This window comes from Podarcis pityusensis (genome assembly GCF_964106645.2).
Source record: "Podarcis pityusensis genome assembly, chromosome: 5".
Taxonomy (NCBI): domain Eukaryota; kingdom Metazoa; phylum Chordata; class Lepidosauria; order Squamata; family Lacertidae; genus Podarcis; species Podarcis pityusensis.
In genome coordinates this window covers 10193486-10265175 of record NC_138032.1, presented here as the reverse complement: position 1 = coordinate 10265175, position 71690 = coordinate 10193486, and the positions used below count along the sequence as shown (strand labels likewise).

At 42.5% G+C, this 71690-nt stretch overlaps 2 protein-coding genes and 1 long non-coding RNA gene across 5 annotated transcripts; 1 reads left to right on the top strand and 2 right to left on the bottom strand.

Moving 5' to 3' along the window:
• Positions 1 to 14225: 14225 nt before the first annotated feature.
• On the bottom strand, positions 14226 to 17425 carry LOC308478542. The gene is made up of 2 exons (XR_013987127.1): positions 16794 to 17425; positions 14226 to 15773 (listed from the first exon to the last, which is right to left on the bottom strand). It is a non-coding gene; the product is annotated as an uncharacterized lncRNA (long non-coding RNA).
• Positions 17426 to 17652: 227 nt separating this feature from the next.
• Positions 17653 to 35504, top strand: TTC14 (tetratricopeptide repeat domain 14; the record flags this gene model as incomplete). 3 transcript variants are annotated; one of them, XM_081007931.1, is made up of 12 exons in its annotated part: positions 17653 to 17798; positions 21662 to 21786; positions 22883 to 23082; positions 24105 to 24189; positions 24312 to 24441; positions 25377 to 25529; positions 29044 to 29115; positions 29720 to 29839; positions 29942 to 30064; positions 30818 to 30935; positions 32481 to 32590; positions 34209 to 35504. In XM_081007931.1, 12 exons carry the CDS (start codon positions 17653 to 17655, stop codon positions 35110 to 35112), a joined length of 2286 nt encoding a protein of 761 aa, XP_080864057.1. In that variant the 3' UTR covers positions 35113 to 35504. The 3 variants fall into 3 exon arrangements, with proteins under 3 accessions (XP_080864057.1, XP_080864058.1, XP_080864059.1); XM_081007932.1 differs by lacking the exon at positions 34209 to 35504 and having other exon boundaries at positions 32481 to 33213; XM_081007933.1 differs by lacking the exon at positions 34209 to 35504 and having other exon boundaries at positions 30818 to 33213.
• A 155-nt stretch (positions 35505 to 35659) lies between these two features.
• On the bottom strand, positions 35660 to 66520 carry CCDC39 (coiled-coil domain 39 molecular ruler complex subunit). Its single transcript, XM_081007871.1, has 20 exons — positions 66325 to 66520; positions 63310 to 63429; positions 61216 to 61362; positions 58208 to 58366; positions 57643 to 57735; positions 57422 to 57550; positions 56643 to 56834; positions 55074 to 55177; positions 52519 to 52651; positions 49318 to 49512; positions 48090 to 48254; positions 47439 to 47576; positions 47030 to 47238; positions 44283 to 44406; positions 41815 to 41974; positions 40156 to 40262; positions 38961 to 39101; positions 38595 to 38774; positions 38345 to 38418; positions 35660 to 36180 (listed from the first exon to the last, which is right to left on the bottom strand). Exons 1-20 carry the CDS (start codon positions 66451 to 66453, stop codon positions 36042 to 36044), a joined length of 2838 nt encoding a protein of 945 aa, XP_080863997.1. The 5' UTR covers positions 66454 to 66520; the 3' UTR covers positions 35660 to 36041.
• Positions 66521 to 71690: the final 5170 nt, after the last annotated feature.

The following is a 71690-nucleotide window of genomic DNA, read 5'->3' as shown; positions in this document are numbered from 1 at the left end:
GAAATGAAGTGCTACAGTTTCCGGGGTTATTTGAGGGAAGCAATGTGCTTTAAGGGACACGGGTGGCACTGTGGGTTAAACCACAGAGCCTAGGACTTGCCGATCAGAAGGTCAGCGGTTTGAATCCCCGCGACGCGGTGAGCTCCCATTGCTTGGTCCCTGCTCCTGCCAACCTAGCAGTTCAAAAGCATGTCAAAGTGCAAGTAGATAAATAGGTACCGCTCCAGCGGAAGGTAAACGGTGTTTCCGTGTGCTGCTCTGGTTCGCCAGAAGCGGCTTAGTCATGCTGGCCACATGACCTGGAAGCTGTATGCCAGTTCCCTCGGCCAATAAAGCGAGATGAGCGCCACAACCCCAGAGTCGGTCATGACTGTACCTAATGGTCAGGGGTCCCTTTACCTTTACCTTTTAATGTGCTTTAAATGTGAATTCAGTGTGCTTTAAATGTACATTGGGTGTGGATATGGTCTGAAGGAACAGTTGGTTGCTGCTTCATGTATGGCAGAGAGAAAGGCATTCTATAGTACAGGGGCAACAGAAAAAACTGCCCATTTTGGGAGTCAACGCCCAATGATAATCTGTAGGGCATGAGGCATGTCAAAATTCTCCAGGTATTCTAAATGGTTTTACAGGTCTGTGTAGGAGTAGTCAGTCTTTCAGGTTACTATGTCCTGATCGACTTTTGCCATTAGAGATCCCTAATGGGGTCTCCATCCCCATTGTTCAGCTCCGAGGGCCTTCTGGCGGCTCCCTGCCTGCAAGAAGTGAGGTTACAGGGAACCAGGCAGAGGGCCTTCTCGGTGGTGGTGCCCGATAATAATAATATTATTATTATGGTGGTGGCCCAAAGGGCCACAATAAATATGATAATGTGAACCCCTATAAATCCTTGATTGTGCTTCTAATAGAGAAGTTAGGGTAACCTGTAGCTTTATGAAACTGATGGTTTTGCAACTTGCCGCCCCGCATTGGGGCAGAGGTATAGCTAATATGTGAATCACAAAGATACAGCTCATAAGCTAGAACGTAAGTTGATACATGGCCAAATGGCTATGCGTAACACAGGTTCCCAGCATGCAGACTAACACAATGTAACAGAAATTAGTATTTTAACAGAGCGGTGGGAATCAGAGCTGAATCAGCAGAAATTGCTAACGCTTATTGTGCATGTGTATTAAACATGAAGTGAGGTAATGATGTACATGATTGGTGAAAATTGAAATCCTTTGTTTGAAATGTTATAAATACCACCGCCTGGACCCTTGGGCGGGGTTGCGGTTTTGCGAAGCAATTCGACTGTAAACTATTGCCTTACAATAAACAACAATGGACTCCTAACTCCTCTTGTCTCTGAGTTATATTGGTGTAAACTCAGAAGATAAGCCATTTTGGGCTTGTTGTTGTTGTTGTTTAGTTGTTTAGTCGTGTCCGACTCTTTGTGACCCCATGGACCAGAGCACGCCAGGCACTCCTGTCTTCCACTGCCTCCCACAGTTTGGTCAAACTCATGTTTGTAGCTTCAAGAACACTGTCCAACCATCTTGTCCTCTTTCGTCCCCTTCTCCTTGTGCCCTCCATCTTTCCCAACATCAGGGTCTTTTCCAGGGAGTCTTCTCTTCTCATGAGGTAGCCAAAGTATTGGAGTCTCAGCGTCAGGATCTGTCCTTCCAATGAGTACTCAGGGCTGATTTCCTTAAGAATGGATCGGTTTGATCTTCTTGCAGTCCATGGGACTCTCAAGAGTCTCCTCCAGCACCATAATTCAAAAGCATAAATTCTTTGGCGATCAGCCTTCTTTATGGTCCAGCTCTCACTTCCATACATCACTACTGGGAAAACCATAGCTTTAACTATACGGACCTTTGTTTTGGGCTTACATCATTATTATTGGCTGGGCCTTTTCACTTATGACACCCAGGGTTTACAGGCAGTTCAGCATGCTGCCAGAATATTTTTTAAATGCTGCAAAGAGAAGAAGAAGAAGAAGAAGAAGAAGAAGAAGAAGAAGAAGAAGAAGAAGCAGCAGCAGCAGCCAGTGTGGTGTAGTGGTTAAGAGCGGTAGTCTCGTAATCTGGGGAACCGGGTTCGCGTCTCTGCTCCTCCACATGCAGCTGCTGGGTGACCTTGGGCCAGTCACACTTCTCTGAAGTCTCTCAGCCCCACTCACCTCACAGAGTGTTTGTTGTGGGGGAGGAAGGGAAAGGAGAATGTTAGCCGCTTTGAGACTCCTGAAGGGGAGTGAAAGGCGGGATATCACATCCAAACTCTTCTTCTTCTTCTTAATAATAATAATAATAATAATTTATTTCATCAGATATAAATGCGCTTTTATACAGGAAGCCACACCACATCCCCATCCTTCCTCTTAACTTTCTTTCTGGTGGACATTGCTGCCCTGTGTTTCTTTCCCATGATAAGGCAATCTGACAGCTCGGAACTCTGTGATCTTTCTGGAGCAAGGTGTGTGTGCTGCTCCCAAGCCAAGACCCAAGGCAAGGGTGGCTAGTGGTTAGTGGCGGGTTGCAGTGGCCCTGCTCCCAGGCTCACAATCTAAACAAGACACAAGAGGAGGAGAGCAAGGCCACTCTAGCTCACCATTGCAGAAAAATATATGGAAATGCTGTGTTGTTGTTGTTTGATGTTTAGTTGTTTAGTCGTGTCCGACTCTTCGTGACCCCATGGACCAGAGCACGCCAGGCACTCCTGTCTTCCACTGCCTCCCGCAGTTTGGTCAATCTCATGCTGGTAGCTTCGAGAACACTGTCCAACCACCTCGTCCTTTGTCGTCTCCTTCTCCTTGTGCCCTCCATCTTTCCCAACATCAGGGTCTTTTCCAGGGAGTCTTCTCTTCTCATGAGGTGGCCAAAGTATTGGAGCCTCAGCTTCACGATCTGTCCTTCCAGTGAGCACTCCGGGCTGATTTCCTTCAGAATGGGTAGGTTTGATCTTCTTGCAGTCCATATGGAAATGCTGTGGACACCTCAAAGATAAACCTGCAAATGTACCAGCTGTCCTATTTAAAGACTCGGGGGCTGAGGAGGGGCACAACCTGATAAGGCAAGTTTGGTCACCCGTTCTGCATTACTAAAATAATTGCTTGAACTTCCAACATAAGGTGACTAAAACGAGGACAAAAATTGACTTAGATGAAGCAGCGCTACTCCGGTTTGGTGGAACGAATCTGGAACACCTCCAGTTGCTATAAATAGCCTATATGTCTGACGCATTTCAACATTTTATGGCTAAAGGATCACCACAGCATTAGGCAAAAAAATCCCTGTTGTTGGAAATTACAAATAATTAGGCTTATTTTTCCTAGAAACCACTAGCAGGATAGGAGATTTGTGAGCCACACAAGCAGATCTTGCTTTGGCACTTCCTATTGGCTAGATCTGCAGAGACCAAAAGGAAGTATAGGAGCCTTTTTGCTGCCACCTGCTGGAAGGAATACATAGTATTTGCTACTTTCACCTGTTGGCTGAAATGTTTGCAATGCACCCAATTTGGTGCCGCCGCCTACTGGAACAGTCTGTGTTGCAATACTCTCAAATTTTGCCTCTTTGTGGAAAATGCAAGCAATCCCACCTCACTGGCTTGCATCCTTGAATTAAAGGTAAAGGTAAAGGGATCCCTGACCATTAGGTCCAGTCGTGACCGACTCTGGGGTTGCGGCGCTCATCTTGCTTTATTGGCCGAGGGAGCCGGCATACAGCTTCCGGGTCATGTGGCCAGCATGACTAAGCCGCTTCTGGCGAACCAGAGCAGCGCACGGAAATGCCGTTTAACTTCCCGCCGGAGCGGTACCTATTTATCTACTTGCACTTTGATGTGCTTTCAAACTGTGAGGTTGGCAGGAGCAGGGACCGAGCAACGGGAGCTCACCCCGTCACGGGGATTTGAACCGCTGACCTTCTGATTGGCAAGTCTTAGGTTCTATGGTTTAACCCACAGTGCCAGCCGCGTCCTTGAATTAGCTGTGAGTAATTCACAGCTGTGAGTAAGGCAAAAGAGCATACACTTCCACAAGCACATTTAGACCTAGGTAGGAGGCAGGTAGCTTTGAACTAGGGGGTCAGTTTGTGGCTTTTTCAATGATACTAGTCTCTTGGTGATGTTGCTATCATTTGATAAATAGTATTTATCGTATTTTGGGAAGGGAAGGGAGAAGACTGGAATCCCAGCTTTTCCAGAGTGGGGACTTGATCCAGTACTGAATATAAAAAAGGTAAAGGACCCCTGGCAGTTAAGTCCAGTTGCAGAAGTGTCTGGGGTTGCAGCACTCATCTCGCTTTACAGGCCAAGGGAGCCAGCGTTTGTCCGCAGACAGTTTTTCTAAGTTATGTGGCTAGCATGACTAAGCCGCTTTTGGCGCAACGGAACACCGAAACCAGAGCAGTGCACGGAAACGCCATTTACCTTCCTGCGGGAGTGGTACCTATTCATCGACTTGCACTTTTTTGGCGTGCTTTTGAACTGCTAGGTTGGCAGGAGCAGGGACCGAGGAACGGGAGCTCACCCCGTTGCGGGGATTCAAACCGCTAACCTTCTGATCGGCGAGCACAAGAGGCTCAGTGGTTTAGACCACAACGCCACCCACGTCCCTAGTACAGTCATACCGCGGGTTACAGATGCTTCAGGTTGCGCATTTTCGGGTTGCGCACTGCGCCGAACCCGGAAATACGGGAATGGGTTACTTCCAGGTTTCAGCACTTGTGCATGCGCAGAAATACTAAATCATGCTTTGCGCATGTGCAGAAGCGTTGAATCGCAACCCGCGCGTGCACGGACTCTGCGGGTTGCAAACGTGCCTCCCACATGGATAATTTAAAAAATTGTGGCTTTCCCCACACAGCATCTGCATTTCATTGGCATAAAAATGCCAACCTTTATCCCCTTTCCCACCATATAATCTGGATTTCCTCTTTCTGGGAGAAATCTGATAAAGAAACACACATACACCATGTGATCTCTCATCGACCTGTTTGCTGATGAAGCCTCTGTCTGGAAGCAAACTTAAACACATTTGGGAATCTTACCAAACTTCTAAAACGTTTATGAGTGCTCTTAATACAGAATAAGACAACTGAACGTTGGTTCCATTATGCATGAAAATAACTTCAAAAGTAGGCTTGCCATAGGTCAGGAAAATTCTTGGCATGTCGTGGTGTTCGGGTGAAAAAATGGCCGAATTGGCAAAACATCAGGGAAACCTAGCTGTCAACGTTTCCCTTTTTTAAAGGGAAATTCCCTTATTCCGAATAGGATTCCTCGCAAGAAAAGGGAAAAGTTGACGGCTATGCAGGGAAAACCTGGATGTGTAGCAACATGGTGGAAAAAGCAGCAGAAATATGGCAATCCTATTCAAAAGACACAATTTGAATATTCATGGAATTTGCTTGTTCTATTGGTTTGCTGTCAGATATTACCTATCGAAAGGAAGCTGTTTCAAAAGTTCTAGTGGGCAACTCCGGAAAAGATTGAAGCAATCTGCTGATTTGAAAAGCTCAGGTTAAAAATCCAGCCAAAAATCAAATTCAGAAAGATCTAGATTTGATTAATATGGTGCACTAGGAGAAGTCGGCACAAGGACTTCCACTGGAGCAAAGGGGCTTTCCCAGCCTTTCCTCCCCCAACACACCCCCACGCCTCCCCTCAAATCCAATCTGGACAGCCAGGAGAACCTGCAAAACTTAACTGGGGAGGACGAGAGCATGGATCATTCTGTCTGGCAAGGATTGTGGTGACAGAACAATCCAAATAATGCAGCATTGAATTCCTCCCATAATTTTATTTATGCCATTTTTGCATTCAGCCCCCACTCCCTCTCTTGGGGTACCATGTGCTCTAGCTAGAGATTCTAGGTTATTAGAAATTCAGTGGGCCCTGGAGTCACAGCCCCTTAATCAATTGTTTTGTGTGCGTTATGCACACAAATATGACATATATGACAATAAATCTTCCTCCTGTGAAGGGATGGGCAAAACTATCAGTGTTGGTTTCTCTCAGTTTCTCATTTTTCCAAATTTAAGTTCTCCACATTTCCACATCAGTTAGCAATTTTTAAAAAAATAATCCTCATAAAAATTGTCGACAGCATCTTAGTGTGATTTTCTCCTTAGGTGTACATTTTTGTAGGCAATGCTTTTTGCGTGTTATGTTCACAAATATGTGGTTTTCTTTCACACTTTGCCAGAATATATGCATTTTTGTACACATTACGTGGCAGGAGACCTGCGCTGCAAAATTTGCAGAAGGGCACATTTCCAAGGATGGATGATGAAGAAGAAGAGCTTGGATTTGATATCCCGCCTTTCACTCCCCTTCAGGAGTCTCAAAGCGGCTAACATTCTCCTTTCCCTTCCTGCCCCACAACAAACACTCTGTGAGGTGAGTGGGGCTGAGAGACTTCAAAGAAGTGTGACTGAGCCAAGGTCACCCAGCAGCTGCAGGTGGAGGAGCGGAGACGCGAACCCGGTTCCCAAGATTACGTGACTACCGCTCTTAACCACTACACCACGCTGGCTCTCCAGTGTGTTTGTGTTTGTGTTTTATTTCAGAAAGTGTAGATTAGGAAGATTTGCCTTTAAATGTAAACTGAACTGAATTTTGTTTCGGCAAATAGATTCATGTTATACCAGAGATTATTCTGCACTCCTGAACTCTGGATCTTCCGAGATGCTCTGTTTTGTACCCCTACCTAGGACCCTCGTACCTACGGGGCCGCCTCTCCTGGTATTCCCCACGGAGAGCCTCAAGGTCCATAAATAGCAACAACCTAGTGGTCCCGGGCCCTAAGGAAGTTAGATTAACTTCAACCAGAGCCAGGGCCTTCTCAACACTGGCTCCGGCCTGGTGGAACGCTCTGCCTCATGAGACCAGGGCCCTGCAGGATCTGATTTCTTTCCGCAGGGCCTTTGGCCTGGCCTTTGGCTTGGAGCCAATTTGATTCCCACCCCTCCCCCTCTTTCTTTTTCCTTTTTCCTCCTGTGATGAGGCTGCATTTTAATATTTTAATGTTTCAATATTTTAATGTTGTATTTTAATCTTGTTTTTAAGTTGTATTCATTCAACTTGTTTATTGCTTGTTAGCCGCCCTAAGCCCAGCCTTGGCTGGGGAGGGTGGGGTATAAATAAAAAATATTATTATTATTATTACCTACAGCCCTGAAAGCTAAAGCTTTATGAACCTATATTTTCTCCTACCAACGTGGCACTGAATCGTGAAAATGGCTCAGAATGAAGCCCAGCACTGAAAAACCCAACCCTAATCCTCCCTTGAGTGTAGTATTCTACAGAATTGCACACAAATTTATTTATTTATTTATATTTTTTATTTTTAAAGAACTTGCCATTTGCTTTTCTGATGTTTCAGGAGAACGTTTCTTTTCTCCCAGGGCTTGGCATGAAGTAATTAAGAAATAATCATCATACTGTGAAAAGTCTATCTACACATACACAAATTGATTGCTGCTGGGGGGAGGGTTACCCGCTAATGTCAACAAGAAACTGAGTTAAAAACTGAAACAGGCATCAGTATAAATGTATGGGCAAAGGGTAACCCAGATACAGTAGATCCACATGTGTGCTTAAAAAAGAAAGAAAGCAGTAGCTGCTACTGATATAGGGTTTTTTAAATTAAAAACCCCCCTTTAACTTTCCCTGATTCATCCAAACACAGTGATAAAGGTAAAGGTAAAGGGGACCCCTGACCATTATGTCCAGTTGTGACCGACTCTGGGGTTGCGGTGCTCATCTCGCTTTATTGGCCAAGGGAGCCGGCGTACAGCTTCCAGGTCATGTGGCCAGCATGACTAAGCCACTTCTGGCGAACCAGAGCAGCTCATGGAAACGCTGTTTACCTTCCCACTGGAGCGGTACCTATTTATCAACTTGCACTTTGGCATGCTTTGGAACTGCTAGGTTGGCAGGAGCAGGGACTGAGCAATGGGAGCTCACCCTGTTGCGGGGATTCGAACCGCCAACCTTCTGATCGGCAAGTCCTAGGCTCTGTGATTTAACCCACAGCACCAGTTGCATAAGTAAACCCCCAACTACATGCTTCTTCACTTTTATCCTGCACTTTTTAGTGAAATTTCCTTTCCCTTTCTTTCCCTTTCTTTCCCTTTCTTTCCCATTCTTTCCCTTTCAAAGAAGGAGTCTCCTTCTTTGGAGGTCTTTAAGCAGAGGCTTGACAACCATATGTCAGGACTGCTCTGATGGTGTTTCCTGCTTGGCAGGGGGTTGGACTCGATGGCCCTTGTGGTCTCTTCCAACTCTATGATTCTATGATTCTGTTCTACTGTAAAAAAGTATGATTTGTTTTGGAAGCAGACTAGTTGCCCAGAAGCACCAAATTGGCTCTAATTGCACAACCTGAATTGGGGGGGTCATCTGTTTGAATCCCTCCCACAAAACAGCAACAGTTCACACACCAGAGATGAGGCACCTGCAGCCCTCCAGGTGTTGGGCTTCAATTCCCATCACCTCCATCCAGCATGACCAGTGGCCGTTCATGATGGCATTTGTAGTCTAGCAACCTCTGCTGCTCCACAGATTCCCTATCTCTGCTGTGCACGAGCCATACAAGTTAAGAAGGAATTTTGTGGAGTCCATACCGTTGCCAAGTTGCATGTTGAGGACTGCACTATTGTGACATTCTCTGCATGGGTGCTATACCCATGTGTGGAGAAATGCCCATACAATATGACAGAGCTCTGTTATTTCCTCTGCAACACATGTACATGAAGGAGAATAGGAAGTCTGTGCATATGTATAATACCCTTCACAATTTCTCCCTCCCTCCAGTCAGAGCTAAGAGCCTGTGCATGCTGCAGGGTGGGGCAGGTGGGGGACAGGAAAAATTGTCCCAATATGCCCCATTGGGGTTATTCTTACGGGGTCCTATCCTGAGTGGCTGCTGTTATGGTTTCCCGAGAAAACACTATTTTGAGGTGCGCATGAGTCTCCCTACATATTTCACTTTTTATTCAAATTGATTCCAACAATCCTAAAAACAAATTTTACACACTCAACATCCTGCCCCCAAGAATAATTTTTTAAAAATTAAATTAAAAAAAACTAAACTGCAAAAGCAAGAAAAGAAGTGAAAGAGAAGCTAAAGAGTTTATCATTAAAAGCTTCCTCCATCTGCCCAGTCAACCATCAGCCTCCTCAGTTCCTTTTTTGGCACACAAGCCGAGAGGCCTGGTGGGCAGAAGTGCTGCAGGGATTAATTAGCTGGTGTTTTCATTAATAATTAGTTCAAAAGTACACTGCAAAGGAGTGTAATTATTCCTTAGTGGATAGAGGGTTTTTTTTTAAAGGTAATGTTAAGAAAAATCAGGAGGGGAAACGTTCAGATGCTGTTGGGTTTCTTCTTCCCTCTCTTCCTTTTCTTCTTAGGAACATAAAAAGCTGTCCTATAACACTGGACTATCTAGCACACTATTGTCTAATCCTGTGGTGCCCTTCAGAGGTCGTCATACAACAACCTCCATCAGCTTCTAGGTAGCATAGCCAATCGTCAGGGATGAGGGGAGCAACATCTGGTGGAGAGCACTACGTTGGCTTCTTCTTCTTTGGCGATCACTTGTAGCCGAGTAAGATTGTCTTCCATAAACACGGTTTTAACAATGAGTCCGTAAGTGACTGTGGAGGCCAATTCTGGATCCACACGTCCTTCCACAGTGGGGACATTGGTTTCCCAGCGGGAGTTGATCATGGTGTGGATTTACCAAGCGTGCCTTCCTCTTAGCATGTTTCTCCCTTGCATCATGAGTTTGAGTGTCTTCAAAGTCCATGACACCTTTGGTAAAGGCTGTTCTCCAACTGGAGCGCTCGCAGGCCAGTGTTTCTCAGTTGTTGGTGTTTATACTACATTTTTTTAGATTTGCCTTGAGACAGTCTTTAAACCTCTTTTGTTGACCACCAGCATTACGCTTTCCATTTTTAAGTTCAGAATAGAGTAGTTGCTTTGGAAGTCAATCATCAGGCATCCGCACAACATGACCAGTCCAATGAAGTTGATGTTGAAGAATCCTTGAATCAGTGGGGAAACTCCCCACTGGGGTAGAAATCATATATCAAACAGATGGAAAGCTCTTCAATCTGAGCAGGCTGAAAGCAAAGAGTAAGGTTACCGTAATTTCCGTCATAGAGCTTCAGTATGCTGATGACAATGTAGTGAGAGGATGACCTCCAAACCATCCTAAATATCTTCACAGAAGTTTATGAAAAGCTTGGCTTGTCGCTCACTCAACATCCAAAAAACCAAAGTGCTGCACCAACAAGTACAAAATAACCCCTCTGCAACACCACAAATCCAATTCAGTGGTGTAACGTTGGAAAATGTCAATCACTTCTCCTACCTAGGCAGTTATCTTTACCACGTTGGCTACCCTGGGACTGACTGGCAGCTGCTCTGAAATCACAGGTGGGGAGTATGCTGTTGCAATCTGGAGCTACTTGCAGGCTTCCCATAGGCATCTTGTTGGCCACTGTGAGAACAGGATGCCACACCTGATGGGAAGCTGGCTTAAACCAGCATGTTCTTCTTCCATTCTTAGCTCCTGAAGTACGAAAAAGCCATAAATTATGAGCGAGTGACAACCCTACAGTGCTAAAGCAGCAGCGAGAGGAGCAAGGAAGATGTTGTAACACAAAACAATTCCAGCTGCTGGAGACTGATTCCTACAAATCCCAGAGGATGTGATTGTTGTCAATTTCTCCGTTGAAAATGTGCAATTTGTGTTTATCCTGGAGGTTTGCCATGCAGTTGGCATTAATCACTATGATGTGTCATGTGGATAAACTGTGCGACAGCACAGTGCACCGAGGGGGAAATTTTTGAACTGCTTATGCTGTATATTTTCCTCATCATAGAAAGCCACAATTGATTCCATAATGGTTTCCCTTTCTCCCGCTGAAACTGCCTGCAGAATTAAGTGGCTGCAAACTCCTGTCTCAAGGAAATACGGATCAAGGATTCTAGGAAAGAAGGTATGTTTCTCCGCCCAATGGATTGTCCTTTCCTTGCCTCCACTGTGCATTCTTTAGGAGTTAACTGTGTTGAGGGGAGGATGCAATCATATTTAGCTTTTCAAAGAATAAGATTGCTGTGTCATTCTGTTGATGCCTCTATTTTCCCTTGCTCTAAGTAGCAGCATGTGTTCTGGAGCAGCTGCTAAACAGGAAACATGACAGTCAAGCCTAGCAGCTGTACTCTCTCCCCCACGACTTCTGGAATAGGAGAGTTATAGCAGATGTCAGGCCGCAACAGGAAATCAACTGATGCCAGGGAAGTGTGCTTGCAGCAAAGTTTCCCTTGCTTCGTTAAAATTGCCCCTGCTTAAAGGTTTTGAAGAAAAGCAATGGCATACCTAGACAGCATCTTAAAAAGCAGAGACATCACCTTGCCAACAAAGGTCCGTATAGTAAAAGCTATGGTTTTCCCAGTAGTGATGTATGGAAGTGAGAGCTGGACCATCAAGAAGGCTGATCGCCGAAGAATTGATGCTTTTGAATTATGGTGCTGGAGGAGACTCTTGAGAGTCCCATGGACTGCAAGAAGATCAAACGCATCCATTCTTAAGGAAATTAGCCCTGAGTGCTCACTGGAAGGACAGATCGTGAAGCTGAGGCTCCAATACTTTGGCCACCTTATGAGAAGAGAAGACTCCCTGGAAAAGACCCTGATGTTGGGAAAGATGGAGGGCACAGGGAGAAGGTGACGACAGAGGACGAGATGGTTGGACAGTGTTCTCGAAGCTACCAGCATGAGTTTGACCAAACTGCGGGAGGCAGTGGAAGACAGGAGTGCCTGGCGTGCTCTGGTCCATGGGGTCACAAAGAGTCGGACACGACTAAACGACTTAACAACAACAAAAGGTTTTGATGGTTTTGTTTTGTGTTTGTTTTTTGCTTTATCTAAAACACCTTTTCTTTCTGCTTGCGTTGCAGATCTCTCTGAAACCTTAGCTTTGATATGTGTCTTTTCCAAGCAGTGCTCCGGCTACCATGGCCAATGGTTAGGGATGGCGGAAGTTGTAGTCTAGCAAAATCTGGCAGACCACAGGTTCCCCATTCCTGGTGTAGACAACAATGAATGAGGCAGACCAGCAATCTCACTCAGTATAAAGCAGGTTCCTATACTGATGCAATAAAACTGCAATAAAACTCAGTTCCGCCTCCTCTCAGGTGGGCATCATTGCCATTATAAGAGAATAAGGTAGCATTCATGGTGAGTTCTGGAGCCTCTTTTTCTAGAAAAATAGCACTGGGTACAACCACATTTGGAATACTGACTACAGTTCTGGTCACCTAACCGCAAAAGGGATATAGTAGAGTTGGAAGAAGGTTCAGAAAAGGGCAACCAAAATGAACCCATTTGAAGAAAGGTTGCAGCATGTGGGATTTTTTAGTTTAGAGAAAAGGTAAGAGGCAACATCATTAGGGTTGCCATATTTCAAAAAGTTGAAACGAGCTCTTTTTTTTTTAAAGAAGACCTCAACAAACACCAAAAGGTTTCCCGCAGGTCTGATCCAGCAGGTAATTTTGGTTTACAAAGTTTTTAAACATCCATTATTGATTGCAGCACTAATAGAGAACCATCCAGTGCCATGTGGATGCAACTTGACCCACTGAATTTAATTAGAACTGAACCTATCCATGACTTGATGATGATTATAATGGTACCAATAATATATCTAATAATAGCAATGTTCAATTATTTTACATACATTTGAACTTTAGTATCACAGTCCGTAATTTTGGCAGTTCATTTCTCCCTTACCTCATCGCTTACTTTTTAATATACTACACACTTGTGTTTATGTTTCTGGCATCCTAGCATAGCACTTTGTGCATGTTATGCTATAAAATTGTTAACTTTTAAGCACTGGCAGAGGAAGAGTTGTGCAGGGGGAGTGCACCGCCCCCGGCAGCGCGATCCCGGCGGGGTGCCATCGTGGCTGCCCCCCTGCCCACGCTGGGCACCATGCCCCCAAGACGTGCACCATGTCCCTACGGGCAGCGCACCACACCCCCAGGACACACGCCAACCCTGTCCTTGCCTGCTCTCCGCCCGCCGGTGCCGGAGCATGAAGCTCCGCCACTGCTTTTAAGGCTGTTTTTGCAGCAACATGAATTATTACCAGTCTGGAATTTGAAATATCAGTTAATTTGTGCCTCCTTCATTTCCTCCACAACTTAAATACTGCCTCTTGTTGATAGTTATTCAGACTAATCGTGTTCTCTAGATATATTTTTTTTTTGCTTTTGGATAATTTAAACCACAATACCATTTAAAGCAAACAAGAATGGGGGCTGCTAATGACTTTGGGGCAAGATAGGAGCTTCTGCTTCATTAAATGTTCAATGGGCACTTGGATTTAATTGCTCTTTAGAGGCTACTGGTTATGCATGCTGTGAAAGTGGGGGTGTGAGTTAAACCAACACAGAGGCAGGGAGAAAAAATGCTAATTGCTCAAGGGTGAATGAACCCATAAGCTACTTGGGGCTCTGAAATACTTAAAAACCTCTGCAGAAGGTTGCAGAGGCATCCTCAAGTGAATTAAAACCAGGACGGGCAAGGCATACTCAAAGGGACAAGTCCCACTGTGTTCAATGGAGCTCACGTTCAGAAAAAGAGCCCTGTAGATCAGAGCAATGGTTCATTAATCCAGCATCCTATTTCCCACAGTGGCCAACCAGATGTCTCTGAAAGTTCACGAGCAGGAAACAAGGGCAATCGCCCTTTACTGAGAACTTGAGTGATGCAGTGATTAAATGTTGAATCAGGGCTGGGGAGACCCAGGTTCCAACCCTGCTCAACCATGAAGCATACCAAGTGACCTTGACCCCAATCACTATCTCTCACTATCTCTACATTAGAGTTATGAGGATAATGGGGGGGGGGGGTGATGGAGGGAACCATGCATGCTACATTGAGCTCCTTGGAGGAATGGCAGGATATAAAAATTATTATTGACTGTGTATAGGATCTAAGGATCTCCAGAAGGCTATGAAGATCCGTTTCCGATGGCAATCTTTTTCAACTGGGATGTTTTGTTTTGAACTATTGATGTTATAGCAATCACTGTTTTCATTGATAAATGGAACAGCATTAACTATGAGTGGATTGTAGTAGTTTTATCTTTATCTTTGTATTGTTTGTATCCTTATAGTATTATGTAAACCATCTTGGAAGAGTTGCAGTCAGAACGGTGTCCTGTCAATATTTTTATTGATATTTATGTCTAAGTCAGCCGTGTGAAAACACGACTAGAGAAGCAGGATTGCAACAATAACATACAGATTTGGAATCCATATTACAAACATTTGGTAGAAATCTATCTATCCAGTAGCTAGAAACATATATGTACTGTATCTATCTATGAAGATACTGAACATACTTACAGACTATACATAGGTGCACACAAAAATAAGGGTATTTTTTTAAAAAAAAAAATTAAGTCAGTTGGTTAGACTCACATGATCTTGTTTCACCCTCTAGTGGAATATCTGCACATTGCAGATTTTTCAAGGACCCTGAATGTCATTGTGTTTTAGGCTTCAATCCTATTCTGAAACCAAACCTCGCAGGAAGATAAAATTTTCCATTCTGGTTGCAAAGTTTGATAAAATCCATTTAAGATCAAGCTTTATAAAATCTGGAGGCCATGTTTGCCTTTCAGAATTAGCAAGTTGGGATGTCAGATGTTGGCATTTGTTGTTTAGTCGTGTCCGACTCTTCGTGACCCCATGGACCAGAGTACGCCAGGCACTCCTGTCTTCCACTGCCTCCCAGTTTGGTCAAACTCATGCTGGTAGCTTCGAGAACACTGTCCAACCATCTCGTCCTCTGTCGTCCCCTTCTCCTTGTGCCCTCCATCTTTCCCAACATCAGGGTCTTTTCCAGGGAGTCTTCTGTTCTCATGAGGTGGCCAAAGTCTTGGAGCTTCAGCTTCAGGATCTGTCCTTCCAGTGAGCACTCGGGGCTGATTTCCTTCAGAATGGATAGGTTTGATCTTCTTGCAGTCCACAGGACTCTCAAGAGTCTCTTCCAGCACTATAATTCAAAAGCATCAATTCTTCGGCGATCAGCCTTCTTTATGATCCAGCTCTCACTTCCATATTGCCTGGTAATTTAGTAAATGTATGAAGTTTTGTAGCTTATCTGAAATTCAGTTATACCATTGTATATTTCTCATCATCTCTAGAACAGCAAAGTATTAATGTGATAGCTGGTTCTTGTGTGTGTGTTTGTGTGTGTGTATACTGTATATATTCCTAATATTTACACATCTTTAGGGCAGAGTGATTTACAAATTCATCAAACAAAATAACAATCAGGAACAGCATTCTTTAACTTCCTTATTGATGTTGAACATTTTATCCCACTCTTCACAGGAAAACAAAGAGGCGAACAACAAATGCAAATGACATTTTTCTTAAATAAAAATGCACTTTCTTAAATAAAAATGCCCTGCCAGTTATCAATGCGTTTCTTTTTTCAGTGGCTTGACTGCAAACTAAATTCAGTACTTTTTGAGATTCTTTCCAAAGCCTCCTCCAGGCAGAATAAACACAGAGCCCTGGGTGACCGGGATAGCAGGCAGCATCAGCAACAGTTGGACAGCGCCAGGCTAAATCTTCCATTTTCCTCGACATCCTGCCTCACTAGCTGAGATGGAAGTTCTGTGGGCTGGCTGAGATAGCTGGCAGGTGTGCTGCTCTTGCAGGAGACAAGCCAATCCGTTCTAATGCTTCCATGGCTGTGGATACAAGACAGTGGGTAGAATTCAAATGGGTTATTTGTGCTTACAAAAGGGGCTTCCGATCCTACAGAGGCTTCCACTAATAGGAGACATGTGGAAGTGTTTTTTCCTGGACCGTCGTCCTGCTTCTCAAAAATCGTTGTGATATCTATCAGGTCGCATGCGACACTGCCGTTTCACTTGCACGACAGGCTTCCCACTTGTGCAAGGCAACGTCCCCAACCTCTCTCCTTCGGCCCCCACCAGCAAGGACCCTCTGGGGCAGATTCAAAGAAGAGGAATTCCCCTTGTGCAAATAGGATGCTGCTCACAGAGCTTTGGATGAACCCATTATCTCATTATCAGCTCTCTGATTATTATTATTTTTGCCTACATTATGCATTTATTTATTTATTTAGTAAATTTACAAACCATTTGCTTGAAAAAAAATTATTTAGGTGGTGTCGAAGTCTAATTATACATTTCCTGGCATCCACCTGTCTCAGGAGGCAATGGAAGAATTTGCGTTTTGGGGATGAGATCAAACTGTTGGTACAGCACACAAACCATTATTATAATAATTTATATACTGTACCGCCCTATACCCGGAGGTCTCAGAGCAGTTCACAGAATAAAATCAAAATATAAAACCACAAAATACATAATCAAAATAAAAACAACCCAGTAAATCCCCAACCCAAAAAAATACATTTTAAAAGGACATAGGATCCTCAAATCATTTAAAGTAAGACAATTAACAAACCTGGACAAGAGCCACTAGTTGGAAAAAAACCATGATCTCAGAAATGTTTGCAGCAATATTTAAATGTTATCAGCAATATATACAAAAACCCCTACTTAAAAAAACAAAACAGATAAAATGTATTATTATTATTATTAATCGCCTATATGTGAACATCTCAAGGTGATGTACAATAAAAAATAGCAAAAAAAAAGAGAAATAAACATTGAAAGCAAAACTACCAGTAATAGCATCCAAAATAGACACTCATGGCAAAGACCCATTTAGGACACAACCTTAAGGCTAGAATAGATCCACCAGGATGAGCAGTTGGGATCCAGCAGATCTCCAGCTGAGCTTGGAGATTTCTAATTTAGCATCTGCCCTGCCAAATCTTAAACTGTCTTAAGTCCTGGAAAGGAGGGCATCCCCAAATTTGTGGCTAGATAGGAAGGGGCTTTAGGCTGAAATCACCCTGAACCAATTCAGCATGGTCTGACCTGTCTCAACTGAAGCCACCAAAAAGGATGTTATGAAACGAAACTCTATTTTAAAGGCTCGTTTTCATGCTCCCGTTTAGGCCCCCTCAGCCACTCAATGGAGTTTAGATCAGGAATTTCCACCTACCCCACCCCCCAAAAAAAAATCTTATTCTATACTGGTTTCTCATCTTTAGGATTGCTCCCATGCCCAGCTGGGAAAGCCTATGGGGACCAAAAATGTCTTCGATTGTTTCTGGAAACTGTCGTATTTCATGAGTCTCTGAATGACATTAGGCTACTGCAGTAAAGAAAGAAACTTCACAAGGACAAGAAAAATTCATTTTATTATATTTAAGGCCAACTCCGTTCTCCCCTCGCGAAGCTCCAGAGAAACGCACTTCGCCTTTTACTGAGGCGCGACCACTTCGTGAGGTAAATAGGGCGAAGCAACGGCCTTTCCCGCCCTTTCCTCGCGAAGCTCCGCCTCCCCGCCCCTTCCTCGCGACCGGAGTTTAATGCTGACGAGCGGGGTTCCCCTCTGCGCCTGCGCCAAATTCGCCGCTTCAGCGCGGGGAGAAGGGCGTGAGGGAAAGTCTACGGAAAGGTTTCCCTTCCGGGTCGCGTAGATCGTTCTGCGTGAGGGGGAGGAGCAGGCGGGCCGACTGCGCGGGGGATGGAGCGGGACCTGCTCCGCCAGGCGCTCGGCTTTCACGGGCCGGCGCTGCTCCCCTTGCTCCGCACAGAGCAGCACGACAACCCCGACTTCCGAGGCCTCCTGCCGCCGGGCGGGCCTGGCCTGGAGGCGCTGCCGCCAGCCAGGTGAGCGGGCCCTGCCTTGGCTGGGGGGAGGGGGAGGGGAAAGGGGCGGGGCCTCTGGGTGGGCGCGTGTTGCGTCATCTAGTCCAACCCCCTTTCAGTGCAGGAATCCTTTTTGCCCGGCGTGGGATTCGAACCCGCGACCCTGAGAGGAAGAGTCTGGCCGCCTGAGCTCTCCCAGGGTTTGTTTTTATTTTGCAGCCCGCCTCTGAGGCTCTGTATTATCCCATGAAAGAGCGCCTCTGAACATGTGTAGGTGCTTTTATTATTATTATTATTATTATTTATTATTTATACCCCGCTCATCTGGCTGGGTTTCCCCAGCCACTCTGGACGGCTTCCAACAAAACACTAAAATACAATAACCTATTAAACATATACCATATATATATATATATATATATATACCTTAAATATATCATAGCAGGTTTTGCTTGATAAGGTTTGAAAGCAGGCTGTAGCTGTAGGAAGTTGCCCTATTCTCTTTCAAGCTTGTTGGTGCATCTAGTTCAAAATGGGTGGCTCTCGACTGGCAGCGACCAAAGGGTTTCAGATAAGATTCTTCTCCAGCCCTACCTGGGGATTTGAACTCGGGGCCTTCTGTGATCAACGCACCTGCTCCATTGCTCAGCGTCTTTCTAGAAATTTGCCACTGGAGCACCCTCCCTCTTTCCACAACATAAACATGTCCGTCTCCCCCCCCCCCCCATGTGGCATTCTGTGTTGTATGATGTAAAGCCCCAATCCTCCTCCAGCACAGCAGTTAGATGTTAGTACTTCTGTGCCATCCAGCTGTGCCCTCATATCCCAGCTTGATCACTTAAGATCATTGCAGGAATGACGCTGGTTTTATTCTGAGTTGGTGACAGTCATTTGACATTAACATGAAACAAAGCCTCTGGTGTCATTGGCCCAGTCCTGTGGAATATTGGTGTCAATAGATTCAGCCGCCTTGAGCATGGTTTTAACTATGGAAAGGTGGCATACAAGTAAAATGTTGGTGGTGGTAATGATGAGAACTTGAGCAGGGACATCTGTTTAAACTTTTAAATGTCTGCTGAAAAACTTCTATTCTGCCAAGCTTATGCAGGCAATTAAGAACACATCTTTCCATAACAGTTAACTGATGGTCTCTGGTTTTAATTTTTATGTGCTTTTATTATATACAGATACTACTGTAAGCTGCTTTGATGTTCTTATGATAAAGTGGCATAGGAATACTTTTATAAACAAATAACACACACGAGCATATATATACGTGTGTGTGTGTGTGTGTGTACATATATAGCATTGGCAGTCACCAACCAGCTATGTCAGACTCCAGAACGTACTAGGGAAGCAACGTCTTTAAATTTGATAGGAATTCTGAATAAACATACTGAGGACTGTACAGATATCAGTTTAATGGCATCAAGAAAGAAACCTATGTTTAATGATATGCTAAAGGCTGAAAGGGTAGCTGACTAAGAGCTAATGTGTTTTGAATGCAAAAGTGGCTCAAGGCAGAATTAGACAATCATGTTCCTAAACATATAATTACAAAGCATCAGCTGGAAGAGCAAAGTTGTGCACTTTACAGCAGACTTACTAGAATGAGATAGTGTGTTTTCTATCTACAGTGCTGTTATAGTAATCAAGTTGCCAAGTTCTCCTTTGGAACAGTGTTCCTTTAGGGCAGGGGTAGGGAACCTTTTGAAATTTTGAGGAAATGCAAGCCTGCTACATCTGAAAGAGCAGGAAAAATATGTTGTTGTTGTTTAGTCGTTGTCGTGTCCGACTCTTCGTGACCCCATGGACCAAAGCACGCCAGGCACTCCTGTCTTCCACTGCCTCCCGCAGTTTGGTCAGACTCATGTTGGTAGCTTCGAGAACAGTGTCCAACCATCTCGTCCTCTGCCATCCCCTTCTCCTTGTGCCCTCCATCTTTCCCAACATCAGGGTCTTTTCCAGGGAATCGTCTTCTCATGAGGTGGCCAAAGTATTGGAGCCTCAGCTTCAGGATCTGTCCTTCCAGTGAGCACTCAGGGCTGATTTCCTTCAGAATGGAGAGGTTTGATCTTCTTGCAATCCATGGGACTCTCAAGAGTCTCCTCCAGCACTATAATTCAAAAGCATCAATTCTTCGGCGATCAGCCTTCTTTATGGTCCAGCTCTCACTTCCATACATCACTACTAGGAAAACCATGGCTTAAACTATACGGATATTTGTTGGCAAGGTGATGGCTCTGCTTTTTAAGATGCTGTCTAGGTTTGCTATCACCTTTCTCCCAAGGAGCAGGCGTCTTTTAATTTCGTGACTGCTGTCACCATCTGCAGTGATCATGGAGCCCAAGAAAGTAAAATCTCTCACTGCCTCCATTTCTTTCCCTTCTATTTTCCAGGAGGTGATGGGACCAGTGGCTATGATCTTCGTTTTTTTGATGTTGAGCTTCAGACCATATTTTGCGCTCTCCTCTTTCACCCTCATTAAAGGAAAAATATATAGGACCACAAAAGAGTGTGGATCTGCCCCTGTCTGACTTTCCAAACCTGCACGTTTTGAAGGGTGCATGCTGCATGTAGGAAAGGCTGAGTCAGTGCAGACAGGAATTGAGCAGTAAAAGCAGAGAGTTTGATTTGGTTTATTACATTTCTATGCGGCTTTTCATCCAAATGAATCCCAAAGCAGCTTATAAGCAGTAAATAATAACAACATGATAGAACATAACAAATATAGTAAGTGACCGATTTGCGTAGGGGTTGCATGCCTTGGCACTGCACGCTTACGTGAAATCGTGTATAATCAGAACACCCATTGCAAAAGCCTACAAACATGCCATTCCTTCCCCACCCCCTTTTGTGACCTTTTCGGGTCACTTCTGGGTTCAGCGTGATGTGCTTTGCGTTTGCACCCATATCAGACGCACCTCAAAGTCACTGCCTGTATAGCATAAATCATACAGAACAATTAACAAATCTTCAGTGAAACAATTACAATCTATAAAACACTGTTACCAAAACAGCAACTAAAAAATAAGTTAAACATCACAGTTAAAGCAAAAGTCACATGCTTAACAAATCAATACAGCATTTATAATCTGTAAAACAATATTGACAACATTAACAAAATAGCAGCCATAAAATAAACTAAGCACTGTTGTTCATACACACTCCCTCCACACACCCACGACTCATAATCTTTTACTCTATTCAGCTCATTAAAATACACATAATGCCTGTGGCAGCAACTCCCTTCTGAAGGTTCCTCGGCCTGGAGGTGGGGCAGCACAAGTGAAACCCGCCACCCCCACTGTCCAAAACAGGGTCTCTCTCCCCTCAGTTCTTTCTCTGCAAATGGCTCCCTCATGAAGGCTGCTGGGGCTGGAGAGTGGCTTTTTGAGGGAACTTTTTTTCAGGTCTTTGTAAAGAAGGGACGCGGGTGGCGCTGTGGTCTAAACCACAGAGCCTAGGGCTTGCCGATTGGAAGGTCAGCGGTTCGAATCCCCACAACGGAGTGAGCTCCCGTTGTTCGGTCCCAGCTCCTGCCCACCTAGCAGTTCAAAAGCATGTCAAAGTACAAGTAGATAAATAGGTACTGCTCCAGTGGGAAGGTAAATGGCGTTTCTGTGCGCTGCTCTGGTTCGCCAGAAGCGGCTTAGTCATGCTGGCCACATGACCCGGAAGCTGTCTGCGGACAAACACCGGCTCCCTCGGCCTGTAGAGCGAGATGAGCGCCACAACCCCAGAGTCGTCCGCGACTGGACCTAACGGTCAGAGGTACCTTTATCGATGTAAAGAGACCTTTCTGTGGGTAGCATGGGAGGTGTCACCCCAGGTTGGTGGGCCCTGATTTAGGAGGTGCTAATCTCTTTTCTTTGCTGTTTCAGGAAAGAGAGAGGACTTGAAAATATTGAGATACAGCATTTCATTGCAAAAAAAGCTGATCTCCTTTTTTCTCATGCTTGGAAAACAAATGTGCCAACAGCAACAGAAGCAAATGAAGAGAATGAAGGTAAGATTTCTACTAAGACAAGGCAAAAGTTGTAAGTCATATTGTGATTAGTGGTACGTGCTGAAAAGTGCATCTCCTTAATGTTTTTATCTTTCTTCTCTCACCCCATGGTCTACAAAAATTGAGGAAAACCTTCATATGAAATATTTTGCTCTTTTAAGTATTAGAAGTGAAATATTTATTAAAGCAGTTTTTGAAAACGGTACTGTTATAATTCGTTCACATTACTTCTTGATTTAGACTTCAAGCATTGTTAGTATTCCAGTCAACAGTAATATGCTAAGCAACATTTTTCAGATGTAGTTGGAATAGTATTTGCAAATGTGGTAGAGTACAGAGTAGCTTTATAGTGCCAAAGCCTTTGCACAACACATCATTTGATGTCTGTTGCTTCTCACTTGCCTAGGATTCCTATATCAAGTAAAACAAATCAATAAATGTTTAAATATATGCATATATCATCAAGAAACATACTAACAGGTGGACTTGGTTTTCAGGGTGTGTAGATCTTCAATTTTCTGAAGTTTGTGAAGCTTGAAAGTGGATGTTTTGAATTAAAAACTACAGATCCTTTTCAGACACCAATTTTCATTGGGGAAATAGTTTTATTAGTATTTTCTCCATTATTCTGTGCTCTGTCCCATTATATAATAAATGTGATTTTAATATATGCACCAGAGCTGGGATCTCTTCTCTTTGGGGTCAGGCCCCAGCTCTGGTGCAAGTAGACAAGTTCTTTAAATACTAATTTGGGCCAGGGGAGGAGTGTGCTAAGTGGCCTGTGCGTCAAAATTGTGAATAGCTGTAAGAAGCTGTGGCTACAATCCTAACCCCAATTGCCTGGGAGTGAGCCCCTCTGAATTCATTAGAACTTCCTTCTAAGTAGGCATGTTTAGGATTGTTCTGTAAGAGTGAAATGTTAAACCCACTTACCTGTGAGTTTTAGTCCCGTTGAAGTAGGCATATGAAAGGTTACACTGTAAGGTGGCAGTTTTTGATTTAAAATGTTTTATGTGATACAGTGGATAATATCATATTTTAAAAACTGTTTGTATAATATTTTATTTCAACATGACTCTTTTTATCTCAATTGAAGATTATTATGCTACTATGCCACCTTTGGAGCAGTTCATGGATGTTCCCAGTGCAGAGAGGAGAGAGCTGTTTTTCCGTGATATTGAGCGTGGGGACATAGTGATTGGAAGGATTAGTTCCATTCGTGAATTTGGTTTTTTCATGGTGCTGTTCTGCCTTCGAAGTGGCGTCACTCGAGAGATAGCAGATCTAGAGATCACTGTAAGTCTGATGATAACTATTCACATGTGAATTCTTGCGCTGAAGACACCTTCTGATGGATCATTTTGTTTTGTGTTAGCTTTTTGTACAACAAATTGGGAGCTGCTTGCTCAGGAAAAGTAAATGTGTTCTGTGGGACAGTCAGTAGTTTAAAGCTTTTACTGTAGTGTGGCCTTGAAAAGTGGTGAGCTAGAAGATGTTTCGCTACCTCAGCAAAACATTTCTCATTCTTTTTCTGTTTAAAGGTTATTTTGAGGACATAAAAGCCTTCAAGTGAACTCTGTTGCAGTTTTGATAGCATTTGTGTGGCTCTTTAAAAAGGGAGACATCTCAAAACGACATTCTTGCAAACATTTATGTATTTTGCTTTGCGGTAGCTGAGTAGAATTTGTTTTCAAATGAATTCTGCTTCCTTTTTCTGTGCTCAAGGGTGTTATGCAAAAATGTAAGTTGTATGTATCTTACTGGAAAATGTGCAAGAAGCATTTATGCTTGGAGAAGCGCCTCTTCGTCTGGAGGAGAGGCCAAAGATTTTCATGAGACCCTGTAAACATAAAAAGAAGGATCTGCAGGTGATTTCATGTTCACTGCCTTACTATAAGGCTCTCTGTCAGAACACGTTCTCATCTTACTGGGAGCTTCTCAGCTTTACAGCAATTCCTAACCTACGTGGGACACTGGGAGAATTACAGGGCTGGACCAGCAACTGCCGTGCTGGTGAACACTGCAAAAATAGGAAGAAAACACAAATCCACCTCTCTTACCATATTTTCCCTTGCGCATATTGTTCCCTCCCCTTGTGATTTGGAGCTAAAATGTCAGCAGGACTGAATCTTCAGTGTTGCCATTACAGCAAGTTCAGACCAACATGGCTTCTCCTAAGTGAACCCCTCCCTGCAATGAATTTAGCTGGCCTGAGAATTCATTTATACAAGTTATATGTGTGCCCCTTGCCCCAGCAAGAACATTTACTGGTCTGGTAAAGGATGCTAACATTTTTGGTCATTTGGTTTCTATTTCAGGCTCTTTGTCCATTGAGGGATGTGCCTTCCCAGAGCAGCCATGGTGACCCTTTATCATACTATCAAACAGGTGACCTTATCCAAGGCAAGTTAATTTGACTTAGACTCTGACTGCCTCACAACTAGATTCCCCCTTCATATTTATTTTCAGGAAATGTTGACAGGATATTCTGCTGCTTAAATCAAGCCTTTTTTGTGTTTTAATAGCTGCAATCAAGGATATTGATCGCTACCATGAAAAGCTCACAGTATCACTGCACAGCTCTGCTCTATCACCCAGTCTAGCAAGTACCAAATTAGGAGTAATCAGCTCAGAAGATCTGCCTCTGCACTACAGGTATGAAACAGTAATATACTGCATCTGCTTTCTTTAGTGGCTCAATAAACTCTTTGGCACATACTGGGCTTTCCTGAATAGAATAAAATATTTGGCCACATTTGAACATAATGCTCAACCATAGTTTCACACTATGTAAGTCATCCTAGTCTTCTGGGCTTGCACACTTCGTCCCTTTCCCTCTGCTCCTCCTGTGAGTCTAGAGGGAGGATTTCTGAAGCTTTCATTTCCTTTTAGTTAATGACACTTTGCCCTTTTGTCTAAACTAGGAACTATAGCCGTCACTATCATTAATTTAAACAAGCCAACTTCGTAACCAGTGGCTTGAAGCTGGCCTGTGTAACTGACCATTATTACCAGTCAGACAACAGGAACCCATGCTTATCTAAAAGCAAAAGTTTCTAAGGTTTTCCTTGACCTTGCAATAGGAGTTGGGGATGGGGTACACACAATTTCAGAAGCAGCTGGCGAAATATTTAATGTGGCACATTCTCATTCTTCATGCAGTGACTTCTTAGATACATGCAGTGTGTTTCTAGCCCATTAATGAGTTCTACATTCACTTCATTGTGAAGAGGAGAAACATTTTGCATTCAGTCTCTAAATGCTAGATTGAGGCAGGCTGCCCTATCCAGTCAATGGAGACAGAGAAGTTGTGTTTGTTCCTCTCAGAAAACAAATGGAGGCACAGACCGGGAAGTGCTACCGACATTTTATGACTAGCAAGTCCTCACAAAGTAACTATTTTGTGGTTGTGCCAGTAGCCCTTGAGGAGGTGGGTGAGTTGGGCATATTCCATTGGCAACCTTTCCATGTATCTTTAGGCTTGTTGCTCATAAGTTCTATGTTAGAAATAGAATGGGAAAGATGTCCCTGTCAAGGTGGAACCAAAGACAGAATGCTCATAATTGCTACCTCTCTTTTTCTTTCCCCAGGAAAAGTGTTGAAATAGCCAGCAGTTTGGAAACATATGATAAAGTTTTACATCATTCCTTGGGCTTTGCCAATCCAGCTGTAGTTGAGTTTCTGGTAGGAAAACTAGGATTGAATGAATCCAGCCCACCATCCTTAATGAGAGGACTACAAAGGTATATAAGGCACCTCTTCACAGAAAGTGTTGCAGTTCTTTTAAACCTTGGGCAGCTTCCAGGTTTACTTTATTTTGAGATTGCTCACTAAAGTGAAACTTCCATTACTTTTTAAAAAAAACAAAAAGAGAGTGCAGGAAAAGCTCTTTTTCCATTTGCAACTAAATTATTATTAAACTTCCTCAACAAACAAAGCAAATAGTTTATATTGGGCAACAGGTTAACGTTCTGATCCACAACCAGATTTAAACTAATGCAGCCACCTAGTGTGGGTTAATAATAATAATAATAATAAATTTTATTTATATCCCGCCCTCCCCAGCCGAAGCCGGGCTCAGGGCGGCTAACAACAATAAAACAGTATAAAAGTACAGCATAAACAACACTCTAAAATCATTCATTATAAAATTAATTAATTCAAGGCACTGGCAACCATTGGGCCAGAGCTCCGCGAAGATTGCCGAGGGAGGGAGTCAGGCTGTGCCCTGGCCAAAGGCCTGGTGGAACAGCTCTGTCTTGCAGGCCCTGCGGAAAGATGTCAAGTCCCGCAGGGCCCTGGTCTCTTGTGACAGAGTGTTCCACCAGATCGGAGCCACAGCCGAAAAAGCCCTGGCTCTAGTTGAGGCCAGCCTAACTTCTCTGTGGCCTGGGACCTTCAAGATGTTTTTATTTGAAGACCATAAGTTTCTCTGTGGGGCATACCAGGAGAGGCGGTCCCGTAGGTACGAGGGTCCTAGGCCGTATAGGGCTTTAAAGGTTAAAACCAGCACCTTAAACCTGATCCTGTACTCCACCGGGAGCCAGTGCAACTGGTATAGCTCCGGGTGAATGTGATCTCGCAGCGAAGACCTCGTAAGGAGTCTCGCTGCAGCATTCTGCACCCGCTGGAGTTTCTGGGTCAGTCTCAAGGGCAGCCCCACGTAGAGCGAGTTACAATAATCCAGTCTGGAGGTGACTGTCGCGTGGATCACAGTGGCTAGGTCAGGGCGAGAGAGGTAAAGGAGCCAACTGCTTAGCTTGGCGGAGATGGAAAAATGCCGCCTTTGTTATAGCTGCAATCTGCGCCTCCATGGAAAGGGAGGTGTTGAAGATTACACCCAAACTCTTAACGGACGGTGCTGGCACTAATTGCGCCCCTGCAAGAGATGGGAGTTGCCCCCTCCAATCCCATATCGCCCCGTCCCAGCCAAAGGACCTCTGTCTTCGAAGGATTTAGCTTCAACCGGCTCCCACGTAACCATCCAGCCACAGCTTCCAAACATCTGGTCAGTGTGTCTGGGGCCGAGTCAGGATGGCCATCCATCAACAGATAGAGTTGGGTGTCATCGGCATACTGATGGCAACCCAGCCCAAAACTCCGAACAAGCTGGGCAAGGGGGCGCATAAACATGTTGAAAAGCATCGGGGAGAGTATCGCACCCTGAGGTACTCCACACACCAAGGAGTGGCGCGATGACAATTCCCCCCCAAGCGCCACCCTCTGTCCCCGACCAGAGAGAAACGAGCGCAGCCATTGAAGGACTGTACCCTGGATCCCCACGTCGGCAAGGCGGTGGTCCAGAAGTTCGTGATCGACCATGTCGAAAGCTGCTGACAGATCTAGAAGAATCAGCAGCCCTGACCCGCCTCGATCCAGCTGTCTACGAAGATCATCTGTTAGGGCAACCAGAGCCGTCTCGGTCCCATGACCAGTGCGGAAGCTGGACTGGAATGGATCCAGAGCCGATGTTTCATCCAGAAACCCACCAAGCTGTTCAGCAACCGCTCTCTCAATCACCTTACCCAGGAACGGAAGATTCGAAACCGGGCGGTAATTGGATAGATCTAAAGGATCTAATGATGTTTTCTTTAAGAGCGGGCGCACCACTGCCTCCTTCAGTTCCCCTGGGAATGTCCCCGTGCCAAGGGACAAATTGATGATATCCCCCAGGAGGGCCCGCACCTCGTCTGGACACGCTCTAATCAGCCAAGACGGGCACGGTTAGTGACTAAAGGACTTGGGAGACCAGAGTTTAAATTCCCCCTCAGCCATAAAGCCTAACCTACCTCACAGGGTTATTGTGGGAATTAAATGAAGAGGTGGAAAACCATGTACATCACCTCCCCCCACTACACATCATCATCATCATCATTATACCGTGCCCATCTGGCTAGTTTCGCCAGCCACCCTGGGCAGCTTACAGCATAAAATTAAAATAAAATTTTTATTTTCCAAAATAACAATACTGTAATAAGAATTGGGTACAAATCTAGTTACGTAATACTATATCCACTTAAAATTACGTTAATTGTGTAGTATCATCTCAAACATACTCTTAATACATTAATGGTTAATATAGCCTCTCCATGGACAAATCTGGGTAGTCGGTGGGATGCCCTTACATACAAAAAGAAAGGAGACAAAAGTTTCAATAAATGTATCTCTTGGCAGTACCTTTTGCTACCTTTCTGTGCCTGAGTAGTTGCTCTGAGATAGCCATCTCCCATATGTTGCTGAACCTTAGATTTCCAAAAGCGTGCGGCTGTCAATAAAAAGAACCCTAAATCTTTGTGTCAGATAGTGAGGTCTTAATCCATTTTTAGTGAAAGCCGAGCTAAAGCCAGATTTGGAAATAATCTTAGAAATAATATCAGAAACTGTGGTCCAGAACATGTGAGCAATTTTGCGTTCCCACAAAACATGGAAATAGGATCCAAAATTACCACAGCCCCTCCAGCAGAGAGAGGATAAGGATTTATTGATTTTTGCTGAGTGAATCAAAGTCAAATGCCACCTGAGGACGACCTTCAGAGAAACTTATTGAAGGCAAGATAAAGAGGTTTTTAGGGGCAAGGTCCTCCTTTGCCTATTTTGGCCTCACATACTAAACGTTAACATTTTTGCATTTCCCATATAATATTCCACAAGCATACACTAAATCAGTGAAGCAGTGAGACTTGGTACATATCAATTAAAATACCATCAGTCCTTGTGCTTTTCATTCTAAATGTTTTGCGGACAAACAAGACTGCAGCAGCTGGAGCCAGTTAGGGTAAAGGTTTTTTAGATTTTCCTTTAGCCCTCCTTTAGTGATCAGTTTACTTTTGAGCAGTAGGTCCCATATCCTGTAAAGACCTCTGTTTCACCTACCACACTTTATATTTCTGATACTTACCTTTCTGCCTAAAGGCAGGGTGCTCTAAAGAAGGAATTAATGGGGACAGCTCAGGGGCCAAAATTTAGCTTTGAGTCTTCCATGTAAAGATTACTGATTTTAAGAAGGGTGTTGTCGATTCAGGTTGCAAGAAAGGAAGAACCTTCTGACAGAGCTGTTGGACAGTGGGACAGATTCCCACAAGAGGTTGTGGACTCTCCTTCTTTGGAGGTTTTGTAGCAAAAGTTGGATGGCCCCTGTCATGTATGAGCTAGTTGGGATTCCTGCATTGCAGGGGGTTGGACTAGATGACCCTGGGAGGTACCCAGCTCTTACGCGTCTATGATTTAAATGTTCCTCGATTTATTTTTCCCCCCTAGTAAAAATTTCAACGAAGAAGACTTTGCCATTGCTTTGAGGAAAAAACAATCAGCCTCCTGGGCCTTAAAATGGTATGCACTTCTTCATATTGATAGGCAAATGTTTTATGTAGGATTGGAAAGAACTATCATTTTCCTCCCAGGATCGTGATATTTGCTTGAAATGGACATTAGCTATTTGTCAAGTTCCTCTGGTTGATGATTGGGAACCATGCTGAGGTGCTTGTAAAGTGAGAACGTAGATAATTTAAGTGTGATGATACTTAACTAGCTTTCCCATTTAGCCATATTTCTGGATCATGTACTTCTGGCTCACAAGACTGGAGTGAGCTTTCCTATCATTGCATGTGCTGTTTGTCTACATGTGGATAAAAGTGCTAAATGTTACTTTGTTCCCCATGGAGGATCAATGGGAGATAAGGTTAGTCCCCAAAGAATTCTGTCCTTATCTTCATGTAACTTGAGGAAACTCCACTGCATTTTAAAACTGCTTTTTAAGGAATTTGGAGAAAATCTGCAATGATAATGAGTGCATTAGGCAGATTTAGGAGCTAAAGAAAATTAGGAATGTCACTAGCCTTCACAGCTTATCAAGTTTGAACTACTGCAGCAAATTACCCAATTATTGATTTGCATATAGAAACCATAATATTCATAATGCCTTTTTTTTTTTTAGTGTCAAGATTGGTGTGGATTATTTCAAAGAAGGCCGCCATGTGGATGCTATGAATGAATACAACAAGGCGCTGGAAATAGATGTGCAAAATGTTGAAGCCTTAGTAGCCCGTGGAGCTCTGTAAGTGTCTGTTTGATTTGTAGCTGGAATGCAGAATTTTAAATAATTTTATGAGCAAATTTAAAATATTTGTACTTAACAAGGTTTTTCCCCCCCTTCTAGGTATGCAACAAAAGGAAGCTTAAATAAAGCAATTGATGATTTTCAGGTTGCTCTAGAAAACTGTCCAACACACAGAAATGCCAGGAAATACCTTTGCCAAACGCTTGTTGAACGGGGAGGACAGTAAGTGTTGCCTTGTGACTGGGCCAAACATATAAGCGTCTTTCATTTCCCCCCGCAGTACTGTACTTACAGGATCCTTAGCCAAAGCTGTCATGCTCAGGGAAGTCAGTGCTTTTTCCGACTCTCACACACATTCATTACTATCTCAAAGACAAAGGAGAGGTGGGAAAAGTTGTCTGTGTCAACAAAACTTGCTATTTTAGAGGGCTGGGATTGAGGCACAGGCTCCTTTTGCTAATGTCACTATGTGGTTTGCCAGGAAAACCCAGCTCCAATCATACCCATCCCACCATACCTTGGCATCTACTTTTTTCGTTGCTGTCCTTCCTACTCTATGGTTGTGGGCATCTGCTGCATCTTGCATCCTAACCTTTGTTTTAAATATAACTTCTTTTTATCATGCAAAATGCTGGATTCAATTAGCAGAACTGTCATTTCACTGCCATCTCTTCCTAAGGATTTCTGAACTAAACCATACCTAGGAGATGCTTGATTTTTTTAGTGCAGTAACATGTCGCACAATCACCTCTGCTATGAAATTTGTTATGCCTCGCTGTGCTCAGGTTCAATCCAATGTCATTTGCATGGCGGGAGGTACATGGGAACGTGTTCCCACATTGTTATAATGCTGGTGGATTGATCGCAAAGGATGTCAGCGTTTCTTAAGCATAAAGTGATCTCACTCTAAAAATGTAGCTGAGGCTAATTGTGGTAGTTAGAATATTTTACATGTTGTATAAAATCATCTGCCAGGTTAGAAGAGGAAGATAAGCTGTTGAATGCTGAGAGTTACTACAAGAAGGCTTTAAACATAGATGAGACCTTTCAAGAAGCCGAGGATGCCTTGTTGAAACTTCGTAAGCAGATGCAGGTGATTCTTTACTTTCTCTTAGTTGACTGAGGTAAATGCATCAAGAGGCATGCATTATTTTTTGTTTTGCAAGTTTCCATGGGTCATTTATTGGGAGCATGGTTGCAGCCATCAAACTGGATGTGTGTGGAGTTTTTGAACTGCTGATACATCAGGGATGGGGGATGATTTGAGAGAAGAGGTAAAATATGGCACTGAAGCTAGATTCAAGATGCCTCAATCAGATTAGTTCTGCCAACAGGACCTACCTAATCTGAAATTCATAGTTACTCGGAAATATGCGTTGTTGGAATTGATTAAGCTTGTTTCTGAAGCACGTGTATGCTTGGGATCAGATTGCAAGGTTGGCACAGGGAGGCTTACAAGAACTTGATTCCAGCGGAACCAAAATAAATCCTGCAAAAGAAAAAATTGCCTTTTCTTTTGGCACTGGTTCCAATAACTTGGGATATTGATCCAGCAACTAGATTCAGCTTTCCTGCTCTGCCATGAGCTTGCTGATTACCTACAACTGAATATAATTTTCAAAGATCCTTAACCTACAGGGTTAGTTAGCATGCCCTCAAAGTTTGGTAATAAAAGTTTTCCAGATGAGATTTATTTATAGCGTGCATGTTTGAAACACATTGAGGGTCACTTTGTACGTGCCAGTATTGGGCTTTTCCCCACTACATGCTGCCTCTCCTCCGTCATGCAGAGAAGAATACATGCAAAGCGGGATGCCATGTCTATTTTTACCGAGACATTTCCACATAACATGCCAGCAAAAAGCAGCCTGTAAATGGAAGCTTGGTAAAAATAGACTCTGTGTCCCCCTTCGTATATGCACCTCTCTCCCCTTGGTGGGGAGCATCAGACAGTGAGGGGGGAAATCTAGACAAGCACATGCAAAGTTGACTTGAGTTACTGCTGAGACTTAACAGTTGCCCTCCTGTAATACTGATGATATGTTTTTCTTCAATGCATTTTCCTCTGAACTGGAACTGTTGCTGCTGTGTCTGACCTCTGGTGCTGCTCATCAACAACCCATTGGAATATGATTACGTGTGTAAACCATGCATCAAACTGGGCTGTGATACGGTTGCCATATGGTTTGTATTCATACATGGCCTCTTCCAATTATGTTTTAATTTGGATCACGTTTTACCCAAAAATCCAAATAATGATTATTTCCTTGATGCCTCTGTATTTGGTTAATTCTGTATGGCCGACCACTTTGCTATTTTTTCCATTTATGCCTTCTGAATTACTAATGTCATTGTATTGGGCAATGGATGCTAATTCCCATCTTGGTCCTTTTATTATTATTCTCTTTTAATGTATGGGTTTTAAACTGCAAATATGGTCCTTAATGCCATACTTGTTCATCTCAATGCTTAACATCCCATTTGAACACAATTATTTTGCCTTGAATACCTTTCTTTTTGGATCTGATACCTTGGGGTTGGTGTAAACTGTGTGAATATTGGGTGGAATTTGGGGGGGAAACCTTGGGTCAACACTGGCTTGTTAATGGAATATTTTCAATGTTGGGATTCAAAAAAGAAATCTCTGGAAATGAGAGAGAAACAAGCTGCAAAAGAAGAGAGACAAAAAGAGAAGAAAATAGAAACAAGTGCAGAAAAACTGCGTAAGCTCTTAAAAGAAGAAAAAAGGTAACCTCCATCATATTCAACCTTCAATAGAGCCTTGTTGGTACTGTAAGTATAGTAAGGCATTCGTGGTTATTGGTGAGCTGATTTTGTGGCGTGTGTGTGTGTCTTCTTTCTAGTGAAAAAAGCTAATGAGAACCTTCACAAGAGTTATTTCTTTTTTTAAAGTCTCAGGGAATAAATGAGGAAGATTAAAGCATGAAGTTCCTTTGTAATGACAGCTGAACTCTGAGGCATAGTTTTGAATGCCCTAAGCATTATTTCATTCACATTTCATAAGAGAACAGAATGGGTTGCTCTTAACCAGGTATTTAGACTGCATTGTAGGGTTACAGCAATCAGTACACTATGAACAAGCCTGGACTTACAGTGGCTTGTATGGAATGAAACTAACCATGAAATCTGGGGTCATTTGTTTCCTTCTAGTGGTATTGGGGAGCAGCGAAGTGAGTGCAAGTCATTCATGCATGGTAACCCATTATGGCTTACTGTGACATGAAAATGGACATTAAGGGATCTTAACCACAGAGGGTGGGGAAAATGTGACCTCTTGTTATATACAAAATGTCTGGTTATAAGCAAGTCTTGTACTCTTTTGCATTGATGATACAGGATAATATATATAAGGCAATGGAAAGAAAATTCCTTTGGCCCTACTCCTCTTTTTGTACCATTCACCATATGCAACCTTTTGTTTCTTGGAGCATACAGTCCTTGGGAACCTGACAGAAATTAAACAGAAGCAACCTGTGCAGTCATTACACTCATGTGAAGAAGCAAAACATACCTTTCCCAATTTCAAATCTTTAGGCACCAGTATTGAATCACTCAATTTAGTCTTTCATAGGTAAAGCTGAATAACTGCCAAAATTGTTTATACAGTACCATAATTGTATATAGTACTTTAGAATAAACATAGGTCAATACTCTTGTAAGGTTACAGTCTATATTGTGACCCAGGTGAAGAAAGCAGAAAAGAGAAGGGGAAGAGACAAAAATAGTATGAGATGAATGTGAGGAAATAGAGTTTCACATATCAGAGCTTAAAGATTAAGGGGCTGAGGCAAAACTATTGGAAAAATATTAGTTTTGAGGAAGGGGGAACATAAGGCAAGGCAAGAAAGGAAGTGTATATGGCATTTCAGTTAGGAATCTAATGAGTGTTGGTAAGCAAAATCAGACACTATCTACTGAACTTAATCCACTGTTTATTATTTTTTTAAGGGGAGGGTAAAGCAATTCCTACAGCAGCTGCATGGTCTTCAAATACTGTTTTACATTTTAGTGCAGGCATCCCCAACCTTCAGCCCTCCAGATGTTTTGGACTACAATTCCCATCATCCCTGACCACTGGTCCTGTTAGCTAGGGATCATGAGAGTTGTAGGCCAAAACATCTGGAGGGCCGCAGGTTGGTGATGCCTGTTTTAGTGTTGCTACTTGGTGGGTAATTTTGGTCATCTTGATGAGATGAGTAATAGTCAAGCTTCTGAACCTGACTACCAGGAAATTTTTAAACCATAAAATGTATATAGTTCAACAGCTAAGTAGGAAATATTTGCCAACAAAATACTGCATTTTTAATGCTAACAGCATTACCTCATGGTTAATTAAAACTTTTAGGTTGAAGAAGAAAAAGAAAAGGTCAACTTCCTCTTCCTCCTGCAGTTCTTCATCAGATGAATCTGCCTCCTCCTCTTCCTCTTCCGATAACAAAAAGCGTAAGAAAAGGAGTCGGAACAGGTCCGAGTCCTCACGCAGCTCTAAAAAGCACACATCTAGGAGTTTCTTACATCAGAGTAGGAAAGATGACTGCTACTCTCCTCCAGCCAATACCTCTGCTTCTTTCCTTAATCAAAAGCATGAAATGGAGAAACTGCTGGAGAGACAGGACAGGTTAATCTATCAAAAGACTGAGGTAAGAGAGAGAGATCACACTCTATCAAGGACTTCTGCCGCTGAAGATATTTATGGAGGTAGGTCTGAAGATTCTAGAGAGTCCTACAGCAGTTCCAAGACTCAGGCAAATAGTAACACAACTGAAAAACAGGGTAAGTTAGATAGAGTTTCTTCTGATAGGAGGGATAGTACAGGTTCGTATCGTAGAAAGTCTGATGACAGGAACAAGATGAGATATTCAGGAAAATTAGAAAAAGAATCAAAGAAGGAACATTATCAGAAGCACAGCCCAAGCCAAACAAAGTACTCCACATCTCCAACAGGGTCCGATTACTCAACAAAATCAGTTGAACACTACAACCGATATACTAGCCAATGGATAAATGAGCCTAGTAGGTACAGTGCTGACAACAGACCTGAGTTGGCGTGGATTAAAGGTGAGAGAGAACCCAAGAGCAGGGAAAGGGAAACCACAAAAGCCAAGGAGCGAGATGAAGAAGCAACACTCAATGGTAAAGGACAGTCTGGAACTGGTGCTAAGAAACAACTGCCTCAGAATTTGGTCAACATATTTAATCAGATTGCTGAATTTGAGCGAGAAAAGGGAAGTAAACAGAAAAACCAGTGATTTTTTTTTTTAAAGGTGCAAGTATAGTTCAGCTTCTAATCACTTGATGAGTCTGTACTCTTAATGGGGAAAAATGGGGGGGGGGGTATTTCTGTTCCCTCTACTTGATATTGATTTAGGGAATGGCGAATATGCAAGAGTTACATCATATCTTTTTTTTAAAAAAAATTCTTTTGCTGTTTTGGATATTCATATGTGATAGCGTGATTGGCTGAGAAACTTTACTACTATTAAGACTGCCACCTGTGCTTAATTGGCATCTAAATTGCACTTTACAGAAGGAATATTTCCAAGGCATCAATGACTGTTAACTTTGTATTGTTAATAAAAACAAAAATGTGCCATTAGTGTGTAAATAGCCTGTCTTGCCATTAAATTTTTTATAAAACTTCCTTGGTTTTCTTTAATGTCTGTGGATCATCCAGTGGCTTTTTCACTTGAATCATTTTTGGGGGTGGGCCAAGAGGGGGCCTCTTAAGCAAGAAGACTTAGGAAAACTTCCCAACGCTCTCAGAATCTTCAAGTGAAAGATGCTACTTAAGCCGAGTCATGAATAGAGGAAGTTTATTGAGACGGGTAGGGCAGGGGAGCACAGTTTGATATTGTTTTCTAAAGATTACCATTAGTTAAAGCTACAGAATCTTTAAAAAACCTGAAGAAATGTGAAACATTAAAGCCAGTCTTCTTAGGCTACTGAAATTATTAAATAACTTCATGTTCATTGAGGGTTTTTTAAAAAAAACAACTTTTATTCTATTTTCCAGTAACTCAGCTTGTTTGATATAACCCAAAGTAAACAATGTTTAAATTACTTATCCACAAAGAAACTTGTAGTTTAGCAAATTAGTATTTCTAAATAGTAGGTAAACGTTAAATCATTTATGTCTTTAAAAGCTCTGAGACATTCCCTGCAGTTATAACACTGAAAGCTAATTGGGGCTTTTGCTACGAGAGGTTCCAGAAAAGCTGCTTTGGCTAGAAGGACGTGAAAAAGTTTCTGCATTGGGACTCAAAGTCAGAGATACAACTTTAAGTTGAGCACCAGATGAAGCTGAACTCTTGGGGGACCTAGAAGACAAAAGGAAAGATGTCACACTATAAATATATCTTGAATATTGCAGAAAACAATACGATGTTGTAACATCCATATTAGCAGTGAAAAAAATCCTGTCTTTTTTTTTTTTTTTTAATGTAAAGAGAAGTCCCTGCCTTGGTCCCTCCACTGAATCTTACATGATTATCTTAAGCAGTACAGGAATATATTAATGAACCTCCCTGAGCACTTGTCCCAGCAGCAGGGGAAGAAGACAGGGTCTTCTCGGTGGTAAACTTGGCATGGCCTCACCCATAAAGTACTCTTGGTGCTGTTCCCTATCTTTGCTACGCTTCTTGGCATGTGAGGTTCTTGCCTTTGCTACTGTCTGATTCCAGTTGCGGCCAGTGAGGCAGTGCTGCTCACTTTGCTTCCTAATCCTCTGCACTGCTACTTACTACCAAGAGGGAAGGGCATGGCACTAGGGAGTGAACAGCGGCAGGGCCAATCTGACACTCCTGCCACTACACCCACACCAAGCCCCCTGCTACCTTTCTCCCTTTTCTCTTGGTAGCCAAGAACCACGCATGGCAGGTGATCAATGCTGCTCTACCGGCCTGTACTACCTGATTCCATAGTGTCTTCGGTGGATCCCTTCTCAGTACAGTGGTACCTCGGGTTAAGTACTTAATTCGTTCCGGAGGTCCGTTCGTAACCTGAAACTGTTCTTAACCTGAAGCACCACTTTAGCTAATAGGGCCTGCTGCTGCTGCCGCGCCGCCAGAGCACGATTTCTGTTCTCATCCTGAAGCAAAGTTCTTAACCTGAAGCATATGTAACCCGAGGTACCACTGTACTTGCTGTGACTGTTGTGAGACCTTGCTCCAATCAGTCAAGATCCCCACCACCACCAAAAGGCGATGACCTCAGCACATGCTAAGAAACAGCTTATTGAAATGAGCTCAGTATGTTTAAATGCATGAAGCAACACTCCGAAAGCATTAGGCCAAGAATGGCCCCTTAAAGTCCATTTTACACCACATTCAAAAGGATCGTTGAAATAAGCTTATTTTTACTGCTATCAATTGCTTGTCACACATGGACCACCGCTTCCCATATGAAGCGACCCAGACCCTGCAATCATAATCAAGGTCCTTCCTTCTTCATGTGCCCCCTCCATGAGAGGTCTGGAGAGTGGAAACATAAGAGCAGGCCTTTTCTGCAGTGGCTCCCTGTTTGTGGCATGCTCTCCCCTCTTGTGGCGTCATCATTATATATATTTAGGTGCCAGGTAAAAACTTTATAACCAGGCCTTTGGCCTTTATCTGTGGCCTTTTAGAAGTGGGTGGGATGTTTTTAATGTCCGCTCCCTGCCCCTTGGTTTTAATGCATTTGGGGGTTGTTGGTTTGGTTTTAAGTCGCTTTGGGTTGCCTTGGGAAAAATTAAGTGACTAACAAATTTCAATAATAATGGGTCTTCTCCAGCACTGAATATTGCCCTGTTTTCCTTTGCTGCTGCCTTTGAAGGCCATCCAAGGGGAAAAGTGTGCCAGATATTAGATGCTGTTGAAGGCCTAATTCAGGTGTAGGCAAACTCGGCCCTTCAGATGTTTTGGGACTACAATTCCCATCATTCCTGACCACTGGTCCTGTTAGCTAGGGAACATGGAAGTTGTAGTCCCAAAACATCTGGAGGGCCGAGTTTGCCTATGCCTGGCCTAATTATTTAATTAAATTTGTATACTGCCCTTCATCCAAAGATCTCAGGGGGGTTCACAGAATAATTAAAGCTCCTTTCCTTAGTACTCCATGAGGGTGATCTAAGTGTCATACTAGTGTGAATATGGTTGTATTTTGCTTTAGCCGAAAAAGTAAGCTCCATAAACACTGAACGACTGTTCTTTGGTCAAAAGTCAGGACCAAAATTAAGTGGGGCTCCTTTTCCAGTAGATCATCAAGTACTACTTGCTGTATTTAGTGACAGCTTGTGTGCAGGGTACCAGTAACAAATCAACTCTCCCCTTTATTCCCCACTGAAATTGTGAGTCACTGGTGCGTTTTCTTCCCAGCTCCTGCCAAGTGGTCAGTCAGGAAAGATTAGTTACCTTGCATACAGACCATTTCCCCCATCCTCTTTGGATAAATGTTGTGGTCACTATACAGTAACAAAGATTAAAACATTTTTATAATAGCACTTACATATTTGAAGAGGATGAGCTGTGAGGAGATGACCGAAAGCTAAGCCGAGAAGAAATCTGAAGCTGGAGAGACGCCTAAAAAAAAAGTATTGTGGTATTAACCATTACTGGATATAAACAACCATACCGAGTTCATATTAGGATATTACTTTGAAATGGCCGTATTTTGTGGTATGGTTTTAAGGTCTGCAAGTCTCTGAAGGTTTTTGGTGGTGTTTTTTGGAAGAAGATTTATCAACACGAGAGAGTACCTGTTCGAAGTATCTCTGAAGTATTGTGTTCAAATCTGGATTTGATTCTGCAACTTCGTGCAGCATTGTATCAATTGATCTGCTGAACTCTTTCAATGAACGAAGTTCAATATCTTGTTCTTCTTGTGTTTCTGATTGAGTCCTCTTTAATGCTCGGATCTCTCTAGTTACTCGGGCGACCTTTTTAGACAGAAAAGTATTACAAGTATTGTTTAATCGATGCTGCTATGGTAACAATTAGATTTCATGTTAACAGATTTTATATAGTAAATATTTTAGCAGTAATGGACAATGTTTATCTCTTATTTTTATTGAAATTGAAACAATTCATTTAATAATGATAATGCTATCTTCATTTAAACTAACCTGTTTTGTGGCTCTTTCTAGTTTTGGCTTCTGGTCATCTATGTCTTTACTTAACTGCAAAGCTTGTGCTTCTTTCTCTTGTATTTTTTCTCTGCAGAGAGCCTCCTCTTTCAAAAGAGTATCAAGATTACCCTGCATGGTCTGGAAAAATACAAGTTTGTACATAAACCTGTTTTGAAGCCATTTTAAAAATCCATAACAATAAATAAATGCTACACAATAAAATAAAATACACATTGGCACATTCTCTCTTTCTTGAGTTGTAACTCAGATCTGTAAAATGAGAACAACAGTATGATATCAGAGTTAGAAGAAAGCTCAAGGAACTAGTGATTTACTTGTTACTTCCTTTATATTCCACCCTTGCAAATTTCTGGGTCATATACCAGGTAAGACATACTCCATAATAAAAAAGTACAAAAAATGTACAAAGGGTAACACAATTAGTAGGGGCTGTGTAGTTTGGAACAATATGCCTTCCTCCGACTTCTACTCTTAAATGGCATTGCTACTTCTCATGTTTTTAGAGGAGCCTCTATCTGTGTAATCAAATGCATAGGTGCAGTTTTATCACCAATAGCATCACCAACACTGACTTCTAGAGGGCCTGGTCCCTATGTTTTGTGACACCCAACGCGTGGACTGGAGGAAGTGGGTACTGTCCTGATTTTCTCCTGCCATAATATATGTTGTTGTTGTTTAGTCGTGTCCGACTCTTCGTGACGCCATGGACCAGAGCACGCCTGGCCCTCCTGTCTTCCACTGCCTCCCGCAGTTTGGTCAGACTCGTGTTTGTAGCTTTGAGAACACTGTCCAACCATCTCGTCCTCTGTCGTCCCCTTCTCCTTGTGCCCTCCATCTTTCCCAACATAATACATAAAGCATATATATATAATATAAAGCAATAATATATAAAGCAATTTAAAATCTACACGACTTCAAAAGAGCTGGTAGGAAAGACAGTGACAGTTGCAAAATATGGAATGAATAAATACTCTTCATAGGATATTTGCACAGAATTTGCTTCATTCTATTCCTCCCTTTACACCTCTTCCTGTCCAATTGCAAAGCAAAGGTGGCACCTCACAGTGTGAGGAAGTGGATAGATATAAGAACAAAGTTGCTAGAAAAGTTTAAATTTGGATAAGGATTATAGAGTGGCTTAAAACTTAGCTTAAGACAGAAGTTTCTTTACCTGTATATCTTCCTGGATTTCCTTGATCTGTCTTCTCTTGTATCTGTATTTCTCATCCGCAGCTCTTTTCTCGTTTTCCAGTTTCAGCTTCTCTTGGTGCTCCTCACCTATTAAAAATACAATTATTTATTGGTTGCCTTGCCTCTAGGCAACATACAGGAAAAAATACTTTTAAAACATCCAGTCTAGTCCAATACGGCTATTAAATAAATACAAGGAACCAACTACAGTAAACTAAGCAAGAGTTTTTAAAAGTGGCAAAAGTCCACACTGCTACAGGCGCAATCAACTGTAAACATGATCAGAAACAGAAGTAGATGTTAAAGTCATGCACTAATTTTAAAATGTTTAAATTATTAAAAGGTCTAGAACACTCATTTAATGCTGGACTGTGGACGGGATATGCGTTCCAGCAAAGGAGGCTGCATGAATTGCTTCCAGCATAACAAAACTGTTGCACTTCAAAACATTTAGTCTGCAATGAGATGTCAAAAGTGATCAGATCTACACAAATTCACAGTACCTTATACTAATCCAAATGACAATATTATGCAGTGTGCTTGACTGAAAGGTTTATGGGCTAATGCAGACCTAATGTGAGACATTGCTTAACCCTGGTTCAGTGTTGATTGTCGTCATAAGCTGGTTCGCACAACATAGTAAGTGAAACTGACTTGGGGAGACTATGACTCAGTGTGAATACGCTGGTTCCCCAATAGGTGTTTGTTCTTGCTTTGCTCCCCTCTGGCCCTTTCTAGGTTTGCTCTTGATTGCAGCTTGTAATTAGTTCAGGGAGACCCTAACTGCAAATCAAAATTCAGATGACACACCATGTCTAAGGGTGGTAAAAGGGATTGTTGCAGAGCAAAGTGTCTGTGAACTCCTGGGTCCATGGGAGTCTGCATGTTCAGTCTTGCTAAATCATAGCTTGGCTTACTGTGTTGTGTGAACCAGCTCTATGGTCAACTCAAATACCATTTTAATTCCTTATATAATAAATGCTAAAGACGTTCCTCTCTTAAAACTGCCTAACATGGCAGTTTTTCAAAAATCCTCACAACTTATTAATGAAGATGGCATAATAATAAAGTAATAGAGCCAGCAGAGGGAGCAAAAGTTAACTGCAAATGCTTTCTCTGTCATCAAAACACTGTTTTAATATTCAGGCACAAATAAAAGGGGGAGATTTTAAAGTTCCAATTTAGTTTGTTTTCCAAACTAGTTTGTATTGTGGTATTATAGTCTGCTACACTTTCAGTGTAAGTAGCATAGCCTACTTGTGTTGTAATTAAACCTGCCTTTTATACTTAGGAAACGATTGCTTCTGAGAAAAAGGTACATCTGAAATCACTGGAAGGAACTATGTTGTTTAATGCAACCTGCATTTCAAGTCCCAATGATCCAACATCTTTTTAGGTGGCTCAAGCATTTCCAGCCCCAGGTGATGCAGTGAGGATCATGGTTGTGCAAAGATTTGAACTCGGATCTTCTTCATCCATAACTTCACTGCATCACATAGAAAAGATTGCATGTTCTGAGCCTAGAAGGACTAAAAAAGCAAATTACATTGCAGTGTTTGTGGCAGAGCAGTTAGTAAGTAGAGTCCTTTCCTGATCTTCCTTTGCTCTTGGACTTTAGCCTTTTACCCTACTTACTTACTTTTCTCTGTGACTGCCTTGAATGTGTCTCGATAGTTGCTGTTGCAGTTATTAAGCACATGCATAGTATTCTCTAGGGCAATACATTCTTTCTCAGCTAGCTGGATCTTTGCATCCAAATCGTCTCCTTCACGCTGAAGATCTTCCTTTTCCTGGGCAGCCTTGAAAGAAGAAAAATCACTATTGACAGATTTCAGAATTTCAAGATTAATACCCAGTCCCCATCTGCCTTACACTGCAGTATTACACTTGGGTATTTATTAAAGAATCCATACCCTCCACCATTTTCCAATGAAAAGAGGGACGTCCTATTCAACAACAACAATTTTATTATTTATACCCCACCCATCTGACTGGATTGCCCCAGCCACTCTGCGCAACTTCCAACATATATAAAAACATAATAAAACATTAAACATTTTTTTAAAAACCTATACAGGGCTGCCTTCAGATGTCTTCTTAAGGTTGTATAGTTACTTATCTCCTTGGCTCGGGGGGTCACATAACTCCATACCCTCCAACATTTCTCTGATGAAAATAGGGACATCGTAAGAAAAATTGGTACATTCTGGGATCAAATCAAAAACTGGAACAGCTTCTGTAAATCCAGGACTGTCCCTGGAAAATAGGGAGACTTGGAGGGTTTGTGAATCCTCTATCAGAAAGGGGTAAGTAGTTAAGCACAAGTGCATATTGTCTAATAACACCTCATAACACTGCTTGTTTTCAATCCTGGGTGAAAATCTGGACATATGCAAAGATTTCTAGGCTTGCGTGAATCAACAGCAAATGTGCTGAATATTTGATACATGGCAATTCAACAGCAGGAAGGTTCTGTGAATCACCTGTGAAAATGTTTAACAGGGCCACCCAGCAACCCTGAGGTTTTCCACTAAAACTACAGTCATACATCAGGTTAAAGTCACTTCAGGTTGAGTGTTTTCAGGTTGCGCTCCGCGGCGACCCGGAAGTAACGGAACGCGTTACTTCCGGGTTTTGCCGCTCGCGCATGCGCAGATGCTCAAAATGACATCATGCGCAGAAGCAGCAAATCACGACACACGCAGACACGGGTTGCGTTCTGCTCTGGATGCGAACAGGGCTCCGGAATGGATCCCGTTTGCATCCATAGGTACCACTGTACTGCCTGTCACCCCAAAAGACTCATGAAATGGTAGGGTGGGCGTAGGTCACAGAACCTAAGGAGTGGGATAGGCTGCAGTTACTCAACCTTTAATAGATACTTCTATTTTTCAAACCTATTCCAAGCCTAAATAATAAGAAGAGCAGCATGGGAACAAAGTGCAGCATACTTTCTTAAAAACAACTTTGCAGAAGGGCAGGCAAAAGTGGAGCTAAAACCCTATGAATAGTACCCAGCATGTTTTGAACGAGGTATGCAGGAAAAGTGTGTGAGGAAGCTATGAAAAAGCAGGGGGAGAGAATGTGCAACCTATTCAGTTCAAAAGAATGCCTAAAACAGCTGGATAAATCAGAGTTCAGTTAAATGGGGAGGGGGCTGCTAACAAGCCCTAAGTGTAGGAGAGAGCCAGTGTGGTATAGTGGTTAAGAGCGGTAGACTCGTAATCTGGTGAACCGGGTTCGCGTCTCCACTCCTCCACATGCAGCTGCTGGGTGACCTTAGGCTAGTCACACTTCCTTGAAGTCTCTCAGCCCCACTCACCTCACAGAGTGTTTGTTGTGGGGGAGGAAGGGAAAGGAGAATGTTAGCCCCTTTGAGACTCCTTCGGGATATCAAATCCAAACTCTTCTAGGTATATGGTCAGAAGTGGCCAATGAAGAAATTTTATCTGACCCCAGTCTACCAACTTTGGATCAGGACCCAATGACAAGGTTGATACAAGGGGAGGGGCGGAGTGATGGAGATTTTGTTATGGTTCATAATTTTTGAAAATGAATAAACACATTTAGTCCCCCCCCCCCCAACAAGCCTTTTCTGAGACACCACGCACATGGTAACATGAAACCTCTCTCAAGGTTTTGACCACAGACTCCTCTTATAAAGCAACATCCTTACTGTTAAATGGCACTGAAATTGTAACGTGCCCTGCCCACCAGTGGAAAGATTAGACTGAATGGCAACACACACTTCTGCTTCCTAGGCCAATGTCAAAAGTGCCACATTTTCCTTCTTCAATAACAAGTGTAGTCAGAAATACTACAAAAAGTTGTTTGGCCCACCCCACTGTCTATTCCTTCTGATTTTGAAGATGGTTGTGGATATTTTCTCTCATTTACCCTTGGGATGATTGCACAATCCCTCGAATTCATGAGATTACTTCAATGATCTCTATGTTGAAGTGGCAGATCAGGAAGTTATGAACCAACCCATAGTCCAGTCCTACACTGGATAGATGCAGGATACCCAGTAATGAAAACAGCAGAGGTTGGAGATGAAGTATGGATAATTCAACAAGTTCATGGGCAGCATCCGAGCTGGAAGGTTACCTTGATGACATAATAAGTGTGAGTTTTCTCCTCTTCTCCTTCTGGGGGCATCATGACAACGGTAATGATTTCATATCTGCTCTTCAATTTCTCAATTTTACCCAGTCGCTCATGAAACTCAGAACTGATTTGAGAAGAATAGGAGAAAATGACTAACAGGTTTGAAAGAAAATCATTTAACTCTTGGTCATAAATAAGTGAGACAACGTTTCCTAAGAAATCAGGTACACCTGTTGGGGGTACTGGGGGTACTGGGGCTTGACTTGAAAGTAATTATTATTTTATTATGTTTCGCTTTTATTACTTGCTTTATACAAAAGAAAACTCAAAGCAACTTTACAGCAAAATAAAATACAAGCAAGTAAAAGCAATTAAAAAAAAACATACAATACAAATCTAAATTGTTCAACCAACAGTAAGAAAAACAAGTCCTACTATACCCCACTGAAAGATTAACAGCACAGCAGAGGCTAACTTAAGCACCTAAAGCCTAGGTAAATAAAATTTTCTTAGCCTGACTATGATGGTGCCAGGTGCATTTCCCTGAGGAGAGCATTCCACAAAGATCCTCCTTTCCAATCAGTAGAGGAAAAAGGCTATTAAACCTACAGGCCCATCCATGTCCATAGAACATCTGGACAGTGCTGAAGGCTAGAGGGGAAAGTCTTTGTGCATCACTGAGATTGGGTTTCCCGGCAGTCCCTCCTACCCAGACCATGGAGCTTCCACAGACATATGTGATCCTTTCTTTGAAATGTCTTTTTGATTTTCCTGTGACTGCCAAGTAAGAGCAGGGCTACAAACTACATACAAATGTATGCACAAAATCCTGGCAGTCAGCTCATCTAGTGAGGAGAAGCCGCTTTGAGAGGAGATGGTTTGGGGCAGAGAACTGTCCTATTTCAAAGTGTTGCAGGAAACCCCCCCCCCCAATCATTCAGTTTGTACAAACTTCACTCACCCTCACACACTACATACACTATGCTTCTGTTATAAATTCATAGAAAAGCAACCATACATCGGATTTGCACTGTTCCACTTTTATTTTACTCCATGAAGGAAGGACTACAAAATGGGGAAGGTTTGATACAGGCCACCATAATCCCTTGAGCATACCAGCACATCCACAGGAGCCCTGCCCAGTTGCTATGCCAACCCTGATGGTCCCAGACAGAAGACAATCAAGATCACAAAGAACTTGCATATGGGAGTGGATTCAGCATGGACTGGAACAAAGGACAATGATCAGATCTTCCCTCTGGGGGCAGGAAACTGGAAACTCCCCTTTGTCACCTGGAAAGTACTCATGGGGAGGGGGAAAGGGGGAACCAGTCAGGTGACAGGACACTCAAGTTACCACCACAACTCCTCCCTCAACCCCTCCTTTCTGTGATGTATGCATGATGTTTCTGGGGGTGGTCTTAATCTACAGGGTGGGAATTTCAAAAGTTTTTATAAGGCCTTGCACACCATTTTTCTGTGTCTTTCCTCTCTCCTGCAAGTGAGGGGAGCACCCTGTTGCAACAGTTCAATAAAGGCCAAGCCTACAGGCTGCTGTTTTGCTCCAAGTTATCCTGGTTGGTGTCTTTGTTTTTTGTCCAAGGGAGCCCTCGGATTTTTCCGTTAACAAAAGGTACTTTTCTTTTGTTAAATTTAACAATTGTAGATTGAGATGAAGTCTGTGCTGCTTTGGTAAAAGACTTTCCAAATGCTACCCATCTAGATGCGTCCTTGGGGGATCTCTTCCCTTTAGTGAGACTGTGTGTGAACCCTATAGCAGAGTGGATGATGTCGCTATTAAAAACAGACAACACAGTACTTAGGCTAGTGGTATACCCATCTATTGTAGTTGCTGTTGGTACCCAGTCCTCCCGATTCACAGTTGTCTCAAATCCCCACACACAGAAGGAGACAAATTCAACATTACATTGCAAATTCCTGCATCGTGGGGAGCCGCCATCCAAGGAACCTTACCCAAATATTTAAAGGTTTGGCATTTCAGTCTTACAGCTGCAGAAGCTGCCCCCTGCTGATTGTATCTTAATATTGCCACTGCTCAGAGAGAATAAGCAACAGCAGGAAGCAACCCCAAATCAAATTATATGCAAGTGCCAATTAGTCATGTAATTATCACAGGAAAAACACACAGAGCCTGCCTGCTTGGCGAGGGGTTAAGCTCCAGTCACACTAAATCACTCTAATTTCCTATTGCGTGGGCTGTGGATGGAAGGAGGAGAATGGAAAAAAGGGCTGCCAGATCAGCTGGTTGAGTGTTCATTTCCCACTTGGCTTTAACCACCCGCTGCACAAAGATTCTTACTTCCCGATTTCTTAAAGCTGTAGAAAACAGGCCCTTGCAGCTTGTATCTTAGTTTCTGTAACTGACTGTAGCTAGCCTTTATTGGGCCCTTTGCTGATTTACATTTTTATAGATAGGGTACAAATGTGATAAACAAGGAAGCAAGCAGGCATAAAAGCAGGCTCCTAGTAACAGAACCCTGCCTGAGAATAAGTATTGAGTGTGTTTGCTTCTGTCTAGAGTTCTTGTACAAGGAAATTTAGAAGCAGCAAAGTAATAGCAATTCCTGACAACCAATCACACAGGTACATCAGTAATTAGCTAACTACCAAGGCTGAGAAAGGCAGCAAGTATAAAGTTGGTCTCCCAAAGTGATTCCTTCAATAACATATGTTTCCTTGAAAAGAGAAATCCATTCCCACCTCCATGCAGCACATAGGGCAAATACCTCAAAGTCTGACGCTCCTGCTCTATTATCCTTATCTGTGTCTCAATCATTGCCTTATGAACTTTGATATCTGCAGTTCTTTCTTCCATTGCTGTTTGAAGTTGCTGCTTCCGTTTTTCAAGGGAAAGAACTTGCTCTGCCTTGTTGTACAGGGTATCTCTTACACGTTTCAGCTCCAGTTTCAGGAGGTTATCTTCAATCAACATATCCTTCAGTTGGCAAAAGAAAAAGAATATTCGGCACTAAATCCAAAGCCTCCTGAGATGTAACTCTTTTTTTTTTAATAGTTTGGTTTCCAAACTTGTGACACGTCAATTTAGGTATGCCCAAGGGCCATGGACAGTCTGTCAGTGCAAAGAACCCAAGAATCTGTGCGGGTCAGCATTATAATAATTATTTTTATTTATACCTGTTTATCTGCTCTGGCTTTTTTTAGTAGCTTCTCTGATTTTTCAGTGAAAAGATTTAGCTCATCTACTCTGGTTGTCAAGCCAGCCATTTCTTCTCCAGTCTTAGTCATAGCCAACTTGATAAAATGGATGTCATTCTGAAAGAAAGAAAAAAAGAGTTGCTTTTAGTTTGGTCATAAATACTGTTTTGTTATCAGTAGACCCTTGCCACATCCCAGATCCTTACCTGAGCAAAATGTATTTAGGTCTCAGGCATCTGAGGTTACATTTAAACCCCTTCCTTCTTCCAAGAAGCCCAGAAACATGGGTGACATCTACTGATGTCCATCTGCTTGCATAACAGAAACCTACTACCACAAGATGTCTAGTTTCTCTTTTCCCCACTCCAGCATTCTCAAGCACCCCCAAAATCTGCTTCAAATGGTTCCTGATCCTCTAGAAAAGAGGAAAGAGAAGTGTGCAAGGATGCCTGCTCATACTATATTAGATCTCCCCCTATAGAACTGGCATTCCCAACCACACCTCTGCCCTGATATTGGCTGAGGACAAATGTGCTTAGTTCCAAACAATGAGTTACATTAGACCATTATGTGGGCTATAAATTAATCATCGCTGTAGGTGCAATCCCATGAGATGAAAAGCCATACTACCTGGAGTTTCTTCTGCTGTGCTTGTAGAGTATTGTATGCTTGTTTCTTTTCTTCTGCTATCTTCGAAAGTTCAGCAACTTTTGCTTCTAAAACTTGCTTCTCATCTGTGTTAAGCTCCCCATGCAAGCGTGACAGCCTTCTCTCAACTTGCTGTATGTAAAAATCCTGTTAAAAATATTTTAGGCAAGAAATAAAATGAACAGAGAGGCTGAAAAGCAAACAATTAGAGTCATTTCTATACATGCTAAAACATTAACACAAAAAAATTAGCTGTAGGACAGGCACCTAATTAAGTAATTGTTCCTGTACAATTGTTTCAGGCCTATAGGCCTTCTCATTTGTAGACTGTCTTAAAATGGATGGTGTGCAATGCTGGCTCCCAAGTAATCTTCTAAAAATATAACAAAGAGTCCCCAACCCAGAGAGAGTCTGCTTTAGGGAGGCTTACAGCTGAGTAGCAATCTTACCACTACCAGTAGATGCTGATAAAAAGGGGTAAATTTTCAAAGTGGTGCATAGGAGTTATGCATACAAATCCCATTAACAAATAACAGGATTTGGGCATGTTCATCTCTTGTATCGCTTCAAAAATTTACCCTGAAGCAGCCATGGTTCAGAGGAGCCATAGCAAAAAGCTGATTTGGAAATCATACAATCCCATTCCAAACATATTTACTTGGAAGTAAAGGGAATTAGTCTCCAAGTAAATGGATTTTTTTTCCTTTTTAGAAATAGCTTCCTCTAATATCAATGACACTTACTATCAGATAAATATATTTTAAAACTGAAGGGTAAAACAATAACTTTATTAACTCTGAACTCAAATAAATATTCTCTTACTTAATACTGTATTTTGCAAACACTTCTGATTTAGATTTTGTCAGAACTACACAATGAAAATATACACGCAATTATATGTATGTCAGTGAAAGGCTTAAAATGATTTCTTGACCATTTTTGGCTTCTGCCATCATCAACAGCACAGCTGGATTTCAAATCACAAAGTCTAGGAGACTGTGCTAAGAAAGGAGAAATTTGTCAGGAAGGGGACACCTGTCAAAAGTGAATGTTTAAGAATTAGGAGTGCACAGCCCATGGTCTTCTCCCAATTCTTAAATGTCTACCTCTGCTTTCTCGTTCTTTTTAAAAACCCTCTCTTGCAGCAGATGTCCCTTTGCTCACACACACACACACACACACACACACACAGAAACTTGTTATCCCTTGCCTGCTTATACATGAGTTCTTGTTGTTTGAGTGTCTCAGCATCCACCCGGCATAAGCGACTGTGTAGGTTTTTCAGCTGTCCTTTGCGTCCATCTATTTCAGCTGAGCAACACTTCTCCTTGTCTTTAAGTTTCTGCAGCTCCTTAATTCTTTTGAACTGTTTGTCTCGCAGATGTTGTTCCAGTGCCTCTCTCTCCTAATGGTGTTAAAAACGTTCAAAATGTGAATGCTGTGCTATCTGTTGCTTTATCAATCTTTCCAATTCCAAGGTTGCTTCCAGGTGACCAATTTGTTTGTAGAATATTTGCATGGAGGTTATATGACACTCACTATTTATTAAGCATTCATTCTGAATCCTACCAGTGAAACAGTGATAACCAGAAAGCACCCTAAGAATGTAAATGACTACACAAGGATGCACTTTTAAGTTTAACCAGAGTTAAGATTAGTTACCTTGGATGGGTCTGTCCCTCTTTGGGATATGCACCTATTCTGCTCTGGCACCCAGGCCACCCCTTACCTGACACCTCCATCTTGCCTCTCCCTCTTCTTTCTAGAGATAGACCATTCCCACTCTCACTCCCACTATAACTTGTTGCAAAGTGTCACCTGAAAGACAACCACTCAGACAATTCTCTCTCTCTCATCTACCTAAAGGGCAGACCACTATGTCCCTAAGAAAATAAGCTTTAACTTATTCATCCACTGATCTACCAAACACCGTTAGCAATTGCCATAACTGAACACAAAAATATAATTCACTTTGACTGAAATGAGATCTCATTCTTTCTAAATGATTAAGATCTTAATTCAGATATTTCAATAACACATAGCGATCCTAAAACATACAGTGAGTTAAATAAGATTCAGTCCCAGCAACACTGCTTTCCTACAAGGGAGACTGGGGGCAGCCACTGAGGAACAGGAGCTCAAATGGAAAGAAAGCAATTCTGAGTGCATTATTCCCTGCCCATATCTTTTCACCATGAATTAATAGATGTGGCAAATAGACATGCATGGCTAATTTTGATGGAAAGCGTACTTATGACTAACACATTACAGACTTTGTTCATCCTAGTTAAACTATCACCCCTCAGCTGTGGAACTGCTATGCTCTCGGGTTATCCACTTCCTGTGTAAGGAAAAAAGCGCTGCACATGGTTTAGCTGCCCTCCTAAGAATATTACGGATAATCTCTTGCAGTCTGCAGTCAGGTTGTTTCATTTCAGTGCTTTCAGGTTCTCTGCCTTATTGTTATTTTAATTCAACTACTATTAATCCACATTTAGAAAATTCTATACTTAAGTTCAAAGAAGAATTTAAAGTGCTTCTTGTTGAATTATGAAGTCACTTGAGGTCTAGTGTTATAGTATCATATGCCAAAAAATTAGCATTTAGAATAGAGCACAGTCCAGTGTCACAAACCAGTCCATGTTGTCTCACCAATACTACAAGATCAGTACCATTATGCAAAAATAGCCATTTTGGAAGACTGTCTGCTAAGCTTAATAATAATAATAATAATAATTTATTATTTTTACCCCGCCCATCTGACTGGGTTTCCCCAGCCACTCTGGGCGGCTTCCATAGAAAACAAAAATACAGTAAAATATCACAGATTAAAAACTTCCCTGAACAGGGCTGCCTTAAGATGTCTTCTAAATGTCAGGTAGTTATTTATCGCTTTGACATCTGATGGGAGGGCGTTCCATAGGGCGGGCGCCACTACCGAGAAGGCCCTCTGCCTGGTTCCCTGTAGCTTTGCTTCTTGCAATGAGGGAACCGCCAGAAGGCCCTCGGCGCTGGACCTCAGCGTCCGGGCAGAACGATGGGGGTGGAGACGCTCCTTCAGGTATACTGGGCCGAGGCCGTTTAGGGCTTTAAAGGTCAACACCAGCACTTTGAATTGTGCTCGGAAACGTACTGGGAGCCAATGTAGGTCTTTCAAGACCGGTGTTATGTGGTCTCGGCGGCCGCCCCCAGTCACCAGTCTAGCTGCCGCATTCTGGATTAGTTGTAGTTTCCGAGTCACCTTCAAAGGTAGCCCCACGTAGAGCGCATTGCAGTAGTCCAAGCGGGAGATAACTAGAGCATGCACCACTCTGGCGAGACAGTCCGCAGGCAGGTAGGGTCTCAGCCTGCGTACCAGGTGGAGTTGGTAGACAGCTGCCCTGGATACAGAATTGACCTGCGCCTCCATGGACAGCTGTGAGTCCAAAATGACTCCCAGGCTGCGCACCTGGTCCTTCAGGGGCACAGTTACCCTATTCAGGACCAGGGAGTCCTCCACACCAGCCTGCCCCCTGTCCCCCAAAAACAATACGGAGTGGAGACAACTGAGCTGTGTTCCCATCTTAAGTAATTTCAATAAAATATTTTGTCAGTGCTAGCAAGGGCACTAATCTACCTCTTGTGTCTATACAGATTGTTGATACTCAAGTTCCTTATGAAGATTCTGGGACAGCTCAGTCAGTAGCACAAGACTCTTAATCTCAGGGTCGTTGAGTTTGAGCCCCACATTGGACTAAAGATTCCTGCATTGCAGGGGATTGGATTGGATGACCTTTGTGGTCCCTTCCAACTCTATAATTGTATGATTTTGTAACAGGCATTGATTGTGAGCCTCTTAGACCAGAAATAATGTCATCCAGAATGTTAAAGCTTTGCACAACTGAATAGTGATTAAAATACTGTTCATTTTTACCTTTCGTGCTTCGTATGAACAGTTCCTGTAAGGATCATTATTATAGGTTTTCCTTAAATTACTTATAAAAAAAAATCCCATGTGGAAATAATGACCAGACTTTTCTTACATCCTCTGTGATTCATTGGGTGATTCAAGGATTTTTGCTTTTGTGGTGCTTGTTATAACATTTGAGTTCCTTCACCTTAGAACTGTTGATTCTCTTTCCTCTGTGAATCTCATTCCCAATTCAGTCAAAACACATTTGTCTGGCATACACCTGATCTTATAGGTTTTCATCTCAAAATTACTTATATGTTTATCTCGGCTCTTAATGGAAGTTCAAAGTATTGCAGAAATGATTAATCAGATAGAGCTCACATGGACAACAAATATTTCTGTAAAGTAACATATAAAAACTGAAACCAAATTGTCAGAGGTATCCATGTCCAATGGCACTTTGACAAACTGCTGGTAACAGTGAAAGAAAGTATGCTTTTTATATATATTTGCTTTTACCTTGACACTTTTCTCTTTCTCTTTCAGGAGCTCTTCCATTCTGGCTGCTTTTTCTTCTAAAGTCAGTGCTTGGTTTGTCACATATTTCAGTTTACTCGCAAGACTGTCATTCTGGTCCTTTATCACGTTTAGCCTTAGCACAGATTTATGGGGTGAGAAGGAAAGTTACATATAATTTTCAAAAGAGAAAACTGGAGCTAATATCCCTAACCCTCAAATTAATATAAAATACATGTAACTCTAAGAAATGTAATTTGCTATTTAGGACCGCTAACAACTTACTTAGTAAGAAGCCCAAATTTCAGCCATTGTTTTGGTATAGTTTAAAGACAAAATAAATCAGATAGTTTCATTACACTTAATAGCTTATCACATATTAAGATATGAATCAGGAAACACCTTTAAAGCTTTATCAAAAATGGAATTGGGAATTTCCTGGTCAACTCTCATACTTTTCCAGAATGTAGAAGAGAATGGATGGAATACTGTACCATTCTGAGAGAATCTACAGATTGGTATGGAAAAGAGAAGACAAGAGAATAAATTCTAGGACTTCCGGGTTGGCGCCATCGCCGAATGGCGGGCTCCCTCCGAGCTCCGGAGGGAGTCTGCTCGGCAGGGGCTGGGTCCTACCGCACCGGCGATGCGGGGACCCTTAAAAACCACGGCCACGAGGGTCGTGGACATGGAGACTCGGCTGGCACCGCTAGCGCCCTCCCGACTCGTGAAGGAGCCTTTTTAAAGGCTAAGGATCGGGTGCCGGGGAGAAGCGTGGTGCTTTGAGTCCTCTGCTATCCCTGCCGAGCGCAGCCGCATGCCATCCGGCGGAGAGCGCTGACTTCTTCTATTGAAAATTCGGACTTTTAGACAACAACCCGTGAGTAATTTGGAAACTGGGTTTAAAAGGAGGAAAAAAAGAATTTCTTTTTGAATTGGATACGAGCGGGGGGGGATCCAAAAAGGAAGTCAGTCCCCCCCCCTATTGTAAACTTTTCAAGACAAGGACGGGGCAACCATGGTCCAAAAAGATTTGTATTGCTGATAAAAACTAAGAATTTCACGATGGGGAATTATAAGAACTGTGCTGGAGGATGAACTGAGGGAGAAGAAACGTAACCCCCCCCCCCCTGGGAACCGGGGTGATTGAAGAGAGAGCCTGGTGAAAAGAGTCGGAGATTTTGACAGCTGTCAAAGTAGCTGTCAAAGTCGGAAAGTAGAGAGGATTTTATTATGAGAACTTTGCTGGCTAAATTTGTTACAATTTGCTACAACTTGTTAAAACTTGGATACAAAATGGCGAAAACATGGATAACAACCGGACTTTTGGACTAGAGAAGACAAAGTTATAACAATCCCCCTAGAGGAGTTTCGGGACATTACAAAGATGGTCGTAAGTGAAAAAAACACCATTGGAATTTTACAGGACTGGTTATCTTCTGGGAAAGCTGCGAAACGGAAACAATATTTTGTCTACAGGGTGTTCAGCTAAAGGAGACAATAGAATTTTCTATTGAAGAAAGGAAGGGACTGAACGCAAGTTTTTGTTCCTGAATAATAATAATCCCTGCAGACTTACTAAGCTTCTGAATTAGAACGTTTCAGCAGCGGAACAAGAGGAAACTGGACTACAATTTGGAAAGAACAATGGGGGGAGTTTTATTATAGATCTGAAGTTAAGTGTTCTAAAAATGATTATGAAGGGGAAAAAAAAAAAAAAAAAAGAAAAAACCAGCAAGGAGCTGGGGGAAATAGGTGATTTATGGATTGTAAGAATCCCAGGCGGATAATATGGTTTGGTGGTCAGGGGGAAATTAAACCGGGGACAGGGGGGGAGAACTAAAATCCAAAGGCTTGTTAACTTCTTTTTTTTGAACTAGCTTTGTCTTATCTATTATACTCTTTATTTCTTATTTCTGATACTTTTATTATGTGGGGAGTTTTTATTGTTAAAAAAAAGGGAAATTGTGGAATGAAAATGGGGTGGGCCCTGGGAAAGAAATTTTTTGTGTTTTATTATGGGTATTGATGTGGAGTCCAGAAATTTTAAACTCGAATAATGGTTTAAACAAATTAAGTTTTTAATTAGAACTGAGAGCTTGTGGAGCCAACAATATGAAAAAGGAATATGGTAGGGGTGGGGGAAGGGGGGAGTCCCAGAAAGCGGATATATGAAAATAAGGCTATGAACGTATGTAAATTCTTGCTTTCTGTATCTTCTTTTTTTTTTTTTTTGAAAATTTTAATAAATATTATTTAAAAAAAAAAAAAAAAGAGAATAAATTCTAGCTGGGGAGGTGGGGTAGACAATGTTTAGCATCCAGGTAATAAGGCACCTTGCCCTAAATTATGCTCCAAGTCCCGAAGCTTCCCTAAGTCTTAAAAAAAATCCCTAGCTAACAAAAAATGGTTCAGCAAATGTTAAATAGTCATATTTGTGAATCTGCCCATGCCATGGCACTTTTCATCATTGTCTAAAGTATCTATTCTTCTAGTACTTGTTACAAAAATATTTTAAAAATAACTATAGTAGTCACCTCACCATTTATAATGCCTACCTTAAAGTTTTCTCTTGGATTTCCTTTTTAAGGTTAGCTACATTGATCCTCATCGCTTCTAACTCAGAAGCAGTTCCATCCACAGTAGCTTTCAAGGTATCCAGCTAATGGTTAGGTTTCATGAATATTGAAAACATAAGTGTTTATTCAGAGTACTGTGGTCATTTTGAAATCATAGCTGTCAGGCAGCCCACCAACTTCCCACATTTGTACTGTAACACAGATTTTGTATTTTTAACACAGATTTTATTTTTTTATTATTAACAGCTAACTATTACAAGGGACGCGGGTGGTGCTGTGGGTTAAACCACAGAGCCTAGGACTTGCCGATCAGAAGGTCAGCGGTTCAAATCCCTGCAATGGGGTGAGCTCCCGTTGCTCGGTCCCTGCTCCTGCCAACCTAGCAGTTCGAAAGCACGTCAAAGTGCAAGTAGATAAATAGGTACCGCTCCGGCAGGAAGGTAAACGGCGTTTCTGTGTGCTGCTCTGGTTCACCAGAAGCGGCTTAGTCATGCTGGCCACATGACCAGCTGTACGCCGGCTCCCTCGGCCAATAAAGCGAGATGAGTGCCACAACCCCAGAGTCGGTCATGACTGGACCTAATGGTCAGGGGTCCCCTTTACCTAACTATTACAAATATTACTCTGATAAAGAAAACCTGCATTTCCGTCATGCAAACATTCCCAATTTTAGGTGCGCACCCCTTGTTTTCATACCTTTTTACTTTAAATTTTATGTATATTTCTCTGTGAACTTCCTATCAAAAACCTTACTGAAATTAAAGAGTGTACAGTATTGGTTTTTTCTCAGTTTATGCTACTTGATTGTGAAGTGCAGTTTGGCTGGAATAAACTACAAAGTCCACTCCAGTGAACCGAGTCCACAGAATTCACTTCACTAGGCCACGAATGTTGAACTTAGGATCTGGGTGACTCAAGTTCAAATAGGTGCTGAGCCACAAACTCATGTGGTTGCCAAGCCACAGTTTCCCATATTGAAAATGGAAAATATTGATGACGTTCAGCACAAGACTGAAGTACTGGCGGGAAAGATAAAACTTTTACAGAATTGGGACTTCTAGAAGTTAATAACAGTCATAGTAAAAATGATAAATTCTAAAATTTGGGGCTAGATTTTATAGCCATGTGGGATTTTAGTTACGTGCATAAAATTAAATTGAAAGGTGAAACGAGAGAGTAAATCTATTACTTCAGTTGACAAAAGATAAGTTGACAAAGCATCATGGGCATTTTTACAGCTTTCCCAATTCAAATGCCAATGCCCAAAGTCTGAACCCCTGGACAAATGCCACATATGTATAAATATCCCTTACATGCACTGACCATAACAAGTTTTGATTATAACGTCTTCTGATGAATCTGTTAGTAAACTTCAGACATAATGGGACTATCAGTTCTAGAAAGGTGTCTTCATTTTGCTGCGCTTTAACTTTCTCAAGTTTACAGCTTATTTCTGCTATGACAGCATGGGCAGACATTTTGTTCCAAAGTGACATTCCAAACTGCAAAATATTAAAGTCCCCATACTATATATGATGTTAAAATTACCTCATCCTGGAACTGATTTCGATTGGCCTCCTCTTTTTGGTAATCTAGCCTCAGTTTGGTAGCTAGCCGATCAGCCACGGCGATTCTCTTCTCGTACTCCATGTTATTACCGCTCTCATTTGCCAAAAACTGAACCTTGTCTTTAAGCAAACTTTCCTTTGCACGGATTGCCCGCCTTGCCTGTGCTAAAAGCTAGGCACAGAAAAATATACAAATCAGTTGTAACCATGCTACTGGATCAACAAACCAAGAATCGCAAAAGAAAAATGTTAGTTAAATTTGTTCTTCAGGGGATTGTTTGTTCTGTTTTCTTGCTTTAACAGTTACTGGTGGGAAAACCCAATTATATACTGTATTGGTACGAATATAGTCCACATTTCCCCCAAAATCTGTCTTGTATAAAACCTGAGTACAGTCTTTAGTTGTGCACTTATAGGTAGAGAAGGTGTGATTTAAGATGAGGCCTCAGGAACCACAGAGAGCTTTAATAATTTTTGTAAAAAGATCACCTGCCCTTCTCAATAGGTGGCACTGGTTGCCCAATATTATTCTGTGTGAGATGAGTCTAGAGGTTGCATGGGTTTTTAAAATTGTGCCAGAGATTCATGACATTTTTTTCTTTCCAAAGAGAACTCATTTTACGAGTGCGGTCTATATTTTGGGGTGGCTTATATTCAGACCAATATGAGAAAACCCATATGACATTCAGCTCTTTGGGAAATGGAAGCCCAGATGAAATTACATATCTTAAGAGGTCAAAACACCAGAAAATAGTTTACCAAGGCACACTTATCTATTTCTTGATCTCTTTTCTGCATTTGTTCTATGGTGCTCTCCCATTGCCTGATAAGTTCTTGTCTTTCATGATGAACCCTGCGGAAATCTTCAGCTGTTTTATCCAGCTCTATCTGTAAAGACAAGTGGAAACTAATAACAATGTATACCAGGTATAAGAAGCACCTGAAGTATTACTGCAAAACCCATTCTCCAGTGGACAAACCTGAGCAGCCAAGGTTTCTGTAAGCTCATTGTCAAGAATTCTGCGTCTGTTATTACATTGTACAGTCAGCATTTCGATCTGTAGAGTTAACATCTGAAAAGATAATGAAACGTACTTTTAAAAATACTGAACTCTAATTATAAAATAGTTAGAAGTTAATAAAGCATTACCACTGCCATGTTTTAAGAAAACCTCAGGTCATAAAATCCTAAGGCTAGGAAGGACTCAAAGATTATCTGGACCATCTACTTATAACTCCATCGGAAGTATCCAATGTGGCTGTTTGGCTCATGCAACAGGAATACCACTTTGCACAATCAAACCTCTTCTCCTCCATTCTGCACCCACCCCTCATAATCCACTCCAGATTTTCACATTAGATATTGTCTTATTTTGTTGTAAAATGCCGTTAATAAAGAAATAATAGTTGCAAACATCCATGTTTCGCATCTCATGTCTTAGTACAGCACTACACCTCTTTCCCATCCAACCAGATGCTGCAAGTAATATGGACTTGCGGGGCTGGGGGTGTTACACACGAACTTTAAATAAAATATATACATACTTGCAATTTGCCATCATCTTGCTGTGCATACTTCTGGATTGCAACTGCATCATTGTCTTTGCGTGCAGATTCTTCTAACCAAGCCTCCAAAGCTTGTTGGTCCCAGTTCATTTGGCATCTTAAGGCTTCCAGCTTCTGAGTCACTTTGAAAATATTGTTCTAATATAGTAGGAATGAAAAAAGGGGGGGAGATGTAATAAAAAAACCATACAATATCATATTTTTATTAGCCCAACAAACAACTATGCTCTGGCTACCTTGAGGCTGCTTACCAGTGGAAAATATTGAGTTTAAATACTGTCAGAATCTGTTTTGTGTATCTCTTGGTTCTCTACCTTTCGCCCCTCCAGTAATCTGAAATCCTACTCTGAAGACTAGTCTGAAGACACTGAGTTACAGTAGATGGGAGTGATGGGCCCGAATAAATAAAAACAGGTTGTATTTATAACAGAGGGCCATGACTAACTCATCACATTGAAAGGACTTTAATTCACATGACTGCTTCCAAGAAAGGTAAGGGGACAGACTAGCTGCTTCCAAATCTTTCCTATATATGTGTATTTGTACCAGACATGACGGGACAGTCACATGTGTTTTAAGCATGTACCTACCCTATTCATATAAAAACCAGAACTGGAAGTGGATCTACTACTTTACAGCAAAAGAGGTGAGTGGAGAAGGGGACAAAAAGCAATCCCCTTTTCCAACCTTACTTCTACATTGCTTTAAACATTTTTTCTCTCTACCCAACTAGTTTCCGGCACTGGAGCTGGCTAGGGGAACTTGCATAAAAGCAGAGACACACCTAGCACAGCTGACATGTCACTCTAGTTTGACCCTTTTGGAGGAGATAAAAATGATCATTATCATTGCTGGGATCCAAAGACTTCTTCTGACACTTCTTACTTCTTCTGCAAGTTCAGTGGAATTGTACACAGTGGATTCTCATGCCATATGAGAAAACATCAGTACAGCATACCAATAATATGCATAAAACCATCTGTTACTACAAATCCATGCCAAACACCAACTGTTTTGAGGGAGCAATCCTATGCACAAGAAACTCACATAAAGCAAGCCTGGGAAAATAATGCAGCATAAAGTTACACCAGATCTAAAGCTCATCTGGCAGCAGGGCTGTTGCTGCTTTGCAGAGGGAAAACAAGCCTTTAAAATAGTGTTCTGTGCTGGGTTGCCAAGGCACGTGACCAAGATGAATGGGTTTAGGATGCAGATGACGTCCTCCCTCTCTGGTCCCACTTCTGCCATGCCTCTAAACTGCCCCTTCTGAGGAATTTACACTGGCCTCCGGTTACCCAGCTTTGGCTCAGTTCGGATGAACAAGTTATGTAGCTAAGCCTCTGAATTCATTGCTTGTGCTGCTGGGAAGGACAAGCCCCTCTTGGAATGTTAATACTGTGAACTCCCCCTCCATTGAAGGCTTCAGGTGTGAATATGTGTGAATAAACCGTATTTCTAAGACGCACAAACTCTGCTGTGCCTCATTTTTCCAAGGAATCAGAAACCCTGGTTAAGTATGAAGAACCCAGAATCTCTTGCTACTGCTCAGCAAAGATTAGGGTGGCCTGTAACAATATTTACTTACTTCATTTATGAGTTACACCTCATAAAACATCCCAAGGCGATTCTACAATAGCCCAATATGAGTACCTCAATAAGAGACTGCTTCTTATTAAGTACAGTTTTGCTCCAAGTAAACAGTTCCTAGAAAATCAAGTGATAAGCAGGGACAGGCTGTAGATAAGCAATAGAGAACATGTTTTGCATGCCCAAGGTCCCAGATTCAATCCCAAACATTTCCTGCCAGTCAAAGATGTTAAATTATTTTTGTATGCCACAACTACTGCTCGTATTTTGTTAGCTAAAAAGTGGAAAACCCAAGAATTACCAACAATAGAAGAATGGCAGATGAAGATGATGGATTTTTCGGAGCTAGCCGACCTAACCGGAAGAGTCCGCGACCAGAAGGAGGAGGAATATCAGGAAGAATGGAATAAATTTAATGATTATTTAGTTAAATTTGTTAAGTTAAACTAACCGGAAATAGCTTGCAGATACTTAATGGGCTTAGGATTTTATTTATGTTAAGTGATGAATTAATATGTTTAATTCTATAAGGTGAAGATTTAAGGATGTTAATATTTAAGTTAAATTTCATAAAAATTGGGATTTGGAAAACCGTTAAAAGGATATGCAATGAAATTCAACCAAGGGGAAGCGAGGAAGTCACTTAACAAAGTTAATAACTGTAATTTTCAATAAGGCTATGATTTATGTTTGCTATGTTTGTTTGTCTTGTGTGTGTGTTTGTTTGTTTGTTTGTTTCTAATATTGTGAAAACCAATAAAAAAATTTGGGGAGAAAACCATGACCGCTCCCCGCTTAAAACGGGGGGCGCCCTTTGCGTGGACGCGCGCAGCCCCTAGATCTGGAGCGGCTCCAACAGCATAGGCTTGGCTTTGCCTTCCCTCAGGTGGGATACCTGGAGGTCTCCGCCTACCTCAGTCAGTTGTCCAATCCCACCTGGGGGAAGCGTTGCCAAGGAGACCAGGCCAGGTAGAGGAGGGATTATCTGCCCACACAATAGAGGAAGGATCTTACCTGGGAATCCTCACTTGGATAAAACAACAAACATTTCCTGCCAGTCACTGTAAACAGAACTGAGCTAGATGAACTAAATGTCTGACAGCTTTTTAAGTTTCAAATCAACCATGTTAAAGTGACCAAGTAAAGTAAACCAAGACAGTAGTTCAGATAACCATTTCCACATTGTACCCTAATCTTGCATTAAAAACCTTAAATACTTGGATCATTAAAATACTTTAGGAGGGAATGCTGCAATAAAACAGTATGAATATCAAAACTGTTGCTGTGTGAATTCCTTTGTTTGATGCAGCTGAGAAGCTCAGCGCAAGAATAGCAGCAGAGAAAGCTTCCAACTTTAGGAATATATTTTTCAGATATGTGATGAAATACTTGAAACATACTTCTTGACTATTTTTCTTCTCTCGTAATGAAACCATTTCATTCTCCAGTCTTTGAATCTCGCTTTTCAGTCGCCCCACTTCTCTCTCTGCGAGGGATTTAAAATGCTGCTCAGTTTCAATTTCATTCTGCCTGGCTCTGAAAAGAGACTAAAGAGAAAGGCAATTAATTATTTTTCAGGGTTAACAAGCAGTGATGATTTAAAGGCACCTTTTGTGTTTGTTTCCTTTTTAGAAGAAATTGAAGTTAAAAATGGATGGAAATTTATAAAACATACAACTAAGGAGTTCCACTTAAGTAAATATCCAAGAACCTTTCTGACAGGTATTGAGACTTAGAAAGGTATGAGTTTTGTATAACAAAAGATCCAGCATTTTCTCTTGAAGCAGTTTCCTACGGTTAGCTATCCAAGTGATGCAAACATTTCAAATGAGATTTTGAATCCATTATTTTATTTTTCTGTAGTCCAGAGCAGAACAAATGTAGCGTTAATTATATTCATGTGGGTTTCTCTACAAATTTGGAGTCTATTTCATTCAAAAAAAGTAACTGCAGCAAACATCTTAATATCAAGAGCTGCTATATGAATTAACTGACAGAAATTATTAACTGTCATGATTAATAATCATTTATTTTTCCAGATAAAATGTTCTATCTCTTACAAAGAAGTTCCGTAATCTTATCTAGAACCAGCATATTAAATATAACCAGTTATAAGATCTCTCATTTTTGCTAGAATCCCTTTGACTTATAAAAATCCATTAAATCTTTAAGTGCCCACACTATCAATGATATCATTTTACTTATAACATTTCTTTTGTAAATATTATGAACCCACCATGCATTGCCTACTGACAAAAGAGGAATACAACTCATTTAAAAATTATGTTTGGAAATAATCAACAACAATAAGCAACAATGATAAACAATGAACATAAGTAACAATGATCAACACCCCTTTTCTGTTTCATGTACCCTGATCTTATGCATGTTTACGCAGAAGTGAACCCTACAGAGTTAAATGTGTCTTATTTGCAAATACCGTATTTTTCGCCCTATAGGACGCCCTTTTCCCCCTCCAAAAATGAAGGGGAAATCTGGGTGCGTCCTATGGGGCGAATGCAGGCTTTCGCTGAAGCTTGGAGAGCGAGAGGGGTCGGTGCGCACCGAACCCTCTCGCTCTCCAGGCTTCAGGAAGACATCCGCAGCCTAGGCAGTCCTGCGGGAGTTCCCGCAGGGCTGTCTAGGCTGCGGATAGCAGCCTGCTTCCCGGAGCACCAGGCGCACTAAAAGCAGAGCTCCCGGCGCTTCGGGAACACATCCGCAGCCTAGGCAGCCCTGCGGGAGGTCCCACAGGGATGTCTAGGCTGCGGATAGCAGCCTGCTGCCCGGTGGGCGGGGCGCCCTGAAGCAGAGCGCCCCGCGCGCCGGGCAGACATCCGCAGCGTGGGGAGCCCTGCAGGAGTTCCCCGCAGGGCTCCCCATGCTGCAGATAGCAGCCTGCTGCCCGGCGGGCGGGGCGCCCTGAAGCAGAGCGCCCCTCGCGCCGGGCAGACATCGGCCAGCCCCACAAGCTCGGGGGACAGCAGGGAGGCGCAGCGCCGCCATCCCGCTGTTCCTCGACCTTGTTCGGTTTCCCCAACCTGCTTTTGGGGGGGAAATAAAGGGAAATTTTTTCCCCTTTATTTCCCCCCAAAAAAACTAGGTGCGTCCTATGGGACGGAGCGTTCTATGGGACGAAAAATACGGTAATTGCACACAAGATTACAGCTCTGCATAACAATCCTAAGCATATTTCCTTAGAAGTAAATTCCATTAAGTTTATTTATGCTTAATAAGTGTGCATAGGATGGCAGGCCTGAAAGGCTGTAATACAGCAACATTTCTGGTTAGTGTCTGGATGGGAGATCACATGGAATCTTATGTTTACTACCTTGAAGGGAAGAAAGATGAGTATATTTAGATAAAATTGAAATCCAGTGCCAATTTAGTTGGGAATATGCCTCACTGAACACAGTGGGATTTACTTCAAAATAAACATGCACAGGACTACATTACACATGTATTTCACCAAAGAAGCACTCTTAAGCATCTACCTGCGTCAAATTAAACTCCTGCCTGACGTTCTTCAAATGTGATGTCATTGCAGCAATACGGTCTTCAAAGTCAGTCAACTGATTTTGTAAGTTTGCCTTTTCTTTTTGCAATTTTTGCAGCTGTAAACAAAATTCAATATATTTTAGTGTTACAAAATATTAGAAGTATTAGAAGATCAGAAGATGGTCAGGTCTTTTAGATACTATTGCATTTAGGGGTGGGGAAGAAAAACCACAAAGTCTTCATACATGAACATATTTGGTGATTTGTTCAGAAATAAATTGGTGTATTCACATTTCACCACTAGCAGCCCAGAATGTTTCACAGTACTCCCCTTACCAGCTGTTTCTATCACCACATCTTCAATTCATCAGATATGTTTGTTTGTGTACACACCAAGGTATGTTGACAGGGTGGGGATGTCTTTACCCCATGCAAAGGTGTTTACACTTTGGTTAGAAATGAATTAGCAATTAAGAAAGGTTTAAGGATCCAATCAGTGTGAAGCTGTTTTAAGAAACAATACATCAAACAGTAGCATTTTACACCAAATTTCAGGATACATATGCATTAAATGCCCAGCACTGGAAACACACAGTAAATGGGAATGTCAGCACAGCCATCCATAAAATATATCCACATTTAAAGGCAAGTTAACCCTACTTCCTTCCCTGTTTGCCATACTTTGCCACAATTTAACCAATACACGCATCCTAACCCTGTGTAAAAATAGATTTAGGCTGGGTTGGATATAAAATTTGTGCATGCAGGAGACTGGACAAACTCCAACCATAATACATATATAATGGAATTTACTGCCACATGGCATTTAGCCTAAATGGCCTTTTAAAATGATTACATAAATGCACTCTCTTAACACCTATTAGCTATTATAGCTAACTTGGAACCTTCATGTCCAAAGTCAATTCATCTCTGAATACCATATGCTGGGCACAAACAATAAAGGCCGCCTTTACACCCAGCTCATGTTCCTACCTCATCTGGTTAGCCAGTGTAAGGAAACAGAATGCTGAACTAAAATAAGCAGATGGACCTTTACTCTGATCCAGCAGTGCTCTCCTAAGCCAACTTTTCTGACCAATTACGGACAGCTCCGGAAATATAAAGAGCAGAACACAGCCCTACAAGGCACCATACTGCATCAGCACAATGTTTCCCAAACCCCAGGTGGTTGAGGCATGCTTTATTTTCTCCTCTGAATTCAAGGAACTCTTCGCTCTTGCCCTTGAAGAAAATTCCTATTTTGAACCGCCTCTGCTCTGCACTGGTCACTCTGCATTGGGAGGCAGCAAGCCCAAAGTAGATGTACTCATGCAGAGATGGAGCAGCAGCCTCGCAGGTCTATTAACAGCTCTTAGCCATGACAACTAAATGCGCTGAGGCAGTATATGCCTCTGAAAACCAGTTGCTGCTTGGAATCCAGTTTTAGATGGACCCCTAAGTGTGACTGAAGGCCTAGAAGCAAGGCTCTTCTTTAAATCCGCTTCCAGTGCCATGTTGCTGCATCTCTGTACTGGGGAAAGACTGAAATGTCCCCATCACACCCTATGCAAAGATGAGACACACATATTTCACACACACAGAGCATCCTTGGAAGTAGAGTTTGACTGGAAGAATTTTTGCACCAGAGCATAATGCAATGAGAAAACAGGTGGACACTTTTGTGTGTGGGTTTTTGTGGGGGGGGGGAGGGATTCTTCGGTTTCAATTCTTCTATCAGCAATGGTTGTGGCACACTAAGCACATAGTTGAGGAAATTCCTGCACTTGGGGGGGCTGGTCGGCCAAAATCACCCAATCCACAATTCACTTTCCAGCAGCTCCCACTCCTCCCCGCTCCAATAACATTTGGAGTGGGGAGCCTTTACAGCCCCACTCATTTTTAATCGGCATCACAGACATGTAGACTTGGAAGGGACCCCGAGGGTCATCTAGTCCAACCCCCCACAATGCAGGAATCTCAACCGAAGCACCCAGGGGACAGATGGCCATCCAACCTCTGCTTAAAAACCTCCAAGGAAGGGGAGTCTGCAGACTCCCGAGGGAGGCCGTTCAACCCTCGAGCAGCTCTCACTGCCGGGAAGTCCTTCCTGCCATTTAGTTGGCACCTCCTTCCTCCTGGTAACTTGAATCCACTGGTTCGAGTCCTACCCTCCAGAGCAGGAGAAAACAAGCTGGCTCCCTCTTCCATGGGACACCCCTGAAGATATGTGAAAGGTGGATATGCAGTGGTACCTCGGGTTAAGTACTTAATTCATTCCAGAGGTCCGTTCTTAACCTGAAACTGTTCTTAACCTGAAGCACCACTTTAGCTAATGGGTCCTCCCGTTGCTGCCGCGCCACCACTGCGCGATTTCTGTTCTCATCCTGAAGCAAAGTTCTTAACCCGAGGTAATATTTCTGGGTTAGCGGAGTCTGTAACCTGAAGCGTATGTAACCTGAAGCGTATGTAACCCGAGGTACCACTGTATTTCCTCTTCCCCAGGCTAAACATATGCCAATCCTTCAACCGTTCCTCATCAGGCTAGGCTTCCGGACCCTTCATCCTCTTGGTCTCTTGCCTGTGTTCCAGCTTGTCCATGTCCTTATTCAGTGATGGCGCCCCAAAACGGGACAAAGCGCCCCAGGTGCGGCCTGACCAAGGCAGACTCCAGATGGAGCCAAGGGGGCTTGGAAGAGGAGGTCCCACCCCACCTGCCCTTGCCTCTCAAAAAAAATTTATTGGTTTTCACAACATTATAAACAAACAAACACATAAGACAAACAACCATAAATCATAGCCTTATTAAAAATTACACTTATTAACATTGTTAAGTGACTTCCTCGCTTCCCCTTGGTTGAATTTCATTGCATGTCCTTTTAACGGTTTTCCAAATCACAGTTCTTATAAAATTTAACTTAAACATTAACATCCTTAGATCTTCACATTATGAAATTCAACATATTAACGCCCTGGCCTCTCTTACCCCACCCCACCCAGTCCCGCCAACTCGCCTCGTCCTCCAGAGCCTTGTTTTCCGCGCTGGCCACGGGGATGGCGAAGCCGTCGTCCCAGTCGAGCTCGGCCAGTATCGAAGCGGTGGAGTCGGCTCCGCCATGGCCGCGGTCGCCCAAGGCGTTCATGGCGCCCCTTCCTCAGCTCGGGGCTCCCGCCGCCGCCGCCCGCCGCCGCCGATGCCGGCCCTGAGCAAAGCCAGACGCGCGCCGTTGGTTGCCTTGGCAACGGCCGGCGCGAGGCCTTGGCAACCGCCGCGCAGGCAGGCAGGCAGGCCTCATCCTGGGCCCGGCGGGTTTATAAAGCCAAGAGCGGGGCTGTGGAGGTGGGATTCTCCCTACGTCCCCTCCTCTCATAAAACTCGAGGTCCGGCGGGTGGGGGGGGGCGGAGGCGGCGGCGACTGGGCAACACGAGGCGCCTCCAGACCAGTGTTTATAGTGCTCCTCGTGAGCACGAACATTTCGCAGCTTGCACGCCACGTCGGAGGCGTCAGAATAGACTGATATCCCAGTCCCATTGAATCTGGGTTTAATTCCCACATACTGTATATAGATGAGATTCCCATATATATATATTATATAAATTTTTAATTATATATATATATATATATATATATATATATATAATTAAAAAGCAAAAAAAAAAAAAAAAAAGCAGAGACATCACAGCATCTTAAAAAGCAGAGACATCACCTTGCCAACAAAGGTCCGTATAGTTCAAGCTATGGTTTTCCCAGTAGTGATGCATGGAAGTGAGAGCTGGACCATAAATAAGGCTGATCGCAAAAGAATAGATGCTTTTGAATTATGGTGCTGGAGGAGAGTCCCATGGACTGTAAGATGATCAAACCTCTTCATTCTTAAGGAAATCAGCCCTGAGTGCTCACTGGAAGGACAGATCCTGAAGCTGAGGCTCCAAGACTTTGGCCACCTCATGAGAAGAGAAGACTCCCTGGAAAAGACCCTGATGTTGGGAAAGATGGAGGGCACAAGGAGAAGGGGACGACAGAGGACGAGATGGTTGGACAGTGTTCTCGAAGCTACCAGCATGAGTTTGACCAAACTGAGGGAGGCAGTGGAAGACAGAAGTGCCTGGCGTGCTCTGGTCCATGGGGTCACGAAGAGTCGGACATGACTAAACAACTAAACAGCAACAACATATATATATATATAGTCATATATTAAATTATATATATTAAAATAAGAGCTAAGAGCATTTCCAGGCTGTCGCAAATTGAGGTGGCACCATTGGGAGGTCTTCAGATTTCTTGTGGAACGGATGCGCTGAAAGGTTCATTGACTTTTGTCTGACCTCCCTGCAAACGAATCGGGATGAATGCTCCATAGGCAGGTCTTTTGGAAGTGCCCATTATTATATGGAATACTTCGCTATAAGTTCCTCGTTTATAACATGAGCCAGCGGTATGTGTTGTTGGAGAGCACAGTTTTAAAATGGGGGGGGGGGGGGTTTCTACATTATGTTTGGAAGGTTTTTATGCCTTTTTAAAAAAACCCAGGTGCACGTATGCACAGACAGTAGGCATCTCACTCCCATTTACTCATGCCCACCGCATCTCAAAAACCGATTCAATTTTTTAAAAAGCTGTGCCTTTTCTGCTGTTTGAGAGGCAGACATTCACAAACTATGCAGAATTTCTCTGCCTGTTAATTCATTTCTTAGATGCACAAGAGATATTGGGGGATGGGGGTGGGGGGGTGGGCAAGGGACCAACAACCCTTTGCTCGGCCCACACATGTGCAATTGAAGAGATTTCCTCCGCAAAAGAAAATGCCGGAAAAGGCTACGCTGAGCATTACACTGTATGTGAAATTATACACAAACACACACACAATGTATTTGTTTCATGACTCCCTCCCACCTTGTCATGTGAACCAATATTTATGACAATGTTCCCTTACTTAAAATGTCATTATTCCAGTAGATGGTGCTGCATGTCTGTATATTTCAAGGGAATATTTTTAAAAAAAATAAATAAATATGTATACCTCCTGAAGAGTCCCTTTCCGTTCAAAAGATAAGAATCCAAAAATTATCTAGTGGCTTAAACCCATGTTACGGAAACAAAACAAAAAATAATCCTTGGTCATCAAATGATAGTGAGCTGCAATCCTAACCACCTCAACTCAGAAAATAAGTACCATTGAATTTAGCTGGGCTTACTCCAAGGCAGTTGGGGTTAGGCGTACAGGTTTTGCCTCTGTCCGCAATGGATATGGGAAACAGAAAGGCAGGTGCCTTTGGCCAGTCACCACCTAACCTACCTCACAGGGCTGTTGTGAGAATGAAATGGAGAGGAGTAGAACGATGTACACCCCTTTGAGATCCTTGGAAGATAAAGGTGATATATCAATGTAATAAATAAATGATAAACAGCTTAGTGATGGGGAAATTTATCACGTGCTTCTCCTATGCACTGATAAGGAAATTTGTCTCCCTTTGCATTCCTCATGACAGAGTAAGGGCTTAGCAGTAGAGCATCTGTTTTGCCTGCAGGAGGTTCCAGGTTCAATCCTTATAATAATAATAATATTATAATAATTTATTATTTATACCCCACTCATCTGGGTGGGTTTCCCCAGTTACTCTGGGCGGCTTCCAACAAAATATTAAAATACAATAGTCTGTTAAACATTAAAAGCTTCCCTAAACAGGGCTGCCTTCAGATGTCTCCTAATATTGCTGGAAGAGAATATTGTCTGAAATCCTGGAAACCCAGCACCAATCGGTGAAGGCAATGCTGAGCTAGATGGACCAATGGTTTGACACAATAAGAGGCAGCTTCCTATGTTCCTATGCAGGGAAACGAAGGGACAGGGAGTCCGGGAGCAGAGAAGCCAACAGACTAAGAAAGGTGAGGCTGAAGGAAGGCGTAGGGTTCATCCACACTTCTGCTTGTCTCATGCCTAAAAAGTATGGGTCCAAGAGATTTTCCGTTTGTCCCACCGCTTTCCCAAGTAAGCACACTGTTTACCTCTGAATCAGAACATCAAGCTGCAAAGAAACTGATTGGTGTTTATTCCAATTCAGTGGTAAATACTGGGTTTCCCTGCAGGAAAACAATAGAGCAAGTGGCCATGTGGACAAGCCCTCAGTGGACTTTGAAGAAACACTGTCAAACTTAAAATGGAGTGATCCTACCTTTTATTTATTTTATTTTAATATTTATAAACCACCTGCTAATCAGAAATATGGGGGGGCCCAATAAAACAAAACAAATATTTTAAAATATAAAATATAGAGATATATTCTTTCCAACTTGTGTAAGGAGGATGCACTGTTCACCTGTGATTCTTTTTTTCTCAATGCAATTTTTGGAATGTTTTGTGCTAATGTTTTGTTTTACATGCTTTTTCAATAACAACAATTATAAAATGCATAGTAAATGTCCAAACCTGTATCAAATGAATTCTCTAAAAGCACTTGATGAAACCAAAAAACTTTCAGTATGTGCTTCCCAAAATGAGCAGGAGCCCACCCTGGGGGGCTGTGGAATTATCTAGGTGGCAGCAAGGAAACGCTGGTAACAGTGACTATCAGACATTGAAAAGCTGGTATCACTGGATCAAGTTAATAACTTTGGTTAAATTAATTAAATTAAGGGCATTGAATTTTTGATCAACGTACAATTAATTTTTACTGTTTTGAATTTTACTGTGTCATTATCTAACTTAGTGGGTTGTGGAAACTGCTACTCTGAATAATGCTCTTTATACGTAGGGTAGGGTAGTGGACACTGGGGATGGGTTTATGGAGCCAAGGGGACAATCACCCAAAAAGTTTGGAACTACTGTGCTATGGAATCAAATCTAAAATTTAACTAAGGCATCTGTTGCAGGGAGGGGGACACCTGAATGTCTCCAAACACATATCTAATATGTGCTCAATCTTTGCCCGTCATTCAACATCCAGTGAGAGACTAAGGAATTGTTCTTCAAGGCCTGGTTTACTTCCTTTTTCTCCTTCAAGGAGAACTTCAGCTCCCAGAAAAGGGAGGGAAGTGTCCACTTGACAGAGTGCTAGGAGGATCTCACCTGAGGGCTCTGCTCTGGAAGCCACAGTTCAAGAAGGAAGTTAAGTTGGAAAGGCTTCAGAAGAAAGCTATGAGAACAATAAAGAGTTTTTAAGAAAATAGCAACGTGAGGAAAAGGGTGAAGGAGCATGGCGGAAAGATTAAGTGGAAATGCGTTGACTTTTCAGATATTCAGTGGAATGTGGGAAGAAGAGGGAAACAATTGGCTAAGGAGAAGACAAGGAGCAGTGGGGTTCTACAAGAAAGCAACAAAGACCACCACAGCTAAAAAAAATAAAAAAGATTATAAGATGATGAAGCATCTGTTAGTGTGGCTCAGCCTTTGCCAGCTTGGCTCCTTCCAGATGTTTTGAACTACAACTCCCATCAGCTGCAGCCTGAGTATTCTCAGGCCCGAGAATTGAATGCAACCTCCCAGCCCCTTCTATTTGGCTCTTGGGATTTCCCCCAGGCCACACTCCCTCTCCCTCAAAGGTTCTGCTCTTCACCCTCCTTGTTTTTGCCTGGCTGGGATGCATCCTTGAACACTGATAATGCCTCTTGTTTGCCCGGATAGAAGACAGAGGGGGAGTGTGTAGTGTGTAGAAACCACCCTACTATAATACAGAACTCACATTCATTGTTCCACACACTTTTGCCTTTGGCCCCACCCACCGCTGAGATGTGGCCCCCAGAAGGTTGCCCAGGAGATAATGTGGCCCTTGGGTTGAAAAGGTTTCCTCATTCCTGCTTTAAGCCAGTCTCTGGCTGGCTGCTTCAGTCTGGATCAACCTCAAGAGAAGACCCAGGTTTCTAATCTATACTAAGTTTAGCACATTCTGTTAATAGCAGGAGATTAGTTCATTATTATTGCAAGACACCGGTTATACATGCAGATGTATCCCATGATAGCAAGGGCACTGCAGCCTTTAGATGACATTTAAGGTGCATGTCAAAAGTCCCAGCAGTAATTTCTTGTTTAGGAAATGGCTCCCATCTCATAAAAACACATTTTGATTTTTATTAATAACCTCCTAACAACCACAATCTGTCTTCATCCTCCTCCCACTCTTGCATTCTTATAATGCCTTTTTCAGTTCTCATAGCACACAGCATGAAGCCTTGGAGCGGCATTCATCAGTGACTCACACCCTTGCCTAGGGTCGAGTTTTCATGGTAGCTATATGGGGGAAAGCTTGAAAAGTTCCTCTCCCATGCAGTGCGCAAGACAAAAATCCGTATTCATTACTACTCCAAAAGACTTGATGCCCTTTGGAGATGTTCAGCCATTAGGAGTGTGCGTGTGTGGAGAACTTAGTCACCTTTCCGTTCTT

Coding starts and splice junctions, on each gene's coding strand:
- CCDC39 (XM_081007871.1), bottom strand. CDS start 66,453: ATGAACGCCTTGGGCGACCGCGGCCATGGCGGAGCCGACTCCACCGCT. Junction 41,975..44,282: donor ACACTTATTATGTCATCAAG/GTAACCTTCCAG, acceptor TCTTCTTTCAAG/GCTGCCCAGGAAAAGGAAGA. Junction 36,181..38,344: donor AGCTCATCCTCTTCAAATAT/GTAAGTGCTATT, acceptor TTTGTCTTCTAG/GTCCCCCAAGAGTTCAGCTT.